This window comes from Papio anubis, chromosome 3 (assembly GCF_008728515.1).
Source record: "Papio anubis isolate 15944 chromosome 3, Panubis1.0, whole genome shotgun sequence".
NCBI lineage: Eukaryota > Metazoa > Chordata > Mammalia > Primates > Cercopithecidae > Papio > Papio anubis.
In genome coordinates, this window is record NC_044978.1 from 16,208,022 (window position 1) to 16,269,098 (window position 61,077).

A 61,077-nucleotide genomic window follows, 5' to 3' on the forward strand; every position below is an offset into this window, starting at 1 on the left:
GTATGACCAGCATTGATTGAAACCAGAAATCAGAAAACTACAACCAAAGGCTAAAACCGGCCTAGAGCCTATTGTTGTAAATAAAGTTTTATTGTAACACAGCCATACTAATTCATTTATATATTGTCTATGGCTGCTTTCTCATGCAACTGCACAGTACAATGGTTGTAACAGAGATCATGTGCCTGCAAAGCCTAAATATGCACTATGTCCTTTATGGAAAATGTTTGCTGACTGTTGGTGTACAGAATTATTCAAGGAAGAATAGATGATGACAAGTTAACCACAATGACCCCTACAAGATAGAGTAGTTCTAAAAAAAAAAAAAAAAAAAAACAAGCTCCTGGCCAGGCGCTGTGGCTCACGCCTGTAATCCCAGCACTTTGGGAGGCCGAGGCGGATGAATCACCCAAGGTCAAGAGTTTGAGACCAGCCTGGTCAACATGGTGAAATCTCATTTCTACTAAAAATACAAAAATTAGCCAGATGTGGTGGTGGGCACCTGGGATCCCAGCTACTTCAGAGGCTGAGACAGGAGAATCTCTTGAAACTGGAAGGCAGAGGTTGCAGTGAGCCAAGTTCTCACCATTACACTCCAGCCTGGGTGATGAGAGTGAAACTCCATCTCAAACACACACACACACACACACACACACACACACACACACACACAGACACAAGCCCTTTGCCCTTGAAATGTTAAGATAAAGCCAACAGTATATATGACACAGTCCTGAACATATAAATTATGTGTCAAAGATTGCAAGTGCTGTAAAAATGCAGAGGAACCCAAGCGCAGTGATGCAAGCTTGTAGTCCCAGGTATTCAGAAGGCTGAGGTGGAGGACTGTTTGAGCTCAGGAGTTCAAGGGCAACCGAGAAACATAACAAGACCCCTTCTCTTAAAAAAAAAAAAAAAAAAAAAAAAGAATTCAGAACAGAAAGTGATCACTAAAGACAAGGCAAAAATATTTTCAGTTCAAGACCGGCCTGGACAACAAAACAAGACCCCTTCTCTTAAAGAAAAAATTCCAAAGAAAAAGTGATCAATAAAGGCAAAGTGATAATATTTTTAAAGTACACAAATTCTCCCCTAAAATGTTTCATGAGCCACCCATACAGAATGCTGGTCTATTTTGACTTAGCTTCCTTGTGTTTTAGTGTTTTCTATTGACAGGCAGGTGAGCGGCATACCAAGGGGCAGTCTGGCATCCTTCTGTTTGTGGACACTATTACAGTATTACAGGCCCTGTTTTCCCCCAGGCTTTCTTATGTCTTCTTTAACCTTAATCATTGCATAACACAAGGGCTCATTCTAGATAAAAATGTACAAATTTTATCTTTGTTGTCCAGCTGTGTTGATACAAGTCTCGTATCATTTCCTTTCTATTCTGTGATATTTTTCTCCCCTTTCCACCTATTAGAATGTCTTACACAGATCTTATAAGATCCGAAAAGCATTCATGGTAGGAGGTAATACTAGAAGCCTCACTCCAGTCAGCAGGATATGCATTAAAGATAATAGAAAATCCTTGCATTAACTAGAAAGGAATCGGTGTCTACTTCTTGTTATCCTCAAAACTACCACTTTTAGGTACTTTCCTAACCTCATACTTCAAATGTGCACTATTACACCTCAAGCATTGCACTGAAAGACAAATACTGAATGGTGCTATGGTTTGAATATCCCCTCTAAAACTCATGTTGAAATTTAATTGCCTATGTAACGGATTGGGAGATGGGGCCCTTAAGAGGTGATTAGGTTGTGAGGATCCTGACCTCATGAATAGATTAATGCCAGTGTGTTAATTACCTCAGGGGTGGGCTCCTGATCAAAGGATAAAGTTCAGACCCCATTTCTCTTTGTCCCACATGTTCACTTGCCCTTCCACAATCATATGACACAGCAAGAAGGCCCTCACCAGATGCAGCCCTTTCATATTGGATTTTCCAGCCTCCAGAACTGTGAGCCAAGTAAAGTTCTGGTCTTCACAAATTACTCAGTCTGTGGTGTTCTATTATAGCATCAGAAAACAGACTAAGACAAATGGATAGAAAAACATGGAGACATGCTCTTCAAATTCCTATCCCATCTGCTCTACAGGACTCCTCAGAATACTAAGTTTGAACATTAGGTGATGACTTCAGATATCTCGTGAGTTCCTTGAGATGAGAACTAGATGGGAAGCAGTTGTAGTAGTTTGAAGAAAAGAGAAAGATCTTGCATCATCTGTTCCATCACATGATCCCAAATGTATTTGTCCCAGCAGTGACTCTCACTCAGGCCATTAGCAGGAAGCTCTAAGAGGCACGTCGGAGACATGGTTGCTCCTAGGAAGTTGCATGTCGTCACTCTAAACCTAAAATATAGATGAGGATCTTCTTTCTAGCAGAAATAAGGCAAGGCAGTAGAGATCCCAACAAGGTTAAATATTAAATTTCAAAGCTGAGAATGAATCAAAGGCCTGAAATTAAGTCCATTTTAGAGATCTAGGCAGGCAAGTTCCCAGAGTGCAACTGTCAGGGAATTTAAGATCCAAAATATTTCTTCCTGCCCAAGAATGTTCAAACCTTTTAATTCAATTCAGTAACTATTTCTTGAGTGATTATTGTGAGCCAGAAGTTGAACTATGTGTGGGATAGAGCCATAAACAAAGTCAACATGGTCTCCTTTGCTATGGATTTTACGGTCTATCATGTATATTACTTGTTTTGCTTTCCCTTTTTAGAATGCAGACTTTATTTTTTAAATTGAGAGGCAGGGTCTTGCTGTGTTGCTCAGGCTGGAGTGCAGTGGCATGATCATAGCTCACTACAGCCTTGAACTCCTGGCTGATCCTCCTGCTTCAGCCTTCCAAAGTACTGGGATCACAGGTGTGAGCCACTGCACCCAGCCTAGACTACAGACTTTTTGAGGACAAGACTTATATTGTATTCATCTTCTTAATTGCCTCACACCTAGCAGAGTGGTTTACACGTAGTTAATACTCAAAAAAGTTTACGGAATTAATGAATGACTTGACTGAATAAATGAAGTCAGTTCTGATCCTAATACAGTGATCCTTTATACTTTTTTTATGAACAAAAGTAGTCCCAGATCCAAAATTAGAGAAAAATAAGAGGTCTACAGGTGTTCCACGTTTAGTTAGAATCAGGACAGAGGGGCTGGGATTACAGAGAGATTTTGGCACCAGGAAGTGTTAATGCGATATATATTTAGCACATGGACTCTAAATATTTCACAGCTGAGACTACAGTAGGATTGCCTGGATTAGAGCCGTGACGGAGGCTGCCACAGGAAAAAGACAAAGTAAATGTTTGAGACTGAACCTGCTGTTAACTAAAATAAGTGACACAATAAAATTTTGTGTGTAGAAGGTATTTTTAGCCTCCTTTACGTGTGTCACACATGTTTAGGTGATGAACCGTCTTATTTCTCTTTTAACTTTCATTTATCCTTCAGGATACAGCTCAGCTACCATCTTCTTTTCTAGGAAACATCCTTTGATCATCTTTCTGACTTGCCCTCATCTGAACTCAATGCCCTATACTGCTTTGAATAGTTCCTTCCAACCCCCAAATTCATGTCTACCGTGAAACTGTGGAGGTGACCTTATTTGGAAATGAGTAGTTTCAGACCGAATCAAGTTAAGATTAGATCATACTGGATTAGGGTGGGTACTAAATTCAGTGTGACTGGTGTCCTTATAAGGAAGGGGAAATTTGGACACACATAGAAGAGAAAGCCATATGAAGATGAAGGTGGAGATCGGAGTGATGCATCTAGAGGCCAGTGAATGCCAGAGATTCTCAGCAGCTACCAGAGGCTAGAAGATGGAGGAAGGATGCTTCCCTAGAGATTTCAGGGGGAAGGTGACCCTGTTGACACCTTGATTTTGAACTTCCTGTCTCCAGAACTATGAGAGCATACATGTCTGCTAGTTGGTTTGTAGTGATGAGGTACAGCAGCCCTAGGAAACCAGTAGAGAGCCCTCTCCTCTTACATCCACCTATGCTCAACACCGCCACACCATATTGAATATGTCTTTTTGTGTATATTTCTCCCCTCCCACATTATGACTTCCTGGAGAGAAAAGCATAGCTTACTGATTTCTGTGTCCTCAGCACCTAACACACTATCTGTCAAAATAAATGTTATTAACGTAAACTGATTGAGCCAGGACTGGCAATTCCAAATGTCCAACAAAATTCAAATTTGCCATGCCTGCCAAAATTTCAAATTCCCACTAACCCATGTCAAAGCCATGCCCACTCCCCTAGAATTAGCCTACATATTCCACGGTGAGGAGTAGGAGAGAAGTAACAAAATATGGAAAAGCAAATTTATTACTGCTTTGTAAAGCCTTTAGTAGATGAAAAATCTTTCAATCCACACGGATTTTGTAGAGGGCAAAAGTCAGAAATGAAATTCTTTATGGTAAACATACTACTAACCACTCCCCTAAACCACTGTGTGTGAAAAACAAACAAAAAGAAACCTGTAGGGCTTCTCATTTGCCAGGCAGTGAAAATAGAGAGAAACTGAGTTTGCTTAAATACACCAAAAAACTAATTTTGACAGAAATATCACCATATTTTTGCCGAAATACAGCTGACACATCAGAAGGACTTCTCTGAAGCTTCACCTAGAGATGTTCACAAGTTGACTAGTTGGATTTAGAGCTGCAAAAGAAGTACCCCTATTACAACCTGAGAGGAAAATCATTTCCATGCAGACAGTGTCATGTGTCCTTGTTCAAAACAAAGAAGGAAGAGTCATTAAACACGTCACTACCTCAAGTCCCTCAAGTATCTGACAGGAACATCTGATTGGTTGAGTCAGGCCACATGCCCGTGTTTTTGCCAGAGAGAAGGGACAAGAATTATCTGTCCACCTTTACCTATCATGGTAGGAGGGGAGGACATATCTCCACCTATTTGCCCCAAGTAAGAAAACTTTTATATGTCTAAAATACAGATTTCTCTATCTTTGCAATTACATATTTATAATAGTTTTTGAAATCATATAATAATGTATATTATTATATATTTGCATTGTATATGTAATACATATAATTATACGTGTATAATGCATGTCTATAAAAAAATCTTTTTTTTTAAAACACGGCCTCTCTCTGTTGCCGAGGCTGAAGTGCAATGGTACAATCAAGGCTCACTGCAGCCTTGACCTCTCAGGCCCAAGTGATCCCTGCCTCAGCCTCCCAAGTAGCTGGGACCACAGGTGTCCTCCATTGTACTTGACTAGTATTTTAAATTTTTTGTAGAGACAGAGTTGTCCTATGATGGCCAGGTTCATCTCAAAGCCCTGGACTCCACTGATCCTTCCACAGCAGCATCCCAAAGTGCTGGGATTACAGGCCTGAAAATCTTTAACACAAAAAAAGGTTTATTCTTGGATCATTTAAATGGGTATTCCTGACTCGTTGGAAGTGTTCTTCCAAGCAGTAATGTTTTGGGACCCAGGTTCCTTCCATCTTGTGACTCTGCCATTTTCAACTGTTTCCAAGAGGCCTGAACTTATGTGCATTAATCTGGAAGAAGAGGAAAGAAAGCACGTGGATAATCACTCCTGGGAGGCTCATAGGAGGACAGACCCAGAAGTGTATACATCACTTCTGCGCACATTCTATGCACTAGGACTCAGACTCATGGCCACTTCTAATTGGAACTGTTCCTTGGAAACCACGTAGGTGTCCAGGAAGAAGAGGAACCCGGTTTGGTGAACAGCCAACACAGTCTCTGTCTTATTATCTGCAATAATTGTCCATTACAACATCTCAATACTTTATGAAGTCTTAAATAGAAAGAAGTGAAATATCATGATCAAGCTTTGCAAGAATTAGGTAAATCTATGAAGTCCCAAAAGCAATAATTGAAAGAAAAAAACTGAATTTAAAAAATACAAGATTTATTGAAAAATGTCAGCTTTGATAAAAACAGGGCCTGCAAATATTTAGAATCCCATCAAACATTTAGATGGTGTTTTTCTGACTTTCTTCTGGATGTTTGTTATTAAGAAACTAATGGTCGTTCATGTCCTTTGTAGGGACATGGATGAAGCTGGAAACCATCATTCTCAGCAAACTATCACAAAGACAAAAAACCAAACACCGCATGTTCTCACTCATAAGTGGGAATTGAACAATGAGATCACCTGGACACAGGAAGGGGAACATCACACACCAGGGCCTGTTGTGGGGTGGGGGGATGCGGGAGGGATAGCATTAGGAGATATACCTAACGTAAATAACGAGTTCATGGGTGCAGCACACCAACATGGCACATGCATACATATGTAACAAACCTGCAGGTTGTGCACATGTACCCTAGAACTTAAAGTACAATAATTTTTAAAAAGTTAAAAAAAAGAAACTCATGATTAATATATTAGTCATTGTTTAATCAATTTGTTGCTCAGTTCATTATTTTATCAAAACAATCTCATTTCCAATCAAAGTTTAAACTTTAAAATAATATAAATATAACAGATGACAGCAATTTTGATTGAGATTTAGTTTTAAACTGCAGGCTCCCTTATAAAACGCTTAGTGGGTCAGACAGAGTGGCTTATGTCTGTAATCCCGGCAATTTGGGAGGCTGAGGTGGGCAGACAGCTGGAGGCTGAGGTGGGCAGACAGCTTGAGCCCAGGACTACGAGAGCAGCCTGAGCAACATGGCAAAATCCCGTCTCTACAAAAAATACAAAAAAAAAAATTAGCCGGGCATGGTAGCAGAGGCCTGTAGTCCCAGTTACTCCGGAAGCTGAAGTAAGAGAATCACCTGAGCCCGGGAAGTCAACACTGCAGTGAGCCCGTATCATGCCACTGCACTCCAGCCTGGGCAACGCTCATGACACCCTGTCTCCAGAATTAATTAATTAATTAATTAAAAAATTAAAAAGCCAGTTTTCAACCTAAGGTTACCAATTTTTGCTATGAGAATGGCTGACACTACACAACCATAATTTTGATCAAACCAATTGACCTTTCTGATAGCGTCCATAGCAAAACTACAAAGTCCTGGTGTTCCTTGGAATGATGTGGTATAGCAGGCCTTATGGATGAACTGAAGGAAAGCTAAGTTCACTGTGACATTTGAAACTGTTCTCTCTTTATGCATCTTGGCACTGCCTACGTTTTCTGTTTTATTGTTGCTGCTGTTTTTAACTTGGTGCTTCTACACTGTCTTTTCCTGCAATTAAGATTAAGGCAGCCAGGCGGGGACTATGTCTAAATTGTTTATCTTTCATATATAAAGGGAAAGATTGTCATCAGCCTGCTTAAAAGATAGCACATATGAACTCAAACAAGATCAGCCTTTGGTAATTCCTAGTTTCTGGTGTAGCTTTTCTTTTTTTCCGTTTTCTTTTCAGCTAATGTATGACCCTAATAAATTACCACTCTAATTGGGTGTTTGCTCAGTCAATTCAAAAACAGAGCTATTTAGGAGGGCAAATGAGTGAATAAGACCTTTTGTTTTTCTTAAGGCATCTCTTAAAACCTAAACGTTAATTACAAACCATTATTACAAACCTTCTTCCCTTATTTGATGACATCGGTGGCTAAATGTTTCGGCCTTCCTTTGGGTGTAAGTTATTGCATTAAGTACTGCCAGATCAAGTAAGTGGTATGTGCTTTATTAAATATGCTGTTCAGCAAGCAAGGTTTGAAAAATTAGAAAGTATGCCCAAACTGTTTTGTTTTGACCTACTCTGTGTGTGTGTGTGTGTATTTTGGTTTGTTTTGTGTGTCTTACATAGTAAATTGTCCTAAGATTGCTCGGTAACACAACTTCATGCTCTGGGAAGGTGGGGTAACATTTGCTTCTTCTCTGAATGTAGTCAGCAGAGAGCATATAATAGAACAAAGCCAGGAAAGCAGGAGGTGATGTTAGCGTAAAGAGAGACTGCCTTTTCTGTCTTCCTGGATTCCACAGAGAAGAATCGCAGCCTCATTACTGAGCAATGAATGTTTCCGGTTAGTTTGGGTGTGGAAGCAAATGAGAAGGGGAGAGGGGAAAGCCAGCAGCAGGCTTGGACGGCTAACTAATCTATTACAGTCTGGGGAGATGCTTAAATGAGTGAAGCGATTAAAATCAACACACCTGGAACACCAGGGGAAAAAACTGGAGAAGAGTGATTAATGAAAATCCAAACACATTAACAGTTGTAGTATCTACATGAAGCCTGCGAAGTTGGTGGTTCAGCCAGGCATGAAGGTGTCTTACTCCCTTACTGAAAAACAAGTAAACGTACCCTACAACACACACAAATGATTTGTGTACAGATGCTGACATGGCTTCCAGTTTACCCATCCCACATACACAAATAGCTTATGCACTTTTATGGGCAGTATATATGTTTATACCAAAAAGAAAGAATGCATAGAGAATGACTGTTTTGCTTCAGTGTTTGGTGAACGTTGATGGAACTTAGTGAAATAGAACATTTATGACCATGAGAAATGGCCCTCTGGGGAGTCATTTCCCTGCAGTGACAGCGCCGGGTAAGAGAGGGACAGAACAATAGGTTCTGTGAGTTCGAGAAGCAGAGGTTGCCCTCACTGGGTGGGTGGTAAGAGCATCAGTCCTGAGCAGCACATAACTCAGAGAGAAGTGATAGATTCGTGTGGAATGTGCACATAACAAAGGGCGTAAAGCAAGAGCAAATTATAAGTGCACTTGAATCACCCAGTGTGCTGAGGATTTTTCCTGCCAACAAGATTCCACTATTGAAAAGCCACACGCCTGGTGGATTTCCTGATCAAATCCAGAACACTAAGTAACACGAACTAACAAAATGATATAACCCAAACCAGACTCCACCAGGCGATTGGCTGACTGAATCAATCAGAAAACGAGGAGTTTTTTCACCCTTTTAATTAAAATAATTAATTTTGTTGTTTGAATTAAAAAGAATTTTAATACAGTTAAATCATTGTGCCAATTTATTCCAGCTCTTTCACTGCCAAAACTGGGGACAGAGGCTGCTTCAGTTTCTCTGCCTTCTCTTTGTGATGACCAAGGTATAAAGGTATCTGTTGCACTGAACTTGTAGCTTCACATTACTCTTATATGTCTTGATCCTGAGTTATTTGGCATCCTTTTGTCGACTGTGAGCAGAAAGTCCTTGATTTTCTTAATTTTGAGAGGCATGGCGACAAGACAGGGCCTGCACCAGCAGTGCCAGGGAAACACCCTTTTCCCCCTTTCATAAGAGTGTTTAAAAAACATCAAGATTCTCCTTTGCTCTGTATTTCATTTCAAAGTCACAAAGCAAGAAAATTGACTCTGACTAATATTAATTCTACTCTTCTTTGCTGCCTACATTGGCGATGTTCTTATATTTATTTCATTTTCCATTCACCTGACAAGCCCCTGGCAGTCTCTGTGGATGGTTTTGAAGTCAGCTGCCTGGTTACTATATCTCAGACTCACACACAGGTAACAGCCTAAGAAAAGCTTTGCACTGATGAGTGAAAGGCCCACTTTGGACTCTCATATCCCAGCATCGTGAGAGCAGGGTGCCCCTCGGAGCCCCGGTAACCCGACAGGGATGTCCAACCACCACAACAGAACTTGCCAGGACCTCCTTGGCTCTGAGGATTCATGATTGGCTTTGACACTGGGTGGAGGATGGTCAAAAGCCCTTCAAAAATCAGTCTCCTAGGGAAACTCCATTGTCTTTCGTCTATTCTAGCCCAGTGTTTTCCAGACTGCCCCCTACCAAGATAGTGACTGTCAACACTGTGTTGCTCCTAGCTCCTCATACTTTAAATGGTGGTGGAGGAGAAGCTGAATCTAAGTTCTTCACACACACACATAGATATATATGCATTTTAATTAAAAGATTTTTATTCTATATAATGGTGAATCCTAAATCTATTAATCATTGGATTCCTTTGATCACATAAGGTGGTTTTTCAAAAAATATCAGTTCCTAGGATCCCAATCCTAGCATCTCAATCTAAGACCCCAGCCTGAAACTCGGGGCCTGGGATCAAACTCAGCAATGTGGAATTTTAGTGCCCCCCACATGATTCTAATAATCACCAATATTTATGAACCTGAGACTTAATTTAGTTTTTTGTTTTTTTTTTTTTTATTTGGAGACAGAGTCTCACTCGGTTGCCCAGGCTAGACTGCAGTGGAACGATCTTGGCTCACTGCAACCTCTGCCTCCCAGGTTCAAGCAATTCTTCTGCCTCAGCCTCCCAAGTAGCTGGAATTACAGATGCCCACCACCACACCCGGCTAATTTTTGTATTATTAGTAGATACAGGGTTTCATCATGTTGGCCAGGATGGTATTGAACTCGTGACCTCTGATAATCCATCCACCTAGGCCTCCCAAAATGCTAGGATTACAGGCATGAGTCACCATGCCCAGCAATTTAGTTATTTATTAACCAAATATTTTAAAATGTATCTTTGGAAGTTCCATTTAGAACATATTGCTTGCACTTCACTCCTGATTCCAATACTTTACCACGTCACACGATCTCGTTCCCCTTTCTTCAAATACATCGTTTACAGTTGTGGCAAATAGAGCCCTGAGAAAGGATTCCTTTAGCTCCCTTTTTACTAAACTTGTGGGATAACATAACTCTTTAAATCAAAAAGAAATTCATAATTCTACTTTTTTACCGCAACCCAGATCATCTCCTATTATCTTAAGGAATGTTGTAAAATTTTTGAAATGAAATTCCTCTGAGTTCCTTAAATTTCTAACATTTGAAAAACACTGCTTTAGATTCAAGGAAAGAATTCAAGGCTTATCCTCCCCTGTCTCCTCTACCCACCCTCCTACCCTCGCCCCATCCTAGAGCCACTCCTGTGGAGGACTGTATTCTTTTCCATCGAGGTCCAGTCGAGAAAATGGACACCACACTAGGTATTTTAACAGAGGGAATTTGATATGGGAAATTTATTACAGAGGTTGAAAGGCTAAAAAGCAAAAAGAGGCACTAAGATAACAGAGATAGAAGGAAGCAACTACCACTCTTGGGGAAGAGGTTGGAGTTTCCAGAACTGTAAGTTGGATGAGAACCTCATAGAGCAGGGACCCATGTCTTGAGGTGGGGCCGCTGCCAAGTCATTGCTGATACATCAGGAGCTTGTAGGACAAGTGTCCTGGATCTGGGGCTCTGACCTCCGAGGGAGGCGCTAGCTGGAGGCCACTGCTCTTCAGATAGATTGCAGTGAGGTTCTAAGAGCAAGGAAAGAAACTGAAGACAGAAGATGACTACTGCTGCCCAGAGAAAGGCCACTGATAGGGTGACACCTAGAAACAGCAAGCAAACAGGAAGAAGGAAAATCCCTGTCCCGCCTGCAGCCCAGAGTCCCCATAGGGCATCCTAAGAGGAAGTTCACCGACCAGAGCAAAATACACTTTTCAGAGTCTTGGCCCTTGCATCGCAGAGCAGAGTGTACAGGGCAGGCTGTGTCACTGAGATTCATCCAGCACAGGATCAGACAATCTCTTGGGTCAGAAGAGCAGCAGAACTTGGCATTGGCAGACACAACAAGGTTAAAAGCTTCTGTTTACATGACTATGTTTTTTTGGAAGGTCAAATACATTTGGGAAAACTATCTTTATAATTTGGAGTATCACAAAGCCTATTAGCATATCAAAGGATCAGAGAAGTCTTGCAGTAAAGGAAACTGCTTTATTTTGTTTAATTATTTCTAAAATTTATTCAGTGTGAATCCCTTCCCCACTCACACACACATATAATATTCCTCAGAACATGCAAACTGTTCTAAATGCTGCTCTAAAAAAAGTTACTAAAGTCCAAACTGCTTTTGTTGGTTTGCTTCTAAAGCTAGGAAAAAGAGAAAGAATATGTATATTAAATGAAATCAAATAATTGGGAAGAAAAACAGAATATCTGCAAAGTATTAAATCCAATTATGTTTTTTCATGCTTTCTGATATCTGTAAAGGGGAGATCCTCCTCTGCCCTTTACCACACCATTAGAGAAAAAAATTCCTCATGTAATCCTCAGATAAATCATGAACCACAAGCTATAACAAAGACCACCAGCTTCAACGAAATCTAAGAGAACAAGGTAGTGTTACATGAATCTGCACAAATAAATCATCACACAGCACTCCGAGATGCCCAGCTGCCTTAAACGTATAGGGTAGCTTGAAAATTATACTGCAGGGCAAAGAGTGGCTGTATTTCTACTCAAGAAGGTAAAAAGAAACTCTACTCTCTCCCTTTCTATACCTTTTAGGACTATGGTTACTTTCCACTCCCTCCATGCTTGCCTCAGGCAAGAGGAGGCACCTGACAGAACTGAAACCTAGAGTGTGGCACATGGTAAACTCTGGGGAGCTGGGCTGGAAGGTCATGTAGACACAGGGGCTGAGGCCAGCATTCAGCAGATACAGGTGAATGGGTAGAAAGAGTTATCCACAAAGACAGATACTGAGATAAAAGGAATGACCAGGATGGAGGGGGTGGGGAGAGAGAGGAGAGGAGGAAGAATGAGGAGAAGGAGGAGACGAGGAAGAGGGAGGAGGAATCTCCGCTTTGTCGATGTCAGGGCTTATGAAGAAAAAGGAAGGAAGGGAAGAAAGGAAGAGGAAGGAAGGAAGAAGGAAGAGGAAGGAAGGAAGGAAGGAAGAAGGAAGGAAGGAAAGGAAAGAAAGAAAGAAAGACGGACCTGTAAAGTATATAGAAAGAGGGAGGGAGGGAGGGAAAAAATTACTGCTGGCTGATTTTCCAGATCCCATGATACCAGCTTTAAATTCTTCCTACTCAACTAGAATGCTTCATTTGACAACATCACAATGTGCAACCACTATATGTATCCTCATCAAGTTATGCTAATCTGGCTTTTACCTCTGAGTTGGATTTTGTCCGTGAAGACAAGTGATTCCTGTCTGGAAACCTGGAAGTTTCTTAAGCAAACAGTTTGAATTGATTTTATTTATTTAATTGACTATTCCATTCCTTATCAAAAAACAGGTACCAAAAAGTTCCAAACAGTTGAATGTGGATGAAAGTAACCATCACATGTCTTCAACACACCTCCTTGCATGATGATGTACTACCTACAGACCTGGCATGACATGAATTCATACTATGATAAAATATCAAGGCCTAGTTCTAGTGCTAAGAAACTTTCAGTCCCATTCATTGGGAAGATGATCAGACAGAAGACCCTGGAAGTTTTTCCTCCTATACTCACATAACAAAGGGCAGACATTCCTGGGGCAGGGATGGGAGAAACCAAACTCTAGTTAAATATCTATAGTTCAAGGCATTAAAATTTGCTATTAAAGCCCTAGCATAGTCTCTTTTATTGGATCGGGCGTCACTTTACAGGCAAAGCAATACCTCTGACTATTGCCCCAACCAGCTTCCAATCACAGACTCCTTTAAAGGTGACTTATGAACAGGTACTTATATTTGTGTTCTTTGCCTTAGAGTACACCACATCTTCTACCTTCTAAATTCACTGGCTTTGTCGTGCTTTACTTTCATTGGATTCTTGCTGTTTCTACCCTTTTGGAATTAATCAGTCTGTTTTCCAAACTCACTTTCAGTTGGAGTACAGACTGAAACTTCCCTCTGCCTGCTGGTCCACAGTCAAAGGCCAGGAGGCCTGCCCACTACCATGCTCAGTTCCCCTGCTTGAACCCCAGCCTATGCCACAGGAAGTGGTCCCTCAAATAACATGCAGTACCCCCTTGCCCATCAGTAGAACTGTTTGCCTTTTCTCTTTAACAGTTTTAAACATACTTCTTTTCTTCTTAAAAATTATTTTAGATGCCAGTGGTACATGTGCAAGTTCGTCACATGGGTATACTGCATCATGCTGGGGTTTGGGCTTCTACTGAACCCATCACCCAAATCATGAACATTGTACCCACTAGGTAGTTTAAGTAGTTTTTCAACTCTTGCCCTTTTGGAGTCCCTACTGTCTATCATTTTCATCTTTGTAAACATGCTTATTTTCTAGTCTCTCTCTAAATGAGGATCTAATTATATTGGCTGCTTTTCTGATGACTCTAGATTGTTTTTCCCTGTATTTTGTCTCTCTCTCTCTCTCTTTTTTTTTTTTTTTTTTTTGAGACAGGGCCTCACTCTGTCACCCAGGCTGGAGTACAGTGGCATGATCATGGCTTACCATAGCATCTACCTCCCAGGCTTAGGTGATTCTCTCACTTCAGCCTCCCAAGTAGCTGGGACTACAGGTACATGCCACTATACCTGGCTAATTTTTGTATATTTTGTGGAGACATGCTGTCTCTACATGTTTCAGCATGTTGCCCAGGCAGGTCTCAAACTCCTGGGCAAAAGTGATCCTCCTGCCTGGGCCTCCTAAAGTGTTGGGATTACAGGCATATGCCAGCATGCCCTGCCTTTCCTGTATTTTGTAATTTAGAATTGTGAGTTCGTGTTGGGTGGGACTTTACCTACAGGATTCCTATGCAACCTAGGTTGAAAATAAGTCTTCCTAGAGAAGGCTTTTAGTCACTCATATTAGGAGGCACCAGTATTGTTATCAACCTGAGAATGCTTTTTACATTATTTTGTGGAGAATCTAGGTCATCCAGATAGTATAAACTCAAACTCTAAATCTGAGTGAGAGCAGCCTAGGGTTCAGGTTTCTAATATCCTCAGGATTTTCCTTTGCTTCCTCTTTTCCTAGTAGATCAGGCCAAGCACAAAAGTTTGTCTCCTAATGGAAAAGGATGAACATTTTCCGTTCTCCTGCTTCACAGATATACAGTAATTCAAAAGTTCTTTATTTAAGGGTCTTAAGTCTAAATTTCTGCCTTTCACAGGTCCAAAGATTTGTCTCCTGTACTTTCATGGCCATTAAAATCCAAACCCATTGTTAACTACACTGAAAAAAAACTAAACCCCTAGCCATCAAATGATCAGTTTGCAGGGTATTTTCCTTACTTTCTTTGTAGCATTTAAAAGCATGCTTGTTATATTTTAGCTTATGTAAGTGATTTATAGTAAGAGAGCTTTCAGATGACCTTAGCCACATTGCTAGAAATCAAAGCTAATGTTATTTTTCATGTATTTATACTTTGAACATTTTTGTTCTTATTATATGTCAGGATTCCTTTGGATGTGGAGTCACTTCTGGAAATGGACTGGTTTGATAACCACATTTGATTCCTTATGGACTTACATTGAAAATGTCTTCTTAAGCAAAGTGAAAAGAAAATTTGTGCGATTATGTGCCCGTCTCAATCAACAATACAATCCATATGGAGAGAGCAGCTCCTTCTGCTCACCCCTCACGAACATGGTTCAAAATTTTCTCAGGATGGGTTCAGTGGCTCATTCCTATAATCACACGCTTTGGGAAGCTAAGGTAGGAAGATCACTTGAGGCCAGGAGTTAGAGACCAGGTTGCACAACATAGCAAGACCCTGTCTCTACATAAAAAATAAAATAAAATTAGCCAGGCATGGTGGTATGGGCCTATAGTCCCAACTACTCAGGAGGCTAAAGTGAGAGGATTGCTTGAGCCTAAGAGTTTGAAAGTTTGAATCTATGAGCTATGATGGCACCACTGCACTCCAACCTGGGTGATAGAGCAAGGTTTTGTCTCAAAAATTTTTTTTTCTCATACTCTCCAAAACAAAATAGAGAGTATGAATGGTTTCTTACTAGAAAGGTTTCTGGAAATCAGCTTTGCAAAAATAAAAAGAAAGGAACAACCCCATTCTCAAAGAAATCCAGCTCTCCCTGGCGAAATCAGGATTTAGACCTTAATTCTAATATTTGGAATTCTTCTTTCCATTTTCTATTTTTCTTTGGTATGACTTTAATAGAAATCTTTGAGTGGGAACATTACAAGATCATGTCTTTACACACCAAAATTAACTTTCAATTTGATCAATTTAGTCAAACCCAACAATATATTTTTTAAAAGTATATTATTTTACTGAATTGAGTAATAATAATTACAGGGATTCTTTAGAAAAAAAATAAGAGTGATGTTGGAAAAGTGAGTAAGGGAATGCAAATTTATATGTTGGTTAGGGTATTCAGAAGGTCTTATGATTTTTGAATTTTAGCAATGCGATTTCTATCAAAATTTTATGGATCTTCCTAAAAAAGGTATTGTTTACCCTCTATTTTACATCTAATGTACTGGTTACATCCACCACATAATAGATAGTGGACACCTATTTTACTGGTTACCCATGCAGTCAGAGAGTATTTGGATCTAGCCTAAATTCTTCCTTCTGCAATTAAAATGTATTTCCTCTGGCCCCATTCTTAATGGAGATCAGATTCTTACAAACAACCCTCCTCTTCTTGAAGTCTCCCCTCTTTTTCATGCATTCCACTGCATTGCCTTAGGTGTACAGCCTCCAAGAAGGATGTCCTGAAGGGGAGAGTTCAAGATCAAATGATATGTCTCTCTTCATGAACTAACAAATGTAATGTTCTCCTTTCTGGTTATATTAACAGTGAGAATTTCTCTTTGAATAACACATGGAAGCCTAAGGTGCCGCAGAAAGTGTATCATTTTAAATCCCACAGTGGCTTCAAACTGTTACTCTAGTAAACATTTCCCCAGCAATGCTGTTTGTTGAATAATTATAGTTTGAGTTTTTCTGTTATCAAAATCAAAGAAAAAGTTCTGACTATTTCTGACACGAATTATATTGTTCAAGGGTAAAGTGTGATTCCATTTCTGTCTCCCTTTGACACAAAGCTCAAGAGGTAAGTAGATACATTGACCTGGTCTGGGAAAAGCAAGGTCTTCACTGGGGCCAATGGGCATTAGCTACTTGCCATGGAAATCAGTGGGAAGCTGGAAAGATGAAAGCAGACATGAGTGAGAGGGCCTTAGGAAGCTGAGGGAGTTGTGTTTGCCTGCCTGCTCAGGTTGGACGTGGGGACATAAATGGAAATGGGGTAATTTTCCTGGAAGAAGATCTGATGGACGATAAAACAGCACAAGTTGGGAGGGAGGGGACAAGATGCCCAGAGAGCAGGTGGTAGAAAACAGACAAGGACCCAGGAGGAAAGGAAAGATTTCCCACTTTTTAACAGCTACTACAACCGAAACTCTGGTCCAAGGGCCAGATATGCCAAGAAAAGGCCGTTACCCATAGAGGTGTTGGAGGTGTTGGCTGTCCAGTCCATGAGGGTGCCTGGCCAGGTCAGCAAGTGCAGCTAAGATTCAGTCTGCGCTCCTCCTACCAGGCTGTGTGCCATGGAGCTGCACCGTGTCTGACCAGCAAAAGGTGCCTCTTCCCCTAGGCTATATGTGGCCCTATGCAAGAAATTATTATCTCAAGATCATGGCATTCGCATTGGACTCTCAGACAGGAGGCAGAATAAAAAGACCTTTGGTCATCACACGATTAGAAAGCAGTACTTTATACACATGATGGTTCTATGCTTTTGAGATTCTTTTTGTTTTTCTTCAGTTTTTCCTTTACCTTTTGTTGCTAGTGTTGAAAAGTCCCTTTTGTTGAGCTAAAGAAGAAATGCATTTCTTGTTTTTGATTTTTCCACATTGAAACCAAATTTCAAGAGGAAAATCAAACCACACACAAACTGTATGAACTGCTAGACAGCAGATAGGCAGAAATACATGGCAGTGATGTGCTACGGCTCACGAATTAGTCAGATCAACATGTGAAGCCCAGCTCTGCTGTGCAAATGGGGCAAACTAACTTCCTAAGTCTCATTTTCCTCACTGGAAAAGTCGTTCAACAGATTTTTACCAGGCAGGGCCTGGCACTGTTTTAGCATTCCCACATTAGCGTCTATATGCTCATGAAGATTAAATTCTAGATCAGGGTGGTAAAAAGGGGGAAAGACAGACAACGCTAAAAAATTCATATAATTTAATTTGCAAAATCCTCCTCCTCACAATTACATCAGTATGCATTTCTCTTTTGCATTTCTTGATATCTTATTAGCCAGAGAGCCATTGATCTGCAAGGGGAGCAGGGAGAGATCAAAGTAAGGCATCAGGAATGCAAAGTTATTTAAAGAGTTAATATTTAGTTTCTGACATCCAAATAAGCTTTCCAAATCAACAGCAAGATAATAATTCTTGACGCCAGGTGAGGTGCCTCACATCTGTAATCTCAGCACTTTAGGAGGCCCAGGCAGGAGGACTGCTTGAGCCCAGGAGTTCAAGACCAGCGTGGGAAACACAGCGAGACCTTATCTGCACGAGTACTAATTTTTTAAAAGTTAGCTGGGTGTGGAGGAGCACACATGTACTCCCAGCTACTTGAGAGGCTGGGGTGGGAGGATCGCTTGAGCCCAGGCAGTTGAGGCTGCATTGAGCCGTGATCGTGCCACCACACTCCAGCCTGGGCAACAAAGCAAGACCCCGTCTCAATAAAATAAAAATAAATAGGACCTGCTGACTAGATCACAGATTTTATGTACACTGCACATCCACATATACTTACACCTGGAGTAGGGATGTGGACATGCAGTGGACGGAGTTGAAAGTGCAAGAAGTCTGGGAGGGGAGGAGAAGAGGAAATCAGACACCAGTGGTTTTTTTCTCTGCTTCATTTTCTGGGACCCAATCTCAAACATCCGGATGAATGAGGAGAAACCTGGGCACGTTGGGGTTTGTGGCTCACTTCCACAGTTGTAGTACAGATAGGCTACCAAACAGGGCTGCCAGGTAAACAACAGGAAGCCCAGTTACATTTGAATTTCAAGTAAACAATAAATAATTTTTAGTATAACTGTGTCCCATGCAATATTTGGGATATACATTTTTTTCACCGTTTCTCTGAAATTCAAATGTAACTGGACTTCCTATATTTTTACTTGTGAAATCTGGCACACTTACCCCAGGAGAACTGTTAGCTTGGGGCGTCAGCCCCCCATGGCATGGGCATGATGGCACAGAAGTGACAGTGGGAGTGTTGACAGCTAGGCCTAAGGAAGCATTCTTGCTTGATGTCTGGAGTTCTTGGATTGTCTGGCCCATTGTAAGTGCCCAATAAATATCACCTATCATTATAGCAATCAGTGAAACACCCTCTTATGTCCCTGGAGACATGGGAGCAGGAGAGGGAGAAGAATGCTGTAGGCAAGAATAGAAGAAATGAGCTAATATTATTCCATGAGTAAATTGGCACTGGCAAGGCTCCCATTGGATAAAAGATTGATGAGGCATTCTGGTGTCAGGAACGAATGTTCAGAATCCAGCCCTCATGCTGATCAGAGAGTCTCATTGGGCCCTGGCCAGGGGACTAAAAGAATGCAGAGCTCTAACAGCACAAAGAACTATAGGCCTGGAAATATAGTAGTCCATCATACCTCCCCCCTAGGGAAAACAGGAAGAGATCCAGTATACGTGTGAGAGACACAGAGTGGATATCTTTTAAAATAAGCAGGGTGAATTAGGTTTACTGCATTGGAAAACTACTGGAAAGCCAGCTATCAATTAAAACGACCAGAAAATTCCTTGCTGTTGAATCAAACTCAAGAAAAGCATACAGTGATCTTTTTGAACAGCTTTGCCTTCTGAATTTATGGCAAAATCCCCCTAATTAGTAATGTGAAGCCTTGGAAAATGAAAAGAATGTCCTAAAACCAAATTAAAAAGGCAAAATGGTGGTCATGAAATTGACAACTTACTGGTAACTCTGTCTCTTTTGCCCTGTGAAAATGTGCTTTTACTTATGGATTACTCAGCCTTAAATTTTTCCAGTGATGTTACAGAACCGTGAAAGTATTTCCACACCAGCATATTCTTGTCTTTAAGAAGTCATAAAGTGTATATGCAATCTTTTTCCTGACAATTGGCATAGGAACTTGGAAAGTTAGCAGAAATAGATGATGACTGGCAATTTCTATGTAGCATCTTGTTGTGCTTTGGTTTACAAAGTCATTGAACATGATGGGCTTCACACTTTATTTTATTTTTTTATTTTATTATTTTATTTTATTTTATTTTATTTTAGTTACTTTGAGATGAAGTCTCGCTCTTTCACCCAGGCTGGCGTGATCTTGGCTCGCTGCAACCTCTGTCTCCTGGGTTCAAGCAATTCTCCTGTCTCAGCCTCCCGAGTAGCTGCGATTACAGGCCCATGCCACCATGCCCAGCTAATTTTTGTATTTTTAGTAGAGACGGAGTTTCACCATGTTGGCCAGGCTGATCACTAACTCCTGACCTCAGGAGATCCACCAACCTTGGCCTCCCAAACTGCTGGGATTACAGGCATGAGCCACTGTGCCCAGCCTAGCTTCACACGTTTCTTAAGCACAGTATAGTAGAAAACGGCCTTGCATATTGTATGGTCCAGAAGGTAGTCCTACATCAGTTGAGCAATGATCTGCGCCAATCAAACACATCCTGGCCTGACATATCCAAGGTTTATATCATCTACTTTTAATAAGGCTACTGTGGGTTAGAAGAAACAGCTAATAATATTTTTTATTTCTAAGTGACATGTTGACACACAATGGAATTATCTATTTGTAATAGGCTGAATTGTTGCCTTGTAAATTCTTATATCAGTTTTGCCATTTTGAGAATAAATACAATCTCTATTTTGTTAAGAAATTAGACTAATCCAAATAGCTGAATGATAATAGTATGAAGCCCCACAAAGCATGGCTAAATAAGGCGTGTATGTTGTCCTTATGTATCTGAAGTTTTTGTGGTCTGCTCAAGTTTTTCCCTAAAAACTTCCCTCAATATGAGCTGTATGTTAAGGTTCTGATATGATTTGACTGTCCCCTCCAAAATCATGTTAAAATTTAATTGCTATCATAACAGTATTGACCAGAGGCACCTTTGAGAGATAATCAGGTCCTGAAGGCTCTGCCTGCGTGAGTAGATTTATGCTGTTATTGTGGGAGTGGGTTACTTATCACAGGAGTGTGCTCCTGATGAAAGAGTAAGTATTTTCTATTCTTTCTCTGTCTCTTGCATTTGTCACTTGCCCTTCTGCTTTCTGCCATGGGATGACACAACAAGGAGGCCCTCCTCAATGGCTGAGCAGATACTAGTACTATGCCTTTGGACTTCCCTGACTCCAGAACCATAAGCCAAATAAACATCTTTTCTTTATAAATTACCCAGTCTGTAATACTCTGTTGTGGCACCAGAAAATGGACTAAGACAGGTTCCATTGGAGGTATTACAGTCACAGCAAAATGCTATAAGGAAAAAATTTTTTTAAAAATTGAAAATAAAAGAGATAAAAGACCAAAAAAAAAAAAAGAGAATTATACTATATGAAAGTATTTTATTCACAATAAGTTTACAAATATAAGGTTTTCTTATTATTAATCATTTAAACTAAATTTCAAATTTAGAATAATTTCTTCAGATTACCTTTATTTTAACTTTTTTAGCAAACGCTTTCTTTATCAACCATGCAAGTGAATGTGCTAAACCGATTAGGGAAGACTGGATAAAGTACTGAAATGGTAAAGCAATTTTTCTTGATAACATTGTTTCGTTTCAATAAAATTATCTATAGGGCCAACTAAGTTTTTGGCCTCTAGAAAAACAATAATGACTTGAAGATATAGTTCATGTATGAACTTAGATTTGTATATCTTAGATGAAGCCTTATCTTTGCATTAAAAACATCTTCAAAAGACATTTACTAAGCAACATTGTTGGTGATAAATCAACTCTGTAAGCATTAAGTGTGTTATTAAAAATATTTGAAACTAACAAAGTCACTTTTTAAAGAAAATGTACACTTAGTATATTAATAGTTAAGATTTTTTTTTTCTTAGCCAGTTCAATGTCATGAGGTTCATAGCAGTTTCTTCGCAATTATATTATGGAGAAAAACAGGTGAATCATGAATCACTGAAGTCTCCTTCAGCGTAGCTGAAACACTCATCCAAAGAGAAAACATAATCCTTGGAGACTGCTTTTTATAAAACAGTAAATTCCAAGACCCTACAGAGAAAATGTGAGTTTAGATAATCTTTGACAGGCAATTTTTTCCTTTTGTTTCCAGCTTTATTGAAAAGGTAATTTTTAATTGTCCAGGGTTATAATTATAGCAATTAAAATATAAAATGAAAAGCCAAGATACTGATAATGATTGGTATCATATATGGTCATAGTCATGATAAAACTTTATCAATTCAAGTTACTAGATTAGACAAAATGTTAATCTTCTGTCCCTTTTCAAATGGTTTTTAGCATCAGATAGAATCATACTACTAAATTCCACTATACAAAGGTCTCTTGTTTAGCAATATAGAATCACTGTTTTTCTTCATTATCCTTCCTTTGAAGGATAATCTAAAGATGTGTCCACCAGTAAGGATCAATGGAAATCGGTGAAATTCGAATGAACACTTATTACAATTCTGGTAAAAGTAAGGATGGGAAGGGATGTGAAGTGAGTGGCTACAATTAGTACAAAATACATGACCCTGAATATAGAAGCCACTCTATAAATCCTTAATTAAATAATTAGGGACTTAATTAATTTTTGCCTTCTGGCCATTATCACATCTAATCAAAAGTTGATTATAACTATTACACCATGTGAAGCTACTCATGATCATAAGTTATATTTTTAAAAAGCACCGGGAAAATTAATGACCACTTAAAATGCACACAACTTGATTATTCCAGTCTCACAAAACCTTTGGAAACCACAGCTGTTGATAATGTTTTTGATTTGCCAGATCCTGTAATAGTCCACTGACTTTGCCTTGAACATGGCATTTGTGCCATATTAAAGTCTGGCAAGCTTAATCTTTGCTAACCACTGGCAAATGTGAACATACTATAAAATGTATAAACATGTTTCGGCCAAAGTCATTATCAGGTATGTATTTGCTTGGATTTGACTAAGAAACCTCTAATTTGTTCATGTGCACTTGGCATATTTACATTCTGTGTGATGATCATGCTTGCAATTTATATACTACGTGTCTGACAGCCAACGAAAGCTCTAAGTGCTATCGAGGAAGAAAAGAAAAAGGAGAGGAAGAAAAGAAAAAGAGAAGAAGAAAAAAAATCCTATTTTACTTATTTTACTTCTGTTAGTGTGAGAATGAACTTCCACAAACTTTTAGAGGAAAGTCTTCCAACAGTGATCTTCCACATCCTCCCACCCTACCTGCCCCATACTAAAGACATTTTTGAAAAGTTGGCATATTCTCTTTCTACATCATCCCATAAGAGAATCTACCCCTGCATTTATCTGGCGACATGCCTCAGAATAGTGTAAGAACTAAGGTCTCTGGCCCTTTACCAACCCCAAGCTCAAAAAAAACATTATCTCTGATATTCCAACACAATGGAGTTCCTCAGTCTGGAAATGCACATCCTCCATTAAGGTGGCATCGAGCAAGTAGTGTGCGATTTTGAGATCATTGTTCTGTTTTGTTCATCCATGCATTTATACAAGGCTAGCAATGTGTGATACAGGGTAGAGTTTGTGCTTTAGTCTTACTTCCCCCACAGTGGGCCTCATGGAAAACTTTTCATTAAATTCCCATTTATTGACTAACTTTCCCATTTAAAAACTCAATAACCTTCCAAATATGGCATCTTACATTTATCTCACGACATGTTGTGAAGTAGAAAAGGTAGGAATTATGTAATGATTTATCATATATAATCAAAGGGAATGGTTCATTTTCAGAGCAGGACCAGAATTAGCATCTCCTCATCCTAGCTCTCCATCCAGGCCCACCCTTCGGGGTCTCGTGACAGGGAGCACATTCTATTTACTTTTCAGACCCAGGAGATGGATGCCTGTAATGAATAAAAAACACTAAACATAAGCATAAAAAATATAACAAATCAGCCCCGGCTCAAACAAACCAAACCAAAACAGAGAAACAGAAGCTTCTTCCTAAGAGTCATTTACTGTTCACGGACTCATTCGACAATTTATTGAGCTTCTACTAAGTTCTAGATGCTATCTTTGACACTGTTCACTTCAGGGAGTGAGATGACATGGGAAAGTAGCTATCACAGTGCCTGATGCGTGGGGGACAATCAATAAAGTACATTTTCTTCCTTCTCAAATGTTTACCCTTGAACTAATCAATCTATCAAAATCCATATGCAATCAAAAGGAAAGTATTCGCTTCTGATCCAGAGTCATCATTCCTTTATACCTCTATATCTGTGGTTACGTACTGTGACATTTAGGCACGAGCAATCAAGCCAGAGAGAATAAACCACACTCAGGCCGAATCATGGCTTGTGATTTGTGGTTTGCCGGTTTTTTGTGGTAAAAGGGAAGAGGAAAAAGCCAGTCAAGTGTCCTGGTATTAATAGGCTTTATCAGTATATACTCCTGCGCTGCCCCAGCTCACGCACTCACGCAGACTTTGGGGAGGAGGTATTATTAATCTAAACAAATAGCTTGCGATTGAAAATAAACATTTTACTATCTTCTCTGATTATTTAAATTTAACTTCCATGTCCAAGCAATTTATACAGACAGACATAGCCTTGAAGCCAACACTTTCTGCCCTAACTTGCATCCTATTTTCTATTTGCTTTTCTTTTTTTTTTTTTTCTCTGCTTGGCTCCCAAGACTAGGTCATATATGAAGGGGAAGCCAATCTGAGGCATCATTAATGTGTACCTTTCAGCAGTTTTCATGATCAACGCTAATCACTACCACCAAATTGTTCGTGTAGTAATCCACACTGATCACCGAGACATCTAGAATGAATAGATCCTTGCATACACAGACATAGTAGTTGTAGCTCCAAGATAATTAAAGAACTCATCTATGACCTCTACTGGTCATGTTACCAAAATACAACAGCTGCCATTCTTTCAGACGTCTTTTCATTTATTAAAAAAATATTTTTCAGCCCCTACTATGTGCCAAGCATTGTTTAAAGTATTGCAGTAAACAAAACACACAAGACCCTATCCCTCTTAAAATTCAGCAAGGGAGACATTTAAACTATAAACATGATAAGTAAGTTCATTGTAGAGTATTTTAGAAGGCAATAGGTGCTTTCTTTTTTTTTTTTTTTTTTTTTGAGACGGAGTCTCGCTCTGTCGCCCAGGCTGGAGTGCAGTGGCACGATCCTGGCTCACTGCAATCTCCCCCGCCTCCCGAGTTCAAGCCATTCTCCTGCCTCAGCCTCCCTAGAAGCTGGGACTACAGGCGCCTGCCACCACACCCGGCTAATTTTTTTGTATTTTTAGTAGAGACGGGGTTTCACCGTGTTCGCCAGGATGGTCTTGATCTCCTGACCTCGTGATCCGCCTGCCTCGGCCTCCCAAAGTGCTGGGATTACAGGCTTGAGCCACCGCGCTGGGCCAATAGGTGCTTTCAAAAGGAGAAAAAAGTAGGTCAAGGTAAAGGGAATCAAAAGTACAGAAGAGGGCCCTTTTCCCCAACTAGTGCCAGGCCTGCAGATCTCTGTCGAGCCACGGACGTGGTCTCTGTTCTGCAGGATGGGGTTTATCACACTTGTTAAGAATAAGGCCTACTTTAAGAGATACCAAGTGAAATTTAGAAGATGACGAGAGGGTAAAACTGATTACTATGCTCTGAAATGCTTGGTGATACAGTATAAAAATACATACAACACACCCAAATACAGGATGATAGAGCTATCATTTGTTAGATTGCTTATGCCCGTACAGAGGGGAATATGATAGTCTGCTCAGCATATGCACACGAACTGCCAAAGTACGGTGTGAAGGTTGGCCTGACAAATTATGCTGTAGCGTATTGTACTGGCCTGCTGCTGGCCTGCAGGCTTCTCATGGACAAGATCTGTGAAAGCCAAGTGGAGGTGACTGGCAATGAATACAATGTGGAAAGCATTGATGATCAGTCAGGTGCCTTCACCTGCTATTTGGATGCAGGCCTTGCCAGAATACCACTGGCTATAAAGTGTTTGGCACCCTGAAGGGAGCTGTGGATGGAGGTTTGTCTATCCCTCATGGTACCAAACAATTCCTTGGTTATGATTCTGAAAGCAAAGAATTTAATGCAGAAGTACACCGGAAGCGCATCATGGGCCAGAGTGTTGCAGATGACATGCGCCACTTAATGGAAGAAGATGAAGATGCTTACAAAAAACAGTTCTCTCAATGCATAAAGAACAGCATAACTGCAGACATGATGGAGGAGGTATAAAAGAAAGCTCATGCTGCTATACAAGAGAATCCAGTCTCTGAAAAAAAGCACAAGAAAGAAATTAAAAAGAAGAGGTGGAACCACCCCAAAATGTCCCTTGCTCAGAAGAAAGATTGGGTAGCTCAAAAGAAGGCAAGCTCCCTCAGAGCTCAGGAACAGGCTGCCGAGAGCTAAACCAAACAGTTTTCTATGAGGATTTTTCAGATAAAGACAATAAACTTATGAACAGAAAAAAAAAAAAAGACAGAAGAGGTAGAGCTGGAGAAGTAGGTGGCAGAATTAAATTAGGTGCTCAGGATAAGTATCAGTGAGAGAGTGGAATTCAGCAAAGCCTTGAAGGAGGTAAGAGCCTCAGCAACTACTAACACTAGTAGGTTCTCAGATTAGTTAAATTAGATACTGTATTAGTCTGTTCTCGAATCGCTACAAGGAGCTACCTAGGACTGGGAAATTTATTAAGAAAAGACGTTTGATTGAGTCACAGCTCCACAGACTATACAGGAAGCATGACTGGGAGGCCTCAGGAAACTTACAATCATGGCAGAAGGCGAAGGGGAAGCAGGCATGTCTTATATGGCCAGAGAAGAAAAAAGACAGTGAAGGCGGAAGTACTACACGCTTTTAAACAACCAGATCTCATGAGAACTCACTATCACAAGAACAGCAAAGGGGAAGTCAATCCCCCGGTGATCCAATCACTTCCGACCTGACTCCTCCTGTAACACCGAAGAATACAATTTGACATGAGATTTTGGTGGGGATAACAGAGCCAAACCATATTAGACATCATCCTGGAAGTAGTGTCCATTTTCACAGAGAGTTTCTAAAAAGGTTTTGGAGTCAACCAGACTTGTGTTCAAACTCCGTACTGGTCAGCTTTTGGTGCAGCAACAAACAACACCAAATTCTCAATGGCTTTACAAACTATTTATTTCTTGCTTACGTTTCATGAAGGCTGCAGGTTGACTGTGGGTCAACTGTGACTCTGTTGGGCTCAGCTCTGCTGGATTCGACTCAGCCACAAGTATTGTCTTCTTCTGGAGCCAGGACTGAAGGAAGAGCAACTCTCTAAGGTGTGCTGTTCTCACGGGGGAGTTCAAGGCTGAAGTAGGTCTCACCAAACCACACCGCTGAAAGCTTCTGCTCAGGCAGCAAATATCAAGTCCGCACACATTTTATTAACCAAAGAAAGTGGCCAAGTCTAAGGTCAATGCAGGGAGGGCAATGTATTCTGTCTGCACAGAAGTATGGCAAAGGCAAGGAAGGACTGAATAATTGTGAACAAATAATACAATATGACCTTATTGAGCTCCTCATTATCTTTTATATTTCAGGGTCTATACCAATTGCCACCACCAAATTACTCATCCAGCCAAGTTGAGCCCATCAGACTTACAGCTGACCCACAGTCAACCTGCAGCTCTCATGAAACATGAGCAAGAAGTAAATATTTGTTTTTTAAGCCACCACCAAATTATTCATGTGGCACTCCACACTGACCACTGAGACAACCGGAATGAACAGGTCCTTATAGAAACACAGACATAAAAGTATTTGCAGGTCCAAGGTATGTTGCAGGTCTCTGAATTTTACTTTGTTCATCTGTGGAACAAGAATAAGATCACCTTACTGCAGTGGCTCACACCTGTAGTCCCAGCTACTTGTGGGGCTGAAGTGGTGGGAGGATCAAGGCTTGAGCCCAGGAGTTGAAGGCTGCAGTGAGCTCTGATCATACCACAGCACTCCAGCCTGGATGACAGAGCAAGACCTCCTCTCTGATAAAAAGGGAGGAGGGAAGGAGGGAAGGAGGGAAGGAGGGAGGGAGGGAGGGAGGGAAGGAGGGAGGGAGGGAGACTAGTTATGAAGAACAGATGAGATCATGAGGTCATGTTTGTAAATGCATTTAGCACAATAACTGGCTTATAATAAAGGATCATTAAATGCTAGTATTCTTTTTTTGTCTTTTTCCAAAGGTGGTATCACTCTAGCCCAATTCCTTTGGAGGCTAAGGAGGCAACTGGGGCACGCTGGAAAATTGAGGAGCCTGGAATTCAAGAACTATGGATTCAATTCTGTTTCTAAATTCCGCATATATTCCTAATCTATAAAATGAGGCAGCTGTCTAAATGATCTCTAAAGTTCCTTCCAGTGCTAAAGATCCTCAATTTGGTATAAAACATGCCTGTAGATTGTTTTTTCTCCGGAGGTGCTGTTTAGTTTTAACACCAGGTGGCGCTAGATAACAACTAAATGGAAAAAGACAGGCTCTGTGTGTGTGGAGGGGTGTGTGTGTGTGTATGTGTGTGTGTGTTGTGTGTGTGATGATGTGATTTTGTGTGTTGTGTGTGATGATGTAATTGTGTGTGTGGTCTGGTGTGTGTGTGGTGTGTGTGTGATGATGTGATTGTGTGTGGGGGGGTGATGATGTGATGAAATCTGGAGAGTTCTAGGCTATTTATATTTTCTTCTTATGTGTATAATCTTATAAAGCAGAACTCTTGAAGCTGATGGTTCCTCAGAAACCATCACTCTGAGGAAATGGCTTCCAAAAACAAACCAAGAACTCTGGTCCTAGGCCGTCACACTAAGGGAGAGGGCTCCAGGAGCCTGGGGATGGCACTAGACGCTTTCTAGGTTTGACTTTGAAATTTGGTTTCAGACTTTTACAATTAAAATAATTTATTTTGATTATTTTTAAGAGATGGGGTCCCACTCTGTTGCCCAGACTGGAGTGCAGTGACGCAATCATAGATCCCTGCAGCCTGCAGCTCCTGGGCTTAAGCGATCCTCCCACCGCAGCCTCCTCAGTCACCTGGACCACAGGCGCGCCACCACGCCTGGCACTGGACTTTGAAATTTGGAAACTTCCTTCCATTTGAACAGAGGTATGAGATCATCAGAGCTGTGCTGTAGGATGATATATCTAGCAGCCACAAGATGGGCGCAAGGAGTGGCTGGCAGCGGGGAGCATCGTTTGGGAGGCTCTTATGGCAGACAGGATCCCTGCACAGGCGTCTGAGCTGTGCTTTGGGAGTGAGCATGGAAATGAGGAAGTCGTTGTCGGGACAAAATCCCTTCCAATTGGCAAATGTTTAAATAAAGAGGCTTTCAGCAGGATAAGACATTGTAAGAGATGACACTCAGATTACTAGGAAAACGTTACGGCCACTGACTGGAAGATGGCAGATGACTTCGGGGGCAGCATTGCTGCTATCCCTGCCCAGCTCATCTACACTGCGGGAGGGGAGACTGCTGTCCCCTGCCCTCCTAGGTACTCAAAACACCCCAGGACACACACGCTGCTCTTACTGGGGCCTCCTAGAGACTTGCCGGTGGGGCGCTTCAATATGACAATCAACCTTTTTTTTCAAAATATGTTTTCTTTCGCATGATTTTATTGGTGGTGCTTTAAAATCCTATGGCATTTCTCCAACTCCTGGCGTGCATGCAGCCACACAGCACAGTGGAAGGAGCAATAGATTTGAGGCAGAAAGGCCTGGTTTATCCTGAAACCTCACTTCTCCTGTATAAAACTGATCAGAAGAGATCATGTTTGTTTTAGGCTTCTAAGGTTCTTAATTAAGTAACTTGAGCAAGCTATTTAATTTCTCTGAGCCTCAATCCTATCCAGAACAAGGATAGGTGAAATATCTGTAATACCAATGTCACAGATTTGCCATGAGAAATAAAGGTCATTTGGCGACAGAATAAGTAATTGGTAAATGCCGATTCTCTTTCCCTTTAAAGAAAAGGTTATTTAGAGGCCCTTGTGTGAGTCTGTCAGACAAATTCAGCATCAGCACAGAGACTGATATAATGGCCATGGTTATCTATGACCACTTTTTGCAAGAAATGCTGAGCTGTCATGATACAAAACACTCAAAAATTAAATCTACTAAGCTGGCATACAGTTTGGGACTTAGGATATTCACTGGTCTGCAAGAAATAAAAAGGAAACAGGGGTTACACAATGCATCTCTGTTCTAGTTACTCAATCTTTACCCAGCTGAAACCTTGCTTCACAACAGATTAGCCACAGCCCCTAAGGGAAATAAAATCCTGAATTGCAAACCCTGTTTTGCCACCTCACCAAACCTTCATAAATCTCAGCTGCAGTGAATGCATCTCCTATTCAATTTATGAAATGACTATTTTGAGAGACTATTCATACTAGTCATCTTTATTAGTCCTTCTGCCAACTCTCCAAACAGGGGGAAGAAGAAATTAATATGCAATATTAATGTTTTTATTTTGCATATAAATTTGCTGTTTTCAAGGGATAAAGGGCAATATATGGAACGTGAACCTGGTAGATAATTTCCAGAGCTGGGTCATTGCTGCTTCCCTCTTATTCTGGAGACAGGCAAAAGCTACTTGCTACCAAAATCCCAGCGAATAAGTGTCCTATAGCAAGCAAGTGCGTAGTGCCCACCAAGGAGTGCACAATGTCAACTATTCACACGCTAGGGAGGAGAAAACTAAGAGAGAGTGCTTGAAGCGATGATGTGGCACCTTTACAAGAGTCAGGGATGAGAATGCCAGTACCAGCCACACAAGCACACACTCTTTTCAACAGTGGAAAAATGGGGAAAGCTGTGCACCCAGCCACGGCTGCTATGAACACAGCTGACAAGAAGCACCCTTCTAGTTCTGCTCTTGTAGATGAGAACACCCACCCCTTTCTTCATTTAACCCAAGCCACCCCCCATTCAAACGACATGATCATGGGGCCTGAGGACTCGGGGTTGGAGCTGTGCGTGGCAGCATAACCTTTCCTTTCCCACTCCTTGCTTAAGGATCCCCTGTATGTCACCATGTGGCCTCACCAAGACTCACCTCATCAGGATAAAGAAGACAGCAGGGACCACTGCAGGAAGCTGAAAGTTTGCTACTTGGGTATATGCTTACAGAGTGTGAGATGCAACTTGTTTCCTAAGGTTCAGGGCTATGAGACTCCAGAATGCATTACAGAAAACATTACTTAGAAGTAGCCTCTGTTGATTTTAAAGAAACTGGTGGGGAGATGACTTTCTGGACTGACTGTGTGAAATTTAAACAGACACAAATGTCAGGGAAGAAGGCCCAGGCTGCTCCCGTGGAGCCTCACAGGATGGCAATACAGAGGAGTGGCCATAGTGTTCTGGGGTCTGACCCTCAGCCATGCAGGTCCCAAGAGAGGATTTTGTCTGTGTTGCTGGGTGATTAGGTTGAAACTGACCTGTGCTAACCAAACTCTCAAACAAAACCCACATTTATTTATTTGTAACAGGTACAGAATAAGCCTTTCCAAGGATCTCCAAACTTGTTTCCTCAATCTTGGACACATTCTGCCCATTATCAAGGTACCTGGGAGACCAAATTCATGATCAGAATGTTGCTTGTGAACAAGGATTCAGAGCAAAAACATTTCATAACCTTAAGGGGTGCAGCATCCAGATACTGGAGCAGACTTCTGAATGAAATGTACTTTCTAGATTATCTGAACAGGAGTAGCTACCAAGAAACGTGTCTCTCTCCTCTGGAAAGTGTTAGAGAATCACAACAAATTCTCACTGCCTGGCCTCCCCTTACCTCAATATGTGCAGATTATCTAGCTGCCACACCTCCACTCACACGATTCCCCTTTTTCTTCAGATGGATCACAGTTCCTGCTGCCTTGTAATCTATTCAGTCATTTTCCTGACCCTTTTTACCTGGCTCATCTTAACTATCCCCAATCTTTGTTGCTGTTCATTACCAGCTCTCAGAGATGGTTACTGATGGTTGCTGTTGTCAGTGACTCGTTGGTTCTTACTAGCTCCTCTGATGGAATAGTTTTCGAGTTCTGGGGACACTTTAATGCATGCATGACAAGCTCCTACAGCCCTCCTGGAGGCTGGAAGATGCCTCCTGCAGCCATGTTCAGCACCAATTGTTCTGTGCATCTGTGGAAGGAGCTTGTAATGTGTTTTATTTATTTTGTCTCCACACGTTCTCACCTTCCTAGAGGAAGAGGTGAATAAACTGCCCCGCCTATCCTCACAAGAAAGTAATTTTTTCACCTTAGGTGGGCCATCTGCTTCTTCTAACAACTCTGCTTTGCCTTGAATTGAATACATCTTGTCCCAGGCATTTTGCCAGCTGTAGGCTCCAGGAAATGGAGCAACTAAAAGTGGTTTCCTTATGATGTCGAGGTCTTATTATTTTCTTTCTTTCTTTCTTTTTTTTTTTTTTTTTGGAAATGCAACTTATGAGATCAACCCAAAGGAAATTGTGCATCTGTATCCATAAGGGTGGTTGTTCACAGAGTGGCAGGAGTCTCTGAGCAACAATCTAAGCTGTATATGAATTTCTTAAGAACTAATCCCATTGCACATGTTGGTAGATGTTGCAGGGGCCTGATAGATGGGGGAAATTGAGTATTTCCTTTAGGACTCAAAAGAGACTCCTAAACTGGAGATTCTCAACCTGGGATGCAGATCCAATTCACCTGCGAGGTTTTCAGCCTTCATGCCTTAGTCCCACTCAACTGGCTGCTTCTTGTGCCCAGCTGTGTGGAGAACAACTCTCCTAAGCCACTAGGAATCAAAGCTCCCAAGTTATTGGGAAAAAAAATTACCCGGGGCAAAGAGCCAGAATGTGCAGTCTTAATTCAGAAGATGGTGAGCAGTGGGAGGCAACAGTAACCTGACGTTGTTTTCTGATGTGATCATTCACAGACTCTGGATTATAGCAAGGAGTAAGTCACAAAGAGCATGAGGCAGCCTTGGGCTGGAGATCACGGGCCACTCAGGCCAATGGAGGGGAATTTTTCCTGCTTCAGCTCAGAAACAGAGTATCAGCCAGGGCAGCATCACTTGAGTGATGTTAAGAGGCAAAGCAAAACAGAAGCTCCTTCCAGGAATCAATGCATCAACATGGGAGCCATTTTATGGAGGTAAGAAACAGAAGAAAAAATGGTAGGGATCATGAGATAGAAGAAAACGGCATTCATGGGCTTGTTCGAACATAAATATGAGAGAAGGCCTTGAGATTTGCAGAACTACTCAGAAGAGATGGGGCCATGGCTGATATTCAGCCAGTACACACAGGCATGATGTTACTGCAGGTTGAAATTGGAAATCCTGCCCTGATGGTTGGTAAGTAGCTTAAGTTAGACCACATGCCACCAAATGACATCATGCAGTGGCTACTGCATGGGTGGTTTTGGGACTTGGGACTGGTGCATCTGCACTGGGCAGCATGAGGTAAGACCAAGGTGGAAGCTGGGACAGACGCAGTGCCTACTTGCTGCTCAGGAGGGGTCCAGGGTTGGCAGGAGTAGCAGAACAAGTTGGGCTAGTGACAGTGTTGCAGATGGGGCAGAAGCAAAAGTTCTCTGGGTACAGATGACATGAGAAACATTAGCATTCTAAATACGAGGGGCACCCCACCCAATCGCTCTCCTGCTGAGGCATGTGCCTGGGCCCACACCTGATAACCATCTACACAAGGAGAAGCTACTGGACGCATTTAGTACAGTTTCCTCCGTACAACTATAGCTTAGAGACAAGCAGCATTTAGTTTAGTGAGAGCTTACCAAACATAAGACCATACCAGTAATTTCTAAAAATCGATAATGATTTAAAAATTATTAGAATGATTTGATGAAAATGTTGCCTTGTAAGCTACATTACACTATAAAGTTTCGTGATACATAGTTTAGTTTAAAGAATAGAAAGGAAATATTTTTAATTTTTATTTATATACAGATTTATAGAAATACATTTATTTATAAAACATATGCCACCATATAGGTTACTAAATATGTTGCAATTTGTCCTCAGATTGAGCAATGTGGAACTAGGGAGATGGTGATTCAGCTGATGTGGTTTGAGATAGCTGTACCCCTGACCCCAATTCTGGGTTGATCCAACCTGGGAAAAGATAAGTTTTACTTGATTTACAAATAAAACATTATTTACTGTTTGCTGCTGAGGACTGAGCCCACCAAACCTAGTCAGTAGTTCCAAGTCATCACTGTTCTTATACTTCCTGAATCTCTGTAGCCACAAGGTACAAACTGTACAAAAGAAATGGTTAAGTTAGGCTTTTAGTGTCTTTGCCAGGACAGTGTTAGATGAGAAGTCCATTCATTTGACAAATAGTTATTGAATACTTAAATAGTGTCTGGCACAGTTCTAGACACTGAGGATGCATAAGACAATAAAACAGGAAATCCCTGCTCTCATGTAGCCAATGAGCAATTGCAGGTGGTGGGCATTATTCAAAGGCTAATAATGATAGATGGAGCTAAGGAGAAAGTTGGAATCCCATCTCAGCACTGTCTCACTGCACATTCTGCCCTCCTTGGGTTAGAGTCACTAGAGCAACACGATTAACAGCACAGAACCATGGAACTAGTCTAAGCTGAGATAGTCAAACAACTATATGGGTGGGTGCCAGGAAAGGGCCTCTTCTCCCCATGTGCTGCTCCTTTGTCATGACCTAGTATCTAAAATTCTGTCACTGGAGAATCATTTTCTATTATAACAAGGGTTCCTTGGAATCCAGTCTCTTGAGATACATTGAGTTTTTAAAAAGTTCAGTAGTCAAATTTAGCAAACCCTTCAGCTCTTAGAGATTCACAATGAATTAGCATATTAAATATAATCTGTATGGATCTGTATCAGTTTAGGATGAAAAATTTGGGCATCTCTCTTTATTTTTCCAATTCCTTGCTTAAGCCTCCATTCCTCCATATAGTAGGTAATTTGGTTTCACTTTCTTAAGGAACCTTCATTCTCTCTGTTGTACAGAAACCTGGGAATTAACTTAATCCAAAGGTAGTAGTCTTCTTTCAGAAGTCCATGTGACCAGTCCATTAACAGGTTCTGGTTTTAAACATCACTTCTATACAATGTCACTGTTGAAAACTGGTTCCATCTGGCTTCAGTGAGTCCTTGTCTTGCTTGGCCTTGCCGCTATGGAACACTGCGCAGGCAGCAGGGTAGCACTGTGCGTATGAACTCCCAAGGCAACAGCTTATTGGATTTACACTCACACAATCAGCCACTGTTCCCTAAACACGACAGCTTTGCCAAAGTGGCTGGGTATAATTGGGCTTCTAACCACAGCTACACACAGGATCTAGAACAAGCTGTCCCCACAAACCTCGAGGCTCAGTTGAACCTGTCACTGAGCCAGACTCTCTCTTCTTGGGAGACCTTAGTCAGGGCTATCTTAGCCCTTTAGAAAGTTTTACCTAGGTTGAATCTCAAATGGGATGGAGATCCCTAGCCCAGGTCTTCATCCCTTTCCTCCTGGAGGATCTTTGGCACTCGGTAAGTTTATTTTGCCATGTCAGGAGGATACTGAAAAGAACAACCATTGTAAGACCACAGAATGTTCTTTTTCCAGAGACATGTATATCCACTCACCTAATATTGGCATACTTAAGTGTATGCAGGGAGGCCAGACGCAGTGGCTCACATCTGTAATCCCAGCATTTTGGGAGGACGAGGCAGATGAATCATTTGAGGTCCGGAGTTCAAGACCAGCCTGGGCAACATGGTGAAACCCTGTCTCTACTAAAAATACAAACATTAGCTGGGCATAGTGGCGCATGCCTGTAATCGCAGCTACTCGGGAGGCTGAGGCAGGAGAATCACTTGAGCCTGGGAGGCAGAGGTTGCAGTGAGCTGAGATTGCGCCATTGCACTCCAGCATGGGTGACAGAGCGAGACTCTGTCTCAAAAAAAAAAAAAAAAAAGTATGCAGGGAACTACCAATGAAGATCCAGGGAATTCATGTCTTAGTCTATATTGCTGCTTCTCCAGCTTCAAATGGGACATGAGTCACAACCTGGAAGGATACAGAGCATAGCACAGATAGTTTCATGGGAGCAAAAGGATAGGAAGAGAGATGGAGAAAGAGAGAGAAAGATGAAAAGCAAAGGACAGAAAGAGATCCTAGAACAGGAGAGGCAGCTAAGCATGCCCTTAGAGGCAGCTAAGGGGCCCTCTGTCACATAGGGAAGGGGTATGAAAAAAGAGGTAGAAGGAAGATTTCCACTGTTATAATGTCAAAAGGGACATGGTCTACCACAGAAGCTCCCATCTAATGCATCATAACATGTGATTTGCTTCAGGGAGAATCACATTCCCAGGAATTATGCTAAACTAAAGCCCTAAAACCTCCAGGTTTATTGGTTAAAAAGTCCTCACCTCTCAGTGAGGCAGGATTCTAATGGAGAAATCTCAGAACCTTTAAATCGGGAAAGAAAATCCCGTCATTTTCTGAGATAGCTTTAGACTCATTAATTTTCCTTTCTTTTCATTCTTTTTTTTTTTTTTTTTTTTTTTTTTTTTGAGACGCTGGATGCAGTGGAGCGAACTCGGCTCACTGTAAGCTCCGCCTCCCGGGTTCATGCCATTCTCCTGCCTCAGCCTCCGGAGTAGCTGCAACCACAGGCGCCCACCACGCCACCACGCCGGGCTAATTTTTTTGTATTTTTAGTAGAGACGGGGTTTCACCGTGTTAGCCAGGATAGTTTCGATCTCCTGACCTCGTGATCCGCCCGTCTCGGCCTCCCAAAGTGCTGGGATTACAGGCGTGAGTCACAGCGCCTGGCAGACTCATTAATTTTCCGACACTAAAATGGTCAAAATCTCTATGGGGAGGGGAAAGACATTGAACTTATGTGATATTCTTAAACCCTTCATTCTCACTGATACTTCTCCTTCTCTATTTTCTCAAATATTTTACATAAAGTAACTTAAGACATAAAATAAACCATAGACATAAGATAGCTTAAGACACACAATAAACCACTTAAAATTGTTAAATCTTTCTGATGTCAAGATATTTACACTTGAGCCATCCTGGACCAATCAACACAAGTCACTAACATAGAGTGAGGAAGCAGAGTAAAAATTCTGCAAGGTGGTAACAATCTGGGGGCAATTTTTGTTAATTCATCCCCAAAGAAGGAGGCTTATTTAGAATATTAGTATTAAAGGCAAAGATTAATTTGATCAAATTGTCGTTTGATAGAAGACAGTGTTATAGAAAGGTGTGGTTTTTTTGTAGAATTGTTACTATGCTTTAAGCTTTCAGTGGACAGAGGTGACTCTCTAACACATACCCAATCCTCTGGAATAACAAGTTATATTTCAACAGGATTATACCGTATGTAATATAGTTCATGTGTTTAGAGATTAAATATCCAGAGAAAATATCATCATTGCCTATATCCTGGCATTTCATGTGTCCTATCTGATATGTATTCACATAAAGGGAGCAAGTTTTAGTTATCTAATACTGTGTGGTTTTTATTATTTCAATTTGAAAATGCTTCTATTTAGATTTCCAGATATATAATTTTTAATATGTTTTATTAGTAAAGAATTAATAAAGGAACAATTTTATAGCAAATTTAACACCTATAAATTTCTCTGTTTGCAATGTAAAAGAAACAACTTCCACAGACCACAGGTCTGCTCAAATTTCAAAGAATGTTAAATGAAATACTTCTAAACTGTCCTAAAGTTACCTTATTCCACAAAATAATTGCAGGTTCATTGTTCACACTTTTATATAAAATGGTATCTGATTCTGGATGGATTTATTATATGAATGTGTTTATTATTTTTAAGGTAGCTATATTTGAGAAGCCATATAAAGGCTAGATTATTACAAATTATGATTTTAATTGACCTGAAAAATAAATGTTAAAAAGATATTGAAAACTTATGTCCACACAAAACCTGCATACAAATGTTTATAGCACCCCTATTCTTTTTTTTTTTTTTTTTTTTTTTTTTTGACAAAGTCTCACTCTGTTGCCCAGGCTGGAGTGCAGTGGTGCTATCTCGGCTCACTGCAACCTCCACCTCCCAAGTTCAAGTGATTCTCCTTTCTCAGCCTCTCCAGTAGCTGGGACTACAGGGTGCCTGCCAACATGCCCGGTTAATTTTTTTTTTTTTTTTTTTGTATTTTTAGTAGAGATGGGGTTTCACCATGTTGGTCAGGCTGGTCTCAATCTCCTGACCTCAGGTGACCTGCCCACCTCGGCCTCCTAAAGTGCTGGGATTACAAGTGTGAACCACTGTGTCCAGCCCCAGCACCTCTATTCTTTTTTTTGAGATGGATCTCGCTCTGTCGCCCAGGCTGGAGTACAGTGGCACGATCTCAGCTCACTGCAACCTCCACCTCCCAGGTTCAAACAATTCTCCTGTCTCAGCGTCCTGAGAAGCTGGGGTCACAGGCATGTACCACCATGCCTGGCTAATTTTTGTATTTTTAGTAGAGACAGGGTTTCACTATGTTGGCCAGGCTGGTCTCAAACTCCTGACCTCAGATGATCCGCCCATCTCATTCTCCCAAAGTGCTGAGATTACAGGCATGAGCCTCCATGCCCAGAGCGCACTTCTGTTCTTAATTTCCAAAAACTGTAAGCAACCAAGATGTCCTCCAACAAGTGAAAGTGTAAACAAACTAGTATATCAATACAATGGAATATTATTCAGTGATAAAAATAAATTATCAAGCCATGAAAATACATAGATGAATCTTAAATGTATATTGCTAAGTGAAAAAAGCCAGTATGTAATGGCTACATACTACATGATTCCAATTATATGACATTCTAGAAGGGGTAAAACTATAGAGACGGTTAAAAGATCAATGGCTACCAGGAGTTCAGGGTAGGAGGGAGGGGAGGTTTGAATAGGTAAAGCACAGGAGGTATTTTAGGGCAGAGAGACTATTCTGTGTCATAATATAATGGTATGTACAAGAAACTATGCACTTGTCAAAACCCATAGACCTTTTCAGCACAAAGACTGAACCTTAATGCATGCAAATTATGAACAATTATTTAGGAGGTTGGACAATCCCAGGATGAAAACAGAATGTGACAAAACAATCTAACTTTATTACTCATGTATGAAACAAGCTCACTGAAAGGTGTAGTGAGGGGGAAGTTGCAGACCTATGTAACTCTGGAAATGAGTGGAGTCTATCAAACTAAAGGTAAAAGACGCTGTATATAAACACTGTATTCCAGTTGATAAAATTGTTTACCATGAGGTATGTGTTAACAATTCTGATGCTGCTATATGTGTATACTGGAAATGAATGATTAAATAAGTGGCTGATGGTAGGAGTTAGGTTCCCACTGCTGGAGCAGGAGGTTACAGATGAGCAAGAGGAGGAGGCTCAAATGATTCATGTAGTAATGGATTAGAGTTGGAGCTATCAGTATAAACTCATGTTTAGGTTATAATAGATACAGACGGTTATGCATAGCAATATTTATAGATATGTGTATTTACACAGGTTGGTATACACAGTATATTTCCTTGCTCTGTCAGCTGAGAGGAATGAGAAGCTATGACACACCAGTACAAATGAGCACACCTACCTCCCAGATCTTGGTTTCTAATTTATTCTTCAATGAAAGGAACTAGGGCTCCTTGGAGAAATGGCTGATTATAGTACTGGGACAGGAAATACACAAGATGAGCCTGGAGCAATCTTTTAGCGCCAGAAAGGAAGAAAGTACTCAAAAACAAAAACCACGACCTTGATGGGGCATGCCATAGAGACACAAGAGGCAACGAAAGGAGCCCCTAAAGGCAAAAGCTGGGACAGTTTGAGCAAGGAATATTTTAATCCAAAGAATAAAATAGTCCAAAGTATAGAATAAACATACATGAGTTCATCCTAATACAAGTAAATAAATAAGCAACAATGGACAAATTTCATGTGAAGAAAAATTCCCAAAAATTTATATAGTTACTCTGCCCTCAAAGGGGTAGAGTATAACTCCCCACTCCTTACATATGGACCATGCATAGGGACTTCCCTCCATAGAGTGTACTATGGAAAGGGGGAGAAAAAGAGTAAATGTGCAGTGGAGCCACATAACGAAAACGACTTGAGCCAGGTGATTGAAGTTAAATCAATAGTGATTAAGTCATGTTCCTGACTTTTTTGTTCATGTGTGATATGACGTGATGGAAACGGCACTTTAACTTTGTGGTCCTCTTTCTACAAACACATAACGCAAGTTTAATCATAAGACCAATATTAGAAAGATCTAAGTTGAGAGACATTCTACAAAATACTTCACCAGTATTCCTCAAAACAATCAAAGTCATCAAAAACAGGGAATTTCGGAGACACTGAGGAGCCTGAAGAGACACTACAACTAAATGTAATGTGGTGTTCTGGGCAGGGGATCCTGCAACAGAAAAAGGTAAAAACTAACTAAAAATAAATAAAGCATGAACTTTAGTTAATAATAATGTATTGATGTAGATTTATTAATTATAAAAAATGGACCACACTAATGTAAGAGTTAAATAATAGAGGAAACTGGGTATAGGGTATACAGGAAGTTTCTGTATTAAGCTAACAATTTTTCTGTAAACCAAAAACTATTCTAAAATAAAAATGTTTGTTTAAAAATGATATTTAGAAGCATATACTCATAGAAAAATGATAAGTAGAAGGAGCAATAAAAACAAACAATTAAACCCCTTATTTTACAAGGGAGAAGACTGAGGGTTTACAGTAGGACTCAGTAGCCAGGCTGGCCAAGTAGCTTGTGCTTTGGAGAGGACCTTGAGGAAGGAGTGGTGATCAGTTGCTGAACTTCGCCTTCAGCGACACTGCAACATCATTCATGGTACACAGCAGACACACAATAAATAATTATGAATGATTACTTCCTAAGAACCTCTCCTCTCCTAAGAACCTAACACCCTCACTCATTTATTCATTGACTCATTCATTCATTTAACAAATATTTACTGAGTGACTGGTTTTACTCCTAGAATTATAGTCACTTAAAACCTCTGTCCCAAGGACTGATATTTTGGCAACTTTCCATATCTGACTTTGTAGAAAACACCATTCAGCTGATTTAAGTTTCTGACTGTCCACGTAAGAACTGTTTCAAGTCAAATATGAACAGAAGATGGATGGTGGAAACAGTAAAAGAGAGAGGACTCTGTGGCTCACAGAGAGCAGGTGTGATTCATGCACACTCAAATTATGGGCTACTATTTTTTAAAAAGGTACTGTTATTTTAGGTTCTCTAATTTCTCATTCTATTTTTTTTTTTTTTTTTTTACCATTTATTGTGGCAGCAGGCTAAGAGCACAGTTTTGTCTTGGTTTCCAGTTTGTGCACCACTACTTATCAACTGTGTGATCTTGGCCAAGTGCTTAATTTTTTTGAACCCCAGTTCCCCCGTCTGGAAACTACCTCATGTAAGTAAGTTGCGTGTACTAAATAAGACAACATTTGTAAAATGTTTAGTACACTTGGCAATGCAGTTAATAGCATTATTATTACTAGTATCATTGCTATTATCATTAACATTATGAACTCACCAGATGCTTGTCTCTGTGAAACAACTTCGAGAAGATTAGGGCAATAACTCAGGACCTACAAAAGAATACACGTTGACACACTTAGTCAATCTTTCCATCTTTCTAGGTTTGGTAAGTGAGTAGGTTGCCTCCAACAAATCATAAAATTATTGCTGGACTCTGGGCTGTGATTCCATGGACCAGTCCAATGCCCCTCAGAGACTGCCAGGAAACTAAAAAGGTTATTTTCATGTTCCTTTCCTTCTTGGCCTCTTTTCCTGCCAAAGTTTATTTTCATATTAACATTACCATTCATTCTAACTATTCCATGGGCTCCTAAAAGTGGATAGTTTTCTTGGACACAGGTCTCTCCTGATGTTCATTTTTCTGACTTTATTTCTGCAGTATTTAAAATCATGGTACTCATGGTTACATGAGTAACCTTACAATCTCTGTGTATCAATTCTGTTAAAAAGCCCAGCACTCCCGGGGCGGCGCAGGGGAAGGGGGCTGCCTTACTTTCTATGCCCAGGTGAAAGAGAGCTTGTGTTTGATATTCTGACTAATAAGACTCTCCTGGCTATCCCCATTATAGCCAGGGTTGCCCATCTGGGAATCCTAGCCATTCCCAAGGACATCATACCATCGAAACTGCATTCCAATATGAATGCCTCATGGAAGCATTTCTCTCCCTGCAGGGGAGGTAGCATCAGCTCATCCTCTTACACAACAGCTATCTGGTGATTCTGCTGTCTCTTCAAGGGCCTCACTAATGATTCCTCAGTAGAATCTGTTTTCCTGAGTCTCACTTCAGCAACACAAAGCTAAGTTTGGGTAATAGAGGTTATGTTGTTCAACCCACTTGCAAAAACCATTCTAAGCATAAACGTCCCAGGTTCAGTGGATATCTTAAGGGAAACTTTAAATAGTTTTAATCGAAGAGGAAACTCTTTTACTGAGTTCAAACATAGTTAAGTTAGTAAAATAGCTTGTTTCTTTTTAACTGATGAAAGATTTTAAAGGTAGTTTTAAGAGGTAATTTTGTCTTCAGTTCATCACTATTTCCACAAGCATATTGTCAGTTAGTTTTCAATAAGTGCAATTATTTTGAGGCCCCTTTTGTCAAAGATACTCACATAAAACAAGTCCTACCTCTGTCCTGGGAAGATGTGAGCTGTGAAGGCTGAAACCAGCTGCTGCTTCTCCCCATACTGCCAGCCTTGGTGAGCCCAGAAGGAGTCAAGCCTGAGGGAAATGAGAGAAAGGGGTCAATCATGGAACAGAGGAGCAGCAGATTCTAAATTAGGGCAAATGCATGAGTTCCCAGGTGGACATCAGAGGAAGAACTAACGCACGTTCCTTTTTTTTTTCTCACAAGCTTAAGATGTCTGATATTTGGAATTATTTGTATCTGAGACATCTCTTGAGACTTCATCTGATTGGAAGGATTTGGCTGTTTTTGGTGTTTTTCTTTATTTTTCAATTTTGGGAGGTTTTTTTTTTTTTTAAATACTAATTAGATCCCTTTACAAATTTAATTTCAGTACTTTGAATGTAATTGCTTAAATTCTGTATAAAATGTTTCTCTACTCATGAATCGGTCTTATCACTAATTTGTGAGGATTTTCTATTTCTAACAAACCTGATTGCACCTAAGAGTGACAACATATACCTTTAGAAATAAACACACACATCATCATTATCATCATCAACCTCACCACCATCGTCATCATCATCACATAAAAATACATAGCTGGACTTATTTTCTGGAAATGTGTACACTACATTTGTATGGTTTTACTCAAAATAGAAGCTCTATGTCACATAAAAGGTTTACTTTGGGAGGCTCCTGAGGCCGTCTCAAAGAAACAGGGTGGTCTTCAAAGCTACATAAAGTGGGTTCGATAAGAGGTCTGAGTAACAGCCCATCAGGAAAGAAAACAACAAGGCCTTAAGGCTCCACGTACAGGAAAACTAAGAGTGGTTTCAGATTTGGGCCACAAATTAAAAGCCACAAAGGCAGACTCTGTGATTGCGGGCCTTGGTTTGCAATTAAACTCCTTCTCAAATGGACAACTCCATGTAATGGACATCAGGATGAATGACAAGCAATTATAAGTTCGATAATGTTTAATAATTCTTCCTAGAAATGATAGGAAGTCCAGCTAGTAATAAACACATGTTTGAAAACACAAGGGATTTGGAGGCCAGGGTCGAAATGTGCTTCTTAGGGGAAAACTTTCCTAAGTGGCTCAGAACATGATCCAGAGACAATTAGATAATTACCAAGAGCTGCTGTGTGCCACTTACAGCCAGCATTCATAAGCACAACGCCAAGCATATTGTATGGATCTCAGTGTTGCTGAATATAAAAATGAATCAACTATTTTGAGCAGCTATGAATTCAGAAACAAGGAGAAAAAATGAGCAACACAATAAGGGAAATTTAGACAGAATTAGACACACAGGGAAATAAGAGTAAAACAGAGTAAAGAGAGGATCCATCTACAGGGAATGTTGATTTGCCTTGGCACCATACCTCTGGTTTAGATCTACCTGAGGTAAACAGGACGGATAGCTCTTAAAGTGGAATAAAGGCTAGTTTCCATTTTCCTCCTCATATTCACATATTTCTATACATTTAAATCATGCAAACAAATTAACTCCATCTGTGTATGGCATCATCTTTATTTAGTAAGACTCATAGCAGACTATAAATATGCAAAGGAAATGTGCAGTCCATTGCACACACACCTCTCATCTCCCTTCCTGAAGTCCATGCCACTTGCTCCAGCTTCAGTGAAATAGAGACCAAGCAGAGATTTGACCTCTGTCAGGGCTGGAACTGCTTCTGGTTGTATTGACCTTCACTTTGCTCTGCCTACCTTCATATCAGGGTGTGCATGTGTGGTTCTTCCAACACTGCTGTCATCAGCAGCCTTCCACTCACCTCCATTCTCTTGAAATACTCTTCCTTTAACTTCCATGATGACACTCTCCTAATTTTTCCCCTACTTCTTTGCCTACCTCTTGTCAGTTTCCTTCCCAGTTCTCAACCCAATCCTTAAATGATTCTGCTCTCAGTCCTATCATGAACTCTATAATCTATTCTAAGGGGCAGTACAGCATAATGGTAGGAAACAAAGACACTAGAAATACACTGCCAGGGTCTTGCCATTTTCTGGCTGTGTGTGTGATTTGGGGCAGGTTACCTGGCATCTCTGATGTTCCCCCCATTTATAAAATGGGACTAATAATAGTACCTACTTCATAGGGTTGGAAGGAGAGTGAACGAGTTCAGATGTGTGAAATGCCTGGCACACAGTAAGACCACAGTAAGTTCTTAGTGGTACAACCATGACTTCAGCTATCATTTAGTTAAATAACTCTATTAGTTATTTAGTTGAGATTATTTGATATTGAGTTGATTGGTTCATGAACTAATTCTCTAGACCAGGCTTTTTCCTAAGCTCCAGGTCTATTTAATCAATTGCCTACTAAACATTCTCAATTGTATTTAGGGTTCCTTAAACTCAACATTCACCAACTAACTCATTTCTATTTTCCCACTCCTCCAGCCAAAACTTTTGTATTCTTTTTCCTAGATGAATAACAGCTCTTCCTTTTATATTCTTTTTCTAGATGATTAACAGCACCATCGTCCAAAGACCCAAGCCTTTGAAAGTTAATAAAGTTTCCTATCTCTATGCTAAACATAAACACTTAATTGATCATCAAGTCTTTTCAGTTTTCCTTCCTATCTTCTCTTCTGGACTACAGCAACAGCCGGTATTCTCTGTCTTTAGTCTCCTTTCCTCCCGGGAAACCATCCTTGTTTCACACTGCAGTCAGGCTTTTCATCCTTTTTAATATGTTTTCATCATCTTTCCATTCATCTTCAGGATAAAATCCAATTTTTTTTTAGCATGGCATATGAGGTACTTCACCAATTTGCTGCTGCTTATCTCTCAAATTTCATCTCCTACCATCTTTGAGTTTTAGCCAAATGAAACTACCTATAATCTCCAAAGGCGTCACCCTCTCTTTCACCTTCATGCCTTTGTAATTCAACCTGGAATGCCCTTTCCTCAATTGTCTGTCTAGATAATTCTAACTCCATTACAATATAATCTCTCTAATTCCCAGAACACCACTCCTAATCGAATTTTTTAAAAACCTAAAAGACAGTTAACAGATGTTAGAATTCCAGTATAGTTTGCTGAAAACAGAATAAAATTTATTTTGTGCCTTTATTTCTAAGACACAGAATACATTTCTTTTTTAGTCATCATTTTAGCTTACCATTGACTCGTAATGACTCTTTGGGTGAGAAATGGAAGGGGTGGAATGTGAATTGGAACATATCTTCTACCAAAAATTTGTAAGATATCTAGATGGCTAGGAAAACTGTGGAAAGGGAAGAGGTGCACAGCTAGCCATTCCCTACTTTCCTCTTCTCTCTCTTTCTCTCTCTCTCTCTCACACACGCAGACACACACACACACACACACACACACACTTTTCTTAAGGGAAAAATCACTCTGTGTTCTTTTAAAAATACCTCAGGTTTTATGTTTTATTGCTACCAGAGTCTGCCTCCCTGAGGTTCTTGTATAGACTAGTTATTTCCCTGTGTAAAGAAGCTGTTCAGTTCATTCTCGCCTGGTTTGGAACGAAATGAACACTTCCAAAGGAAGCAGTTCTTGCAGCCTCCTCATCTTCCACTCCCCTCCTCCCCGCAGTCCTGGCTGAAGCAGCGAGTCTGTCGATCCCAGGCCAGAGACAAGGCAGACAAAGGTTCATTTGTAAAGAAGCTCCTTCCAGCACCTCCTCTCTTCTCCTTTTGCTCAAACTCACCCAGTGAGTGTGAGCATTTAAGAAGCATCCTCTGCCAAGAAGACCAAAAGGAAAGAAGAAAAAGGTATGTAATTTTTTCTTTAAAAAAAATGTCAGTTGTTTTACTCCAAACTATTACTATAGATTAGAGCAGAAATGTATGTATGTGTTGAGTCAGAAGAAAAAGACAGAGATCCTCTGAGGAGATGGTGCAGGCACTTTGAAAAATATGATGCTTCCTAGTAGAAAGGCAAATAATCAGATTAAAAGAGAACAGAAAATGTATATTTCTTGACGAGGAATGTCATTTCATTATAGGTTTAAAAAGAGGCAGATTCTTCACTGTCATTTATTGAATGCCCAAATTCACTCTGAATGTTGTCCCACACAACAGGACTTATCCCAGTCCTCAGAACTATGTGAGGATGATGAAGTATATAAGATTGTTTTAAATGCAGCAGCTGTATTACCTATACTACATGAAGTTAACTGCAACATCTAAGAAAGCCAATGTTTTTTGCTTTTAAAAATCCTGATTCCTGAAAAGAAACTGGTACAAATGTGGGACACAAAGAGGGAATTCATTGAATTCATCCTTGGTGTCCACTCTTGGAACACAACAGTGTCTGTACTGCTAATATAAAGAGAACACTTTTTCCCTCTGAGACTTAGAAAAATTCCTCTTTAAAATTCCTTAACTTAGTTACACAGGCTTTGAAAAGCTCTCCCAAATGCTGGTCCCTTTCTCCAGTGATGATGATTTACTGTGTCCAGGAAAAGAAGGAGAATGATGCAAGACTGAATATTAATATCATCTTCTGGCATGCTCTAAGAGCCTGATCACTTTTCGGGAGGATGTGGATTATGTTTTTCTATGGATGAAGTTATCTTAGATATTTAAGATGATATGTCTGTTTTAAGGATCTTTAAGCAGCTTATTCACTGTTTAATACTACTTCTGTTCTTTAACACATATTTTGGGAAATTTCACTTCAGGACTCAGTTCTTCTAACAAAAACATTTACTAAGGACTCAGTCATTCTAACAAAAACGTCTTCTAAGGCAGTTAATAAGAAAAAAAGAGAACTTAAAAAAAAACAGTGATTTTCATCCTCCAAGAAAGATGAATGGAAAACATCACAGACTGGGCAGCAATTTTAATCTCTCCCAACTATAATTTTGATATTTCAAATGTCAAGTTCTGGGCTGGAGTTTTCATTTGCTTTTGCAGCTTTGCTTCTCTCTTGCTGCTTTTTTGAAAGCAGTCCGAAAATGGACTGTCTTTTCTGTCTAATTCATCAACTCTGTTTCACGCCACTGCTCTTAATACCAGTTCCCAGAACTGACATCAGCTGCCTGTATGAGCATTTGCACCATAAATGTCTGAACACTTAAACTACATGGTCCTGTTAGTTTTGGCAATTAAATGAGATAATTTTTCTTTTTAAGTCTGCATTTAACTCCAGCCATTCAAAAGCTTGCTTGTGCTGAATGCCCAAAATTTGCAATTCCCTACCAAAGGATGGTAGCAATGATTTATTGTTTAGTTGGAAATGTCTTGCTCATAATCCTGTATCCTCTGCAATGATCTATTAAAACTTACAACACTATTAGGATATAAATGGTATCATACATTTGGAACCATGTTAATTACATAAAATCGAATTTATGAAAACAATGGATAACTACCTAAGCTTCTCTTGCTCACTCCTTCTAATTTTTAGTATGTAACTTTGTTTTCTTTTGTAATTTGAGTGTACTCCAGGAGGAATTTTAAGTACATGTACCTCAACCGAAAAAGAAAAAAAAGACCAATTTGCTTCAAATTGGCCAAAATCATTTCACTCTTGTTACCACTTGAACATATATGCTTTTGATGGATTGCCAAGGATTAAGTTTCGTGTCCTCTAATGAAAACAACCACCAATGTATCCCAGGAACACACTGGGTCAGAAATTTTTCCATTTGCTAAATAATAGTTAAAGCTATTTATCTGTACTTAAGTACAGGAAGAACAGAATTCTGCATTTAAAACATGTAGTTTACTTTATTTTATTTATTTGAGACGGAGTCTGGCTCCGTCACCCAGGCTGGAGTGCAGTGGTGCAATCTCAGCTCACTGCAACCTCTGCCTTTGCGGTTCAAGTGATTCTCCTGCCTCAGCCTCCTGAGTAGCTGGGACTACAGGCGCACGACACCACTCCCAGCTAATATTTGTATTTTTAGTAGAGTCGAGGTTTTACCATGTTGGCGAAGATGGTCTCAATCTCTTGACCTCGTTATCTGCCCACCTCTGCCTCCCAAAGTGCTGGGATTACAGACGTGAGCCATTGTGCCTGGCCAAAACATGTAATGTATAATGCGTTCTCACACACACACACACATACACACACTCACACACACAACTACCAGTAGGTACTTGCCAGGTGTGGAACTTTCCATTGTAGTATGTGACTGAGACTGCGGCAAAAAAAACAAAAAACAAACAAACAAACAAAAAAACAATTTTATGCTCTGGCATGAAAATAGAAGAGGTATGTGGTATGACAATTTACCTACTTATTTTTCCAGAAATTTATTTGTTCATTTCACTGAAGGAAATTTTTTGAACACTTACTGTGAGCTCAGCATTGAAGCAGACACTCTTCTTCAATACAAAAGAAGTAGAAGTTACAATACTTGCTGACTTGATGTTAGCATCTCTTCTTCCAGTCCTCTGAATATTGAATTTCCCTAGCCTCAGCCCTTTGCCTCATCTCTTCTGGGTCTACCCTTACTGCCCTGCCAGACCCATAGCTATAGATACTATCAATAAATATCCTGATTGCACTCAAATTTGTATTTCCAGCCCTGATCTTTAGACTCACATTCAACTGCCTATTCAACATCTTCACTTGGATATCTAATAGGCATCTCAAACCTAACTTGTCTAAAAACTCATTCCTGGATTCCTGCCAAAATTGGCTCCTTCCAATTCTTCCTCAGTTGAACAAATGGCAACACCATTCAAGCCAAAAACCCAAGAATCATCCTTGATTCTTTCCCTCTTGCCTCATATCTCCCATCGGTTCTCACCAAAAGTCTCTTTTCTTCTATTTCCAATCTTGTCCCACCACAATACATCTTCACAGACCAGCCAGGGATTTTTTTAAAAAGGCATAAATCAGATCATGCTACTGTTCTCTCAAAATCTTCCAATGGCTTCTTAATATACCCAATACAATCTGAACTCTTTACATATCTTCTAGGCCCTTTATGATTGTTCCCAATCTTCCTTCTTGGCTATAGGTAAATTCACATAATAACCAATTCACTAAATAATTAATCAGCTTTCTGAATTTCCCACTCCCCATATTCAATTGTAGTCATGTTCTCCAAATGGTTAACCAGCTTATAAAAATGTCGACAATGACAAGGCATTATTTACTCAAATTCACAGTTCTTGTAGGACAGATTATACGTAAGTGCTTTGGGAACATAGAGCAAAGGAGCTATGAGAGTAGTATTGTCTGGAATCAGGGAAGGATTCTTAGAAGATATGAGTGTGAGGTTTGTCCTTCATGGATGCTTTGGTCAGAAATTAATACCAAGGGAAGGGGTGAGAAGGAACAACAAGGCAGAGACACATACATAGGATTAAAGAGATGAGTGGCTTGACTGCCTGGCTAGCTGAACAGGAATGAATGATAGATGTGGAGACAAAGTGAAAGGAAGGCCTTAGGTTAGTTCTAAGAAGTCCACATATTCTTTTAGACAACATAAAATCTCTGTAGGCTCTTGCCTAGAATAAAAAATATGTTTTTGGAAAAGCATTCATTTTCAAGTATGCGCCAAGCATTGTATTAGCCACTGGTGTATGGTAATGAACAAAATAAATTGTTGTCGTGGAGCCTTTGGTCTAATGAGAATGACAGACATAAAATGAGTAAATTCACAAATATATAATTTAAATTGTGATAAATATCTTAAGGAAAAGAAAAGGGCACTATGAAAGAATAAGGTTGAAACTACCTTAGATTGAAAGGCCGTGGAAGGAATGACATTTAAACTGAGACCTAAAAGTCAAAACAGCCAAAAAAAGAACATTCCTGGTAGAGAGAGCAACATATAGAAAGACCATAATAGAAGAAAAAGGTTTCCTTTTAATTATAGGAAATACTCTATACATCTTTATTGTTAAATGCAACAAAATAGCATAAGAAAATATGAAACTCATTGATAAAGATAAGTGTATATACACATACTGACTACTATATTACTAAAATGGTTTCCATTTAATTCTAGCATAAAAGTTAAAAGACAAAAGTATTAAAATAACTATAATTTAAAATATGTTTGTGGATACCCAATATAAATAGATGTAAATTGTGACATCAATAACATAGTGTGGTGAGAGAGAATTAAAAGAGTAGAGTTTTTGTATGTGATTGAAGTTAAGTTGTTATCACCTCAAAACAGACTTATAATTATAATTTTTTTTTTTTTTTTTTTGAGATGGAGTCTCTCTCTGTCACCCAGGCTGGAGCGCAGTGGCGCTGATCTCAGCTAACTACAACCTCTACCTCCTGGGTTCAAGCGATTCTCCTGCCTCAGCTTCCCCAGTAGCTGGGGCTACAGGCGCCCGCCACCACACCCAGCTAATTTTTGTATTTTTAGTAGAGAAGGGGTTTCACCGTGTTAGCCAGGATGTTCTCAATCTCCTGACCTCGTGATCCGCCTGCCTCGGCCTCCCAAAGTGCTAGGATTACAGGTGTTAGCCACTGCGCCCGGCCAATTATAAAATATTTTATGTAAGCCTCATGGTAACCACAATGGAAATACCTATAGCAGTTTACACAAAAGAGAAAGGAATCAAAGTGTATCAGGAAAAGGAGAAGAAGAAGAAGGAGGAGGAGGAGGAGGGGGGGGGAAGAGGAGGGAGGAGGAAGGAGGAAGGAGGAGAAGAAAACAACAACCAACAAAACACAAAGGAAGACAAGGCAGGGGAAAAAGCACCAAAGAACTACAAGACAACTAGAAACAATAAGCTAAATGGCAATAGTAAATTCTTCCCTATCAATAATTACTTTAAGTGTAAATGGATTAAACTCTCCAATCAAAAGACTTAGGGTTGCTGAAAGAAAAAAAAACAATATATAACTATATGATTTCTGCAAGTGACTTACTTAACATTTAAGGACACACACAAGCTGAAAGTAAAGAAATGAAAAAAGATATTCCATGCATATGGTAACTGAAAGAAAGCAGAGTGGACTATTTTATATCTGACAAAATAGACTATAAGTAGAAAACTGTCACAAGAGACAAAGAAGAAAATATAATGATGAAAGGGTCAACCCACCAGCAAGCTGTAACAATTATATACACACCTAACATCAGAGCACATAAATATATAAAACAAATGTTGACCGAACTAAAATAAGAAACAGACAGCAACACAGTAATAGTAGGAAACTGCAATACTCCACTTTTAGTAATGGATAGAATAACCAGACAGAAAATCAACAAAGGAAGAGTGGACTTCAACACCAGTATAGATCAAATGGACCTAACAGACATATATAGAACATTCAGGTCAGCAGCAGAAGAATACACATTCTTCTCAAGTACATACAGAAAATTCTCCATGATCGATCATATTCGGTCACTTAAACCATGACCTATAAAAAGCCCATTGGAAGATATTATTTATATATGCTGGATTGTGATGCACTGTAACACTACAATGTCTTGCTCCATTAAATCTGAAAATATATAAAATGAAGTAGATCTCATTTTAGACTTTTCTTTCACTAATGTTTGGAGGTAGGAATTAAATTGGATATTGATAATTCTAAGGAAATATACAGCCAAAGCCAAAAATGGCTAACTCAAATTAGAATGTGAGACAAAGAAAATCTGAAACACTTAGGAGTATGAAGAAATACTTTGTTTCTAATCTAGAGGAAAAAAAAAAGCAATAAATGTATTTATTTAAAAATCAATGATCTTATCTAAAATGATTTACCTTTAAAATATACCTAATCACTAAAAACTTCATACCAAAAATTTCCATTCCACAATACTGTTTTCTTTTCTTTTCTTTTTTTCTGAGACGGAGTCTTGCTCTGTCGCGCAGGCTGGAGTGCAGTGGCTTGATCTCGGCTCACTGAAACTTCCATCTCCCAGGTTCAAGCCATTCTCAAGTAGCTGGGATTACAGGCGCACGCCACCATGCGTGGCTAATTTTTGTATATTTAGTAGAGACAGGGTTTCGCCATGTTGGGCAGGCTGGTTTTGAACTCCTGACCTCAGGTGATCTGCTGGCGTCGGTCTCCCAAAGTGCTGGGATTACAGGTATGAGCCACCATGTCTGGCTATTCTACAATATTGTTTTCTTTCCAAGTACAATATCCAAAGAGAAATATCCTCTATCTGTTTTCCCTCTTTCCAAGGAGGGAAAGATACTTTGGCACCTGTTAACGAGATAAAATCTGAATGGCTCTAGATTCTAATTCTGGTTCCTCCACTATTTTGCTATTTTTCCTTTACTACGATAGTCTCCATTTTCTTCACATCTAATATAGAAACCAGAGAAGTCTAATTGGATAGATACTTAATATTCTATAGTTCTATGCAAATCCTGTACTTGAAAAATTATCTCCTAGAAGAGAAATTAGAATTGTTGGTATGACTTCAGGGTTCAAACTAGGATTGGTGGGTGGAAGCTACAGAAAAATATTTTACAATAAGGGAAATGTTAGAAATGTATCAATGGGATATGTTGACTTAGTCAATAATGAGTTCCCCATCATGGTAGGGGTTCATGGTAGGCTAGATAATTATAAGGCAGGAATTCAAGCCTTCGTTTTCAAGTGCAGCTAAGATGAAGTCATCTATGTGGGATAAAAATCCAAACGTTACTAAAAATTTGCAACAATGGGTACTAAAATACTTCTGGAAGTTAAAAAACAATCAAACTATAAATATATGTGTATACTATCATCTGTCATTATCAACATAAATGAGTTTTTTGTTTCTGTCAGGAGGGGACCCAGCTTCTTTGACAATGTTGTTAGGATGTAAGATAATGTAAGGTAAAGAACCACTGTATTCAATTATGTTATTTGTTCTAGAAATTTGCCTGAGTTTATACCACCTTAAAAAGCAGGTGTTCTCTACTGAATGTTCAAAATATATATGGCTTTGGGTACTTCTTAAATGCAGATTTCAGCTCTCACCAACACTTCCTCCCTGCCTACAGCATGTGTGTGACTGTGTGTGTGTATGTGTGTGTGTATCAAGGTCTCACTCTGCCACCCCCAGTAGAGCAGTGGCACAATCATGGTTCACTGCAGCCTCAGACTCCTGGGCTCAAGTGATCCGGAGTAGCTGGCAGGACTACAGGCACATGCCAGCATGCCTGGCTAAGTTTTTAATTTTTTGTAGAGACAGGGTCTCACTATGTTGCTCAGACTGGTCTCAAACTCCTGGGCTCAAGCAATCCTGTACACCAGCCTCCCATGCTGAGATTACAGGCATGAGCCACTGTGCCTGGCCCAGAAGCCTCAGAATTTGATTTTTAACAAATATTCCAAATGGTTTTTTATCATACATGGTCATAAAACTACACTTTGAGAAACACAAACAGGATTGTAGAAAAGGCCAACTCCCATTCTTTCTAGCCAAGAGTTTATAAGCATGCTACAGAACTTCATTCAGATGAATTCTATCTTTAAAAAACAAACATTGACACATTTTGGTCTTTCTTCTATTTTAGGGCCAAAAGCCAAAATGAAATTGATGGTACTTGTTTTCACCATTGGGCTAACTTTGCTGCTAGAAGTTCAAGCCATGCCTACAAATCGACTCTCTTGCTACAGAAAGATACTAAAAGATCGCAACTGTCACAACCTTCCGGAAGGAGTAGCTGACCTGACAGAGATTGATGTCAATGTCCAGGATCATTTCTGGGATGGGAAGGGATGTGAGATGATCTGTTACTGCAACTTCAGTGAACTGCTCTGCTGCCCAAAGTAAGGAAATGAAATCACAAAGTGTATTGCCCAGAAATGTATGTAGAACAACTTTTAGCTACATCTTCGTAATAGGTTTGCTGAAATTAATAACCCTTTTAGTAAAATCCTGTTCAAATCCCAGCTCTTTTCTAGAATAATCATTATTGTGTAAAGAACTAAATGCTTTCATTTAAATGAAAGTTCAAAGGGAATTTAGCTGAGTTTAATAAAAGTAAATAAAATCCAGAAAATAATACTTCAATCTATTAAATTCTAAACTCCCCATCTGATTTTTACCACACACACACACAAATCTACCAGTAGCAGAAGTTAAGCTCAAGGTTGAAATCTTAAACCAACTTGAAAACCAATAAAAGGTTTTAGATAACAGATCCCAGTGAGGCTGGGCCCGGTGGCTCATGCCTGTAATCCCAGCACTTTGGGAGGCTGAGTTGGGCAGATCACCTGAGATCAGGAGTTCGAGACCAGCCTGGCCAACATGGTGAAACCCCGTTTCTCCTAAAAATACAAAATTAGCTGGGCGTGGTGGCACGTGCCTGTAATCCCAGCTACTCAGGAAGCTGAGGCAGGAGAATCACTTGAACCTGGAAGGCTGAGGTTGTAGTGAGCCGAGATCACACCATTGCACTCCAGCCTGGCAACAAGAGTGAAACTCCATCTCAAAAAACAAAACAAAACAAAAACTCAATGAATGGATCAATTCACTGAACAGAAAAGTTTAGTAATGATCAAAAATAAATTTCTAGTTCTATGTATAAGTTAACCAGAAATGAACTAGATAGAAGTTCAAGACAATTTATCTACCATTATTTTCTACTTATATTTTAAGTATAAATATTTATTGATTTATTTACTATCGTTTTGTACTTAAAATACAAGCATACATGGTGAAACCCCGTCTCTATAAAAATACAAAAAAAAAAAAATTAGCCAGGCATGGTGGCACACACCTGTAATCCCAGCTACTTGGTAGGCTGAGACAGGAGAATCACTTGAACCCAGGAGGAGGAGGTTGCAGTGAGCCTAGATCATGCCATCGCACTCCAGCCTGGGTGACAAAGCAAGACTTAACCTCAACAACAACAACAACAAAAAAGGTGTAAAATGATGGTAGACAAATTAATAAATATTTTTAGTTCTTGATTTTAAAATCATTTCCCCCTGGTTATTGAAGAATCTTTCAAATCCCATGATCTTGGATATTTCATACTGAAATTAGCTTTTTCAAATTACTTTCAACAGATGTCATCATATTTTCATCCTTCTAAGAAATCTGTGAAATAGAAAAGGTAGATATAACCATCTTACCAAGGAAAGGTGCAGAGAGTTGAAATGACCAGTACTATCCCACATAACTAGCTAATATCAACACTGAGATTAGAACCCATGTGTTCTGATTCAGAACAGATTTTTCATCTACCAAGCCAGCTGGTTCTCAAAGTGTGGTTCCCAGAACAGCAACTTCAGCATCACCTGAGTTTTAAAAATTGCATATCCATCCTTGGACTCCACCCCAGACTTACTAAATCGAAACTCTGGAGGTAGGACTCAGCAATTATGTTTTTTGGGGGTTTTTTTGTTTTTTTTTTTTTTTTTGAGATGGAGTCTCGTTCTGTTGCTCAGGTTAGAGTACAGTGGCGCGATCTCGGCTCACTGCAAGCTCTGCCTCGGGTTCACGCCATTCTCCTGCCTCAGCTTCCCGAGTAGCTGGGACTACAGGCGCCTGCCACCATGCCCAGATAATTTTTTTTTTTTGTATTTTTTCAGTAGAGATGGGGTTTCACTGTGTTAGCCAGGATGGTCTTGATCTCCTGACCTCGTGATTCGCCGGCCTCAGCCTCTCAAAGTGCTGGGATTACAGGTGTGAGCCACCGCACCGGGCTGGGACCCAGCAATTATGCTTTAACAAACCTGCCAGGTGATTCTAATGCATAGTAAAGTTTAAGAATCACTGCACTAAACAATGATGCCAAGAACTTGAGTTAATTAATCTCATGAAGTGACAATTTTTCCTGTACTACATAAATGAAATGCCAAATAATATTAAAATGCCATGTTTGCTTTTTTTGTATGACTTGAAAACAGTTTACTGAAATGGACTTACATTTATATTATAATATAATTTTGCGATTATCTCTGTTAATGGATGAGAACAGCAGTGTAGATGTACTTGATTTTGGGAAAATCAAAGAGAAATACTACTAAGTATATTTCTAATAAGCCATAATTATAATATCACCTTGCATTTGTATATAATTTTGTATTATTCCATGCATTTTTATATATTACTTTATGTGATCTTTTCAGCCAGGGAAAGTTGAGTAGCTTTGTAACATTTCTCCTTTCCCCATAAAACCTAGAAATTTATTTAATAAACAAGAAATGTTGAATCTTCTGTTTCCTAACTGCAGATTTAAACTTCATGGCCTCTCCCCATATAAGAGACATGAAATTGTATACATGGCCATAAAGTTTTGAAATTACCTAATATTTCTTTTTCTTCATAGATAAACGATAGCATGATATCAATGGCAAATGGGGGGAAGTAGACAAATCAATAACCTTCTTGGTCTTTGTTGCTTCTGTGGCAAGTCCTCCCACACATCTCTTTACATTTTAGTCACCTAAAAAGAATAATCATAATTGAAATCCTGGAAATCACTGTCTATTTTTAACCTAGAAAAGACTGACTAATAGCCTTAAGGTGAATTTAATTGATGCTCTACTTTCTTTCAGAGATGTCTTCTTTGGACCAAAGATCTCTTTCGTGATTCCTTGCAACATTCACTGAGAATCTTCATGTATTCTGGAGAACACCATCCCTGATTTCCCACAAACTGCACTACATCAGTATAACTGCATTTTTAGTTTCTATATAGTGCAATAAAGCATAGATTCTATAAATTCTTACTTGTCTAAGACAAGTAAATCTGTGTTAAACAAGTAGTAATAAAAGATAATGCAGTCTAATTTTTCTCTGTGGACATTGTTGGCATTGGTTAGAAATGTAATCTATGAGGTGTTCATTATACTCAGTTAGAGAGTTCTGCCCCCGAGATGAAGAGCCATAGGCATGGCTCAAGGATAGAAAATACTTTCAGTCCTTAGTTGACAGTTACTAACCATGCATTGAAAGAACCAAGTATAAGTTGAGATTCTTGGAAGGGAGGTAGAAATTTTCTCGTAAGAAGGAAAAAGAGACCAGCCTGGGCAATATAGTGAGACCCCCTCTTTACAAAAAAATTTAAAAATTAGCAGGTTGTGGGTGCCCACACCTGTAGTTCTAGTTACTCAAGAGGGTCATTTGAATTTAGGAGTTTGAGTCTGCAGTGAGCTATGATTGTGCTACTGCACTCTAGCCTGGGTGACAGAGCAAGACCCTGTCTCAAAAAAAAAAAAAAAAAGGAAAAGGGAGGAAAAGGAAAAAGCGAACAATATTTGAGCGAATATTATGTATGCTAATAACTTTAAGTACATTTCAGGCTGGGACTGGTGGCTAATGCCTGTAATCCTAGCATTTTGGGAGGCCAAGGTGGGAAGATCACTTGAGCCTAGGAGTTTGAGACCAGCCTGGGCAACACAGTGAGATCCTGTCTTTACAAAAAAATTTAAAAATTAGCCGAGCATGGCAGCATGCACCTGTAGTCCCAGCTATTTGGGAGGCTGAGGTGGGAGGATCACTTGAGCCCAGAAATTCAAGGCTGCAGTGAGCTAAGATGATGCCACTGAACTCTACCATGGAACCACAGAGTAAGACTCTGTCTCAAACAAACAAATAAACAAAAACCAAGAACTTTAAGCACATTTCATTTTACTCTCTTAAAAAATGACAACAAAAGCCTTTAAGGTAAATGTTCTCAGCCCCATTTTTCAGCTGCTAACTCAAATTTAAGATATTTGCTAAAAATCAAGGCAGATTTTCAAAAGACTTCCAATTCCAAAGCCCATATGTCACACACAGATGTATCCTTAAAACCATGATACATTTCCTAAAGTGTCCATTTTTGCTTGAGAATAACAAAACACACATTAAAAGAAACATAATGGATGAGAATTTAAAAGTCTCATAAATTTTAAAAGTAAATAAAACTGGCAAATTCAAAGGTATTTTCTGATTGTTAGAGGAGACAGCTTTGGATTATGGCCCCATATCTTAAGAGGTATGTGACTCATATTGACCGTCAGAGGTAATGTCAGAAAGTCTTTCATGTTATAAAAATGTATTCAATGCCTGCTAAGTGCCAGACATTATTAAAATCTGGGATATAGTAATGAATAAAATGGACTTATCCGCTTGGAACTTGTGCTCTAACAAAGGTGTGATTGTTATATACAAATAATTATTTATAAATATGAAGCCTGTACAGAGAAGTATAGGGCGCTATACAAAGTATTGTGGGGAAAAGTTTGAGAAACACCATACCACACAGGCAATCTGGGAGATATAATTTTGTGAATAAAAGTGACATTATGTCATTAAAATACATCCTTGGAGGTCCCTGATCTGTTTCTGAAGACCACACCCAGAACACTGTCTGAAATCTAATCTGTGTTTAATAGTGTTACTGGGCTAGAAGACCAAACCCAGAACAGTGTCTGGTATCTAATCTGTGTTAAATAAGTGTTACTGGGCTGGATCAAAAAATTTTGAGGTAGTCACAATTCAGTGTCAAAGTCTATATAAACACGGCTGGGTGCGGTAGCTCACGTCTGTAATCCCAGCACTTTGGGAGGCCGAGGTGGGTGGATCACGAGGTCAGGAGATCAAGACCATCCTGGCTATCATGGTGAAACCCGTCTCTACTAAAAATACAAAAAAAAAAAAAAAAAAATTAGCTGGGCCTGGTGGCCGGCGCCTGTAGTCCCAGCTACTTGGGAGGCTTAGGCAGGAGAATGGCGTGAACCCGGGAGGCGGAGCTTGCAGTGAGCCGAGATCTTGCCACTGCACTCCAGCCTGGGCAACAGAGTGAGACTCCGTCTCGGGGGAAAAAAAAAAAAAAAAAGAAAGAAAGGCTATATAAACACAAGTCAGAACATGTTTTCGAATAGTGTGACCTCCTATAAAATACATGAAGTGAAATTGTAAAATAATATAGATAGGTAGGTAGGTAGATAGTATTAGTTGTTTTATCGAGATAGCATGTGATTTGACTGGCCTTTCTTCACTGAATCGACCGGTCATGAAATCAGACTAACTCAATAATGAAAGTTTCATATCTATTCTGGAACGGTGCATAGAATAGGTAAATTAAAAAAACTATCAGCAAACCAGTTTTATTTTCTGCTTGGTAGGAACTCTTCTTGATGGGGAAAAAAGCATTAAAGATCCAGTGTCTCCATTTACAAATGATACATCAGCATAAGGACATATGTGAGACAACAATGGCTTTTTAATAAGTGTTCCCTTATTACTGCAATCAAAGCCTGGTAAGAAAAATTGTATCTAAAAAAGCTAAATATTTAATAAATAAAATTTTATAAATTATTCATCATAATGTCTCCTTTCTGAAAATATGAAATTCAGTTACTTCTTTTAGAAATAAATGCAGTATACAAGTACACAACCTTCTTTATATTACAAAATAAATGTAAAAACATACATTCACACAACTTACCTTATACAACTATTTCTCTGACTTGGTCAATGCATTTTTTAAAACAATAGATTTTTATTTATTTATTTATTTATTTATTTTTTGAGACTGAGTCTCACTCTGTCACCCAGGCCAGAGTACAGTGGCACGATCTTGACTCACTACAACCTCTGCCTCCCAGTTTCAAGTGATACTTGTGCTTCAGGCTCCTGAGTAGCTGGGACTACAGGCACCTGCCACAATGCTCAGCTAATTTTTGTATTCTTTTAGTAGAAATGAGGTTTCGCCATGTTGGACAGGCTGGTCTTGAACTCCTGGCCTCAAATGATCTGCCTGCTTTGGCCTCCCAAAGTGCTAGGTTTACAGGCATGAGTTTTTCCAATAGATTTTAGTTATAAGACAACTAAACTTTATTAAAATTTTATTATTCTTCTAAACACCATCTTGCAGCAACTGAATGAGATAGGTACTGATATTATCCTTGTTCTATAGACAAAAATGCTAAGGTTTAAAGATATTAAGTAGTTTGTCTAAGTTTACATTATCAATGAGCAATCGAGCCAGATTTTGAATATGGCCAGTCTTACACTAGCATCTAGAGTCTTAACCACTATGTTGTTTAACAGCATTAACTAACCTATTATTTCCTTTACAGAAATGCAAACTTTTCCTTGGATAGGACACACAATTGTACACTTCAGATAGCTCATATATGCTAAAAGCTTACTGAACAAGTATTTCTGTATTTTTATCTTTGACTTTCTAAATCATTGTTCTTACTGTGAATCCCACGTTACTGAGCACAAAGTTGATGGTAATACATACAAATAGCTTACCTCTTTTTGATTAAAATTCATCTTTTCTTCATTGTAATTCATAGAGACTTGTTGAACATTTTGGCTTGCTGGGATTAGGTACTGATCCTAAAGGATTATTACAGAATTGGAAGGAAGATGGAGAAACCAAAACAATGAGCAACATCTATTGGGGGAAAAAAAGGACAAGGGAGGAACATTCACAGATCATTTTGTGACTTTAACATACTTATAATTATCAAAAGGTATACATAAGTTATTTCCATAATAAATCTTTTTTTGTAAAATTTTATAGCAGGTGTTTGTAAAATATAAAACTCTCTATAAGTAAAGCACGACAGGCTTCAAAATAATTTTCCCAAAAGG

General features: G+C 39.6%; 1 protein-coding gene, 1 long non-coding RNA gene and 2 pseudogenes across 2 annotated transcripts; 2 read left to right on the top strand and 2 right to left on the bottom strand.

Moving 5' to 3' along the window:
* Window positions 1–7,370: 7,370 nt before the first annotated feature.
* On the bottom strand, window positions 7,371–9,748 carry LOC108586156 (annotated as a pseudogene).
* A 15,659-nt stretch (window positions 9,749–25,407) lies between these two features.
* Window positions 25,408–26,413, top strand: LOC101000718 (annotated as a pseudogene).
* A 12,666-nt stretch (window positions 26,414–39,079) lies between these two features.
* On the top strand, window positions 39,080–57,272 carry SCRG1 (stimulator of chondrogenesis 1). The gene is made up of 3 exons (XM_009207878.4): window positions 39,080–39,100; window positions 54,044–54,299; window positions 57,039–57,272. Exons 2-3 carry the CDS (start codon window positions 54,058–54,060, stop codon window positions 57,091–57,093), a joined length of 297 nt encoding a protein of 98 aa, XP_009206142.4. The 5' UTR covers window positions 39,080–39,100; window positions 54,044–54,057; the 3' UTR covers window positions 57,094–57,272.
* On the bottom strand, window positions 41,188–45,879 carry LOC116274118. Its single transcript, XR_004182606.1, has 2 exons — window positions 42,601–45,879; window positions 41,188–41,524 (listed from the first exon to the last, which is right to left on the bottom strand). It is a non-coding gene; the product is annotated as an uncharacterized LOC116274118 (long non-coding RNA).
* Window positions 57,273–61,077: the final 3,805 nt, after the last annotated feature.

What these genes read in the sequence shown, in the direction of transcription:
- SCRG1 (XM_009207878.4), top strand. Translation starts at nt 54,058, where the DNA reads ATGAAATTGATGGTACTTGTTTTCACCATTGGGCTAACTTTGCTGCTA. An exon ending in GAACTGCTCTGCTGCCCAAA is followed by an intron (nt 54,300 to 57,038) that starts GTAAGGAAATGA and finishes ACTTTCTTTCAG; the next exon opens with AGATGTCTTCTTTGGACCAA.